General features: G+C 36.7%; 1 protein-coding gene across 1 annotated transcript; it reads right to left on the bottom strand.

Moving 5' to 3' along the window:
- Nucleotides 1–31,284: 31,284 nt before the first annotated feature.
- On the bottom strand, nt 31,285–32,427 carry LOC122747185 (zinc finger CCCH domain-containing protein 8-like). The gene has a single exon (XM_043993370.1). It carries the CDS (start codon nt 32,425–32,427, stop codon nt 31,285–31,287), a length of 1,143 nt encoding a protein of 380 aa, XP_043849305.1.
- Nucleotides 32,428–72,089: the final 39,662 nt, after the last annotated feature.

Here is a 72,089-nt window from a genome sequence, read left to right as displayed (position 1 = left end):
GATAATTTGAAAATTTCTGGACTACCTGAAAACCATGATCAAAATAAGAGCTTACATGGGGCAGCTAGGTGGTGCAGTGGATAGAGCACCGGCCCTGGATTCAGGAGGACCTGAGTTCATATCTGGCCTCAGACACTTAACACTTACTAGCTGTGTGACCCTGGGCAAGTCACTTAACCCCAATCGCCTCACAAAAACAAATAAATAAGAGCTTACACATCATCTTCCAAGAGATTGTCAGGGAAAATTGTCCTGATATTCTAGAAGCAGAAAGTAAAATGGAAATTGAAAGAATCCATTGATCACCTCCTGAAAGCGATCCCAAAATGAAAACTTCCAGGAATATTATAGCCAAATTACAGAGCTCCCAGGTCAAGGAAAAAATATTGCAAGCAGCCAGAAAGAAACAATTCAAATATTGTGGAGTCACAGTCAGGATAGCACAGAACCTAGTAGCTTCTACCTTAAAGGACTGGAGAGTATGGAATATGATATTCCAGAGGGGAAAGGAATTGGGATTACAACCAAAAATCACCTACCAAGAAAAACTGAATATAATCTTTCATGGGGAAAATGGGATTTCAATGAAAAAGAGTTCTTTCAGGTATTCATGATGAAAAGACCTGAACTGAATAGAAAATTTGACTTTAAAATACAAGACCTTAGAGAAGCATAAAAGGTAAATGGAAAAAATAAATAATAAGGGATATCAAAAGGTTAAACTGTTTACATTCCTACATGGGAAGATGATATGTCTAAATCATAAGAACTTTCTGAGTATTAGGGTAGATGATAGGAATAAATTTAGACAGAGGACACAGGTGTTAAATGACTATGAAGGGATGATATCTTTAAAACATTTATTTTTTGTTTATATTTGGGGGGGGGGAGCATTTGGGTTTGGTGAATGTCTTGTGTCTGAGGCCGGATTTGGACTTAGGTCCTCCTGGGTCTAGGGTGGGTGCTTTGTCCACTGTGTCATCTAGCTGCCCCATAATGACTTGTTGAGGGTAAAATTGAGAGGGGAGATGAATGCACTGGGGAAAGGGGAAAGGGGAGAGGTAGATTTGTGCAAAATCTCACATGAAACAAGCAGGAAAGGGCTTATGGAGTAGGTGGGAGAGAGTTGGGGGTGGATTGGGGAAGTGAATGAGCCTTACACTCATCACAATTAGCTCAATGACCTTAATTTCATCAGAGTTGGCTCAAGGGGGGAATAACGTAAACACTCTATTGGGTGGAGTAATCTTTCTAACCCTGCAGGAAAGTTGGAGGGGAGGCGTGAAAGGAGGGCAGAGCAGGGGAGGAGGCAGTCAGAAGCAAAACACTTTTGAGGAGGGATAAGGTAAAAGAAGATAGAAAATAGAGTAAATATCATGGGAAGGGCATAGGATGAAGCAAAACAGCAACAAGTATGAACATGTTCCATGAACAAGACACTCCATCTCTGAGCTCTGAACATTCTTTCTGGCTCACCATGCCTGGAATGCTCTCACTCCTCTGCTGCAACTACTTACTTCCCTGGCTTTCTTTCTTTCTGTCTGTCATGGAAAGATAGTAGGCAGGTGTCATGGTATGGAAGAGTACTTATGAAGTAAAGTGTAAATAGACTGGAAAGATAGAAGGGGGATGGGTTATGAAGATCTTTGGCTATGAAACAGAGCATTAATACTTGCTTCTGGAAGATAGAAAGATACTAGTATTTATTGAGAAGGTGGGTGATATGATCAGATTTGTATTTTAGGAAATTACTTTGGTAGCTTAATGGAGAATGTATTGGAGACACTTGAAGCAGGCATAACCACCAGCAGCCTACTGCAGTAATTAAAGTGTGAGGTGATGAAGGTCTATACTACAGTGTTGACAGTGTAAGAGGAGATTAGGGAGCATTTTGGAGAGATGTTTCAAAGGTAAAATCAGAAATCCTTATCAACAGTTTAGATATGAATAAGGGGAATAAGAGATAGTGAAGAATTCAAGATGACTCCTAGGTTGTAAGCCTGAGGGACTAAAAGAATAGTATTCTCTACAGTAATAGGGAAGATAGGAGTGGGGTAGGGTTGTGTGTGTGTGTGTGTGTGTGTGTGTGTGTGTGTGTGTGTGTGTTTTGGGGGGAGGGGGATATTGAGTTCTGTTTTACCAGACCACATGTCTCCAAGTGAGTAGCTCAATCTTACACAGTTTCTTGCTGATGACTCAATGATTTTCTTACAACAACCCTGTGATGTAAGGAATGTAAGTCTCAGTATTTTTAGGAAGAAACGTGCCCAAAGTCATAGAGGTAGGAAATGACAGAAGGTGCTCCTGATTTCAGGTCCTATACTCTTTTTTTGTGTTGTTCATTTTTTTTTTCAATTTCTATTTTACCTTCTGCTTCTAAAATATCAGGGCAATTTTCCCTAACAATTTCCTGGAAAGTGATGTCTAAGCTCTTTCCTTAATCATGATTTTTAGGTAGTCCAATAATTTTCAAATTATCTCTCCTGGATCTATTTTCCAGGTCAGCTGTTTTTCCAAGGAGATGTTTCACATTGCCCTCTATTTTTTTGTTTATTTGCAGGTCCTATACTCTTTCCTTGAAATTGTGTTATAGCAAAACCAATGAATACTAAACACTCAAGGTATCCAGAGGTAAGACAATGAGCTTCTGTACCATGCTTGTGTATGTGTCTTGAGGTTCATTGTTATAGTATCTCAATATGAGCTGAGATCACAGGTGAGAAAGTGACAGAAAGATTTTTACCTTAGAAAGACAGACTTTATTACTTAAGCACATACAATAGACTTTGAGATTCACTAAAAAACTCATTCTCTTTGAGGATTCAAGGAGAAAATCAATACTGAAAGTTCTTATCTTCCCAGGAGAAGTTATCTAGCTATAATTTCTTGGTCACATAAAGAACTAGATATTAGTTTTGTATATGCTTTGGTAATTCTCAAACTCTGAACTCATTGTAACAAGAAAGCTGAGCATCAGCTATTTAATCTCTACAACTCAAAGCCTGAGAATCTAGTTTCTAGAAAGTATCATCATCATCATCACCACCACCACCACCAACATCGTCGTCATCATTGTCACTGTTGTCACACAAATTATTTGGAGATCTCCCCCATGGGGCAAGGAGGGTTAAGTGACTTGCCCAGGGTCACACAGCTAGTAAGTGTCATGAAGATCATTTTAAAGGAACTTCACCAATACTTTCACATTCACTGAATCCAACCTCTTTCTCTTTAAGGTTTGACCACTGAATAAACTTGGATGTTACCTTTGTTGTCATCTCAATCAGGAGTGGGTAAACAATAGTATTGCCTATTTTTGTAAGGTGAGGGAGATAAAACATGATTTTCCATTTCTAAAATAACAAAACTTTATTTAAATAAGTAAAAATCATTTTAACTAGGGGTATATAGAAACAGGAAGGCTCTTTTTTTGGCTGGGGGGGGTGGGAACCCCTAATGTAGTTCAATACCTTCCTTTTACAGAGAATGGATTTGAAGTTCAAGGTGGTTAAGTAATATGTCCAAGGTATCATAAATAATAAATAACCAAGTACACTAATTTCAGCACTTTTTTTACTGCAACAAGCTGCTTCATGGACAACAATATAAGTATCTTGAACAACAACAATGCTGGTACTTATTCTGAAAAAGGAACACCCCACTTTTAGGATTATAACTTCTACTTCTTCTTAACTCATATATTCCATCTGCAAAATGAGGTTAATTATATTTGAAATGATCCAAGGCCAGAAACACATTTTCATAAATTTAGGTGAAAGGAAGTTTATGATAAAGGATGGATATAGATAGATCTATTTCTATATTTGGATATAGACATAGACATACAGAATCCTGGAGTAGCTATATTCAGCACTGATTGAAAAGAAACTTTATTTCACACTTTAAAAAGAGAAGGTCTAAGTGGAAAGAAATAATTTGAATATTTTAAGGAGAGAGAGTATATGTTATTATAAATGTCTGAAACACATAGCTCATACACTAACACTATACGCATATGCATGTGCATGCACACATATATGCATATGTGTATATATGTATATATATATATATATATATATACACACACACACATTTATATATATTCAGAAAGATTTTTTAAGTCAGTTATATTGATTCAGGAAAAACTTGTAACATCAGGTGATTTATTGCATGAAAATAATACAATTTTTGAGTGACACTCATAGTGCTATAGTATATATGATTCATAACTATATCAAGAAAAAAAACGAAACAATCTTTGTACAGAAAGGGGTTAAATTATACAGGGGACCTCACAAAACAAAACAAAAAAATTATACTGGGGAGAAACAACTGTAAAGTCAGGTAAAATGATTATATACCTTATACACATATATAATATAGTATATATACACACATATATATCTTCTATATATGTTTGTATATATACTATATATATATGTATGTATGTGTGTGGATATGTATGTGTGTCTATAATGTGCAAAGCAAACAAAATATTTTTTCTTTGGTAAAGGGAAAACACCAACCATTGGGGAGAGCAGGAAAGGCCTCATGTATGACATAGCACTTGAAATGAGCCTGCAAGGGACATAGAGATTAGAAAAAGAAGATGGAGAAAGAAGAGAGAATTCTAGCCAGAAATGACCCTGCATAAAACCAGAACACAGGAAATGTGCATAAGGACCAGTAAAGTAAGTAAGTAAGCCACTTTAGTTGAAACATAGGATTGTAACAATTGGAATGATGCCACCTGTTGGAGAGCTACTGTAGGAAAGCTCCACCATGAGGAGAAGGTGAGGGCAAGCCATATGGCTTTTCTTTGGCATCGGGAAGTGACTTTTACTTGTGGGAGGAAGAAAGCAAGGCTGGCTCTCTTGCTCTCTTTTATAAGGACTCTAGTGGAGAGTGGAGCTAGAAATGCATTCTCCCTTTAATAGATAATTGAATCTAGGCCTTTCTCTCTCTCTTTAATTTAATTTATTCTCCTTAATAAATGCTTAAAAGTCTAACTCTTGCTAAACCTTATAATTTATTGGTGACCACTCATTAGCTATTTTGGACAGACTAGCTAGAATTTTAGCCCCTAACAGGATACATAACACAAGTAATATAAAATAAGTCTAGAATGATAGAAAGTAGTCAGATTTTGAAAGGCTTTAAATTCCAAACAAAAGAATGTATATATTATCCTAGAGATAAAAGGAAGGCTCTGAATCTTCTTGGGCCAAGGAGTGACATGGTTAGACTTCGTACTGAATCCAGTAGACTTTGGTTAAACCAGTTATCAGATTCCTATATATGAAGCAGAGAATTGAGTGATTATCCAGTGAATTCAATTATAGCTGACAGGCTAGGTCCCTAGAGTCTTCTTTTTTTTTCCTTAAAATCTGGGTAGTCCCCCTACCCCGTAGTGATACCACCTCACTTGTCTATAGAAAAACAGCTTTTAGAGGGATAGCCAAGACATTTTATTAAACTAAATTCGTACACACTGAATGAAAAGCCTAGAATATTGATCAAGGGTGATTTTAATTACTGGGATATTGACTGGGATAATGGTGATGTAATTATAAATAAGAGCACAAGTCAGATGCCCCTTTGCCACATTACATACTTTTTTTTGGTAATGGTTTAGTTGTTCAGGGTTTATGTATAGAGGTTCCTTTGGACCAATTAAGAAATAGGTCAATTGTGATGAGCCAGGTTGAAGGGGAAGAATATAGAATTTAGCTATCCACCTATCATTTGATTCAAAAGACTCAGGGGAGTATGCTTTTCTAAGAGCAGAAACAATTGAATACTTTGTTTTTTTTTTTACTTAGGGGAAAAGAGATTTTGAAAAAATGCAAAACACCCTCAAAGAATGTTGATTGGAATTCTATAATGTATGAGATGCCCATTGCAGTGCAACATTTAGGAAACAGTTGATGGGGTTGATATTGATATTCAACTGAGACTAGTAGTAGTCACTGAATTGAATTTTGAGTGAAAGAGTTAGTTGACTATGCAATAAAACTTAAGAAAACCCACTAATTGGTTATTCAATATAATAGTAATGCCTGAGCATCTTTTAATAGATACCCTTGCATGCAAATATTACAGTTTATCTTCATGTTTCCAAAACACCTGATGGTCCAAATTTGTAGTGAGAAGAACATGTCCTTTGGCTTATATGTTCCACTGATCAGGAAATGCTTCTCATCAAATTCAGCCATGTATCAAATTAAATACCTAGTACATGTGTTGTCTAATTAAAAACTCAGTATATGTGGAATTAATCCAATAAGGAGACAGAATTGAAGTCAGCATTGTGTTTTTATATCTGGCACAGAAAATAAAGCAGAAAAGAGGAATAGTGCCGGGCTTGAGATTAATTTAGTAAAAAGTGCGTATAATAATTCGGGACAAATTCCATTAAAATTATAAAAGGATTGTGGGATCTGAGAGGATTGTTTGTTGGTTTTGTTTGTTTCTTCTTTCTTGTCATTTTTTTTTCCTTTTGTTCTGAATCTTCTCTAACAATATGACTAATGTGGAAATATGTTTAACAAGATTGTAATGTGTAACCTATATCAGATTGCTTGCTGGCTTTGGTGAAGGGGAGAGAAGGGAGGGAGAAAAATTTGAAACTGAAAAATCTTACAAAAAATGAATGTTAAAAATTATCTTTACCTGCAATTTGAAAAAAATAAAGAAAAATAGTAATTTTTTAAAAAAATGTTAATCAAGTTTGTCTGACAGGCTTCAATTCTCAAACACATAGAGAACTGAGTCAAAGTTGTTGAAATGAGAGCCATTCCCCAATTAATAGATGATCAAAAGATATGAACAGTTTTTAAATGAAACAATAAAATACCTAAAGCCATATGGGAAAAAAAGCTCTAACTTATTCTTGATCAGAGAGATTCAAGTCAAAACAATTCTGGGCACTACTTCATACACAGCAGAGGAGAATGACAAATGTGGGGCATATGGGGAAAATAAGACATTAATACACCCTTGGTAAAGTTGTAAACTGATTCAAACATTCTGTAAAGCAATTTGGAACTATGGCCAAGGGGCTATAAAACCATGCATACTCAATACCTAGCAATATCACTGCTAGGTTGGTATCCTAAAAGGGATTTTTTTAAAAGTTGAATTATCAAGGGGCGGCTAGTGGTGCAGTGGATAAAGCACCAGCCCTGAAGTCAGGAGTACCTGAGTTCAAATCCAGCCTCAGACACTTAACACTTACTAGCTGTGTGACCTTGGGCAAGTCACTTAACCCCAATTGCCTCACTAAAAAAAAAAAGTTGAATTATCAATTGGGGTGATGCCTATCAATTGGGGAAATGCCAAACAAATTGTGTGATGGGATTAGGATGGAACACTATTGTGCTGTAAGAAATGAGGAGAAGGATGCTATCAGAATAGAGAAAGAACTGATGGTATCTGAATACAGATTGAAGTATATATTTTGTTAGTTCCTCTTTCTAAATTCTTTCACAACCTGACTGATGTGGAAATGTTTTGCATGACTGCACATGTATAACTTATATTGAATTTCTTGAGTTCTTAAAGCGGAGGGGTGGGAAGGGAAGGAAGAAGAGAATTTAGAACACAAAGTTTTAAAAATCAATGTGAAAATTTCTTTATACAGGGGCAGTTAGGTGGCACAGTGGATAAAGTACCAGCCCTGGATTTAGGAGGACCTGAGTTCAAATGCGACCTCAGACACTTGACACTTACAAGCTGTGTGACCCTGGGCAAGTCACTTAACCCCCATTGTCCCACAAAAAAAAAAAGAAAAAAAGAAAATTTCTTTATACATGTAACTTGAGGAAAATTCTAAATAAATAAATTAATTAACTGTTCATGAATATATATGAATGAAAATTTTAAAAATAATTAAGAGGCAATTCAATAAATTTTGGGAATATTTGTGTTATACTGGGTTGCTTTAAATTTAGGTATATGTTTTATAGCAGGATTTTGCCTGTACAAAGCAAATACTGTATTTAAAAAGTAACAAGTGAGCATTTTCTTGTTGTTCTACAATGTAAGGTGTATTTTTGCCACTCACAGTAGGCAGGTGAGTATAGCTAAGATTTAGCATTTTAGGTTATTTTGTCTGGCCTAGATGCTTGATGTAGCTTACCCTAATCTAAATGCAATAATTCTTTAGAAAATTAAAAGAAAGGCAGCTTATTCAGAACTCTCAAACACATCAAAGGCCTAGGGATTTCTTGGCATCACCCACATTTCCCCAACTTCCTATTTTGTCCATGTGATCTATTTTAAGACAGATTTTCACAGATTTAAATATTAATAATCTCCTGAAATATGTTAAAAAGTTGTTTCCCCCTCAGTATTAAATCTCTGATCAAGGAATCTAGTGGTTTGTAACATCATAATAATGGAGTCATATTTAAAGTTTGTCATAAGATAATTAAGTTGGAGATAACCGTAGAAACCAACTCGTCCAACATCCTCATCTTACAAATGTCATGTCACCTGAGATATTATCAAGGTCAAATTGTTTTTCACTCGGAATCGCATTTTTAAAATATTCCAGACATGTTTATATCTATTTTTCTCTAGATGACCTCCGAAAATGGTGAAGTTACTAATTTTTGAGGTGGCCTATTTTACTTCTTTTTTCTAAAATGAGTAAACTAATTTTCCAAACATATATGTTAGTTAATGGCAGAAATAGAATAGACAACATGCCCATATTTCATTACCAAGATAATTTGAGTACTTCTCTATTTTTCAGCTCTAGTATTTCTGATAATTTTGTTAGAGAAGAGATTGCATACTGTATTTTTATTAAACTATCAACAGAAACCGAGAGGCTAACAACTTTATCTGGCACAGTACCACTGAGAAAAAACTTGCTGACTTGGTCCTTGGGTGCCTTACACAGAGAAACCTTTAGCTCTATGGCTGCCAAATGGAAATAAATATTCTTGGTTTCAATGGGAACCAAGATAGAGAACATGGATGGTTGGATGAGATCCATCTCCAATTCCAGAAATGCCACTTATTTCATCCCCTAGGGCTGAAAGAGAAACAATGGTAGAAGGTTCAGAAAAGCAAATTTCTTCTTGGAAATGGAAATTTTGGGAAATGTATGGAATTTTTTCCTAATAATTAGCCCAAGAATTAAATGAGATGCCTCAGGAAGGAGTCAATTCACCATTATTGGAAGTCTCCCAGAGAGGAATGGATAATCACATATCTGGAATATTAAAAACGGTATTCCTTTTCAAAAATAAATCGATTTAGGAAACCTCTAAGTTGGCTTACAACTCTTAAAATCTGTGAGACTTCAAAGTAAATCCAATATTTGAATATTTAAATATATGGAACTTCCGTATATTATTTTTTCTATTTAATACACTTGTTAATTATATCCTCAAAAATCAGGAAGCATCTTAACAAACAGTATTTACAGGAAACTGGGAGTTAGGCACATACAACGCTAAATAGAGGTGTTGATTGTCTTTACATCTGAAACTGACTCTGAGAGAATAAAGAAACATAATAATTAGTGAAAGCCTTGGATGAAACTCAAAGATCATAGTATACCAAGTGGAGATGTCAATTTTTTCCATTAACATTCTATAAATACTTGCCCATTTATCACCTACATGCATTAAGACAAAAGTCACATAAAGAGTGAGAAAATAAACCATTTGACTTTGGGGAATAAATAACTGAAGCAAACTCTGAGTCAGTGATTCAGTATCTCAAGTAGTAAATGCTACTAATAATGACCTTAGTGGCCCATCAGGAGAAGAAAAATAAATGTAATTCTATTAGGTAAGATGGCTATTCAGTTCCAATAATATATCCTGCCTAATATGCCCCTCCCCCAGAGTGTTATATTTCCACTTTTAACTTTACATTTGGACATAGCAAAAAAGATAGGGCATCAGTGGACTGGTAAGAGAATAAGCAAGGGTTACTATGAATAAACAACAAAGCATTAAATAAACTCAGAAGTAGGTTACACATTTTTTAACAGTTGAGTTAAAACTACAGTATTCACATGGAAACTGATAGCTGACTTTCATTTTTTCATTCATTTAATATTCAGTAAGCTTTTAGGGGTACCCAAGTGACATAATGGGTACAGCAATGAGCCTGGAGTCAAGAGGACCTGAGTTTAAATCTGGCCTCAGACACTTATTAACTGTGTGACCATGGGCAAGTCACTTAACCTTGTTTGCCTCAGTTTCTTCATCTGTAAAATGAGCTCAAAAAGGAAATGGAAAAACACTTCAATATCTTTGCCAAGAAAACTACAAAATGAATCACAAAAGGTTGAACATGACTGAAAACAACTCAAAAAACAACAAGCATTTATTAAGCATCTACTATGTTCAAGGCACTAGTAATACAAAAGAAAAAGAAAAATATGTTCTTGCCCTTGATGGGCTTGCATTCTGCTTAAGGTATACTACATTTAATCAAATAAATTAATACAACATAATTTGAGAAAAGAGGGAGTATTAACACTATGGGAATCTAGGAAGGCTTCTCTTAAAAGGTGGAACCTTAGTTGAGGCTTTAAGAAAGCTATCAATATATATTAAACATATTACTAGATGACTTATGGATTTTCTTCTTTTTTTCTCTTCTATTAAAAGAGAAAAAGAACATGTTCCCCCCTTCCTTCATGCCATGTTATGATTATGGACTAAAATCATAATCAGGCATAAATTCAAAATAAATCTATTATTTTATAGATATAGAAATATGAATAATTTTTCACACACACACACGTGTGTGTGTGTGTGTATGTGTGTGTGACAGAATGTATAGAACTCTGGGCTTAGAATCAGGAAGGCCTAAATGTCAAGTCAGCCTCAGCTACCCACTATTTGGAGGGCTCTGGGAAAATCTCTTAACATCCTTGTGCCTCACTTTTCTCATTTGAAAAATGTAGAAATTGGACTCATTGCCATTAATTGCCCACAAGTTTTAAATCTATGATTCCATAAGTATTTTTTTCATGGGAAACTTTCAAAGTAGGTAGAACAAATATTATTACTATCAGTTTGCCTATGCGGACAATGAGGCTATGAGAATTTCGGTGAATTGCCCACATCTAGCATGTATCTGGGAAACAATTTTAACTTAACTCTCCTCACTCCAAGTTTAGCACACTATGTACAATACCATGCTGCCTCTTATACTTACTCCCAAGAGGGAAAATCAATAGCCAGAATAGCCAGAAAAAAGGAATAAAGGACCTTTTGCAATGTCTAAATTTCTAAAGATGAGAATTTTTACTTCAACAAAATCTATTGGATGTATGGGTCATAGGAAAAGGCCACTGACATTCTTTCCAAATCTCAAATTCTGGGATTCTATGAGTGTTCCCATTATTGTCTATAGGAGATATATTGAGCATCAGTTTCTCTACCTCTATATTGTTGGTGGCAACCATTCCAGTAATAAGGGACAATTATGAAGCTTGAGGAAAGAAAGCTCTCATGGAAGGAAAAGCCATGGTACAATCTGGTCTTAGAAAAGGTAAATAGAATGGCACATAGAGTTGGCTCAAAGAGGTCTTGGAGAATTGGCTGAAATCAGGGAGTACAGAACTGATTAAGAAAACACCATGCATGGTTATACAATGTGTCAGTGAATAACATTTCTCATATAGTCTCTGCCAAAGACAACATCCATTTAGGTTAGCAGTCTGCCAACCATTCCTCCCTTGTTCAGATGCATCACAGCTTTTATAGAAGGAAATACTAACTTTCACCTTTGACTAACTCCCTAGAACGCAAGATTGGAATATCATTGATGGAAAAAAACTTTGTTTACTAACTCAGGGGTATACCTATGGCAGTGCATGTACATCTACAGTTTCCATATGATTGTTTTTGACCCATTACCCTGCCAGTCAATTAAGTACTGTTGTTCATGAGTTTAATCAAAACTTTCCATTTTCCTTGCCTCTATTATATCACCTCCCATTCATTTCTCAGCCCCTTTCAATATGGCTTCCATCCTCACCATTCAATTGAACAACCTCTCCAAGGTCCCTGATGATTTCTTCATTGCTAAATTCAATGAAGTTTACTAAGTCTTTGCCTCTCTTTACCCCCATTGCAACCAGCATTTGCCATTGCTTTCCACTTTCCTGGATTTTCTTCCCTCTGAGTTATGTAACATTTCTCTATAGTCTTCCCTTCACCACTTCTGCATCCCCTCCCTAACACACACACACACACACACACACAGAGCTGTTGAACTAATCTTTGTTGTTTTTCCTTCCTTTCAGGCTGTCTCTTTTCCTTTGAATGGCTCTGCTTCAAGACCTCTGTGCTTTTGATCCCTACCTCCATTCAAGACTCAGCTAAAGAAACTCCTCCTTAAAGAGGCTTTGTCCGATCTCCACCTCCAGTTCTGAGAGACCCACTCTCATTACTGTGTATTTGCTACACCTACTTCCACATATAATTTTTTGTTTCCCAAGATCTTGAAGGGTTTTCAGAGATTAGCCAATTTATCAGTGGTCTGGTCCAATTGTTAGTTAAGTACTGGGGTTTGAGTTCTCAACTTTAGAGGCCAAATATGAAAGGCTTGCAGGGTAATGAGCAGCATTGCTATTGTAAATGACAGACGCTTTTAAAAATTTTCACCTTGAGAAAGGGTATTAGTTTCTTTCTTCCTAGAGGATTATAACAGACTTAAAAGAGAAATGTACAGAAGATGGTAGTAATACCAGGTAACAGAATGAATATATCAAATCAACAAGCATTTCTTTGGAGTTTATTGTGTGTATACATTAGTAACATTTCTCTGTAGTCTTCCTTCACCACTTCTGCATCCCCTCCCCAACATACACCAACACACTCACACACACACACACACACGCACATGCACAAAGTTGTTGAACTAATCTGTGTACCACTGTGCTAAGGGTAGAGGATATAAAGGAAGATAAAAACAATCCATGGCCACAGGTATCTGCCATCTTGAAGGATGCATGCATACCAAATATAGGATAAATTTAGAAGGAAGTTACTAATAGTGTAGGGGAAGAGGGAGAAGACTTCATGTAGAAGCTAGGATTTGAATTGAGTCTTGAAGGAAGCCAAGGAAGCTAGAAGATGAAAATACAGGCATGGGAGACAGGCAACAGAAAGGCGAGGAGTCATGAAATGTAGTGTCCAGTTCGAGTATCAGCAAGAAAGTCAGTAATGCTGGACCATAGAATGAATGGACAGGAGTAAAATATAGGAAAACTGGAAATGTAGGAAGATATAAGTTGTGAAGAGCTTTTCAAAGCCAAACAGGGGAGTTTAGATTTGATCCTGGAGACAAAAGGGTGTCACTGGAATTAATCAGACAGGGACAGTGGCATGGTCAAACATGAACTTAAGAAAGATCAATATATAAGTTGAGTGAATTGACTTGAGTGGCAAGAAACCTGAGGCAGAGAACCAATAGGCTATTAACAATACTCAGTGAGAGGTGTGGAGGTCCTCTAGTACATTGGTTTCGATGGCAGAGAAGAGAATACAAAATATTGTGCAGAGGTAGGATAAACAAAACTTAGCAACATTATAAGTTGGGGGGGTGGGACATCAAAGGAGAACAGGTGATGAATGAACAATAACACATAATCATAAGTCTGGGTGATTGAGGAAATGGTGATGACCTTGAATGGCAGTGTTCTATTAAAAAAAATAAAGAGGGGGGCAGCTAAGTGGCTTAGTGGATTAAGAACTGGCTCTGGATTCAGGAGGACCTGAGTTCAAATCCAGCCTCTGACACTTGACATTTACTAGCTGTGTGACCCTGGGCAAGTCATTTAACCCTCATTGCCAAGAAGAAGAAGAAGGAGGAGGAGGAGGAGGAGGAGAAGGAGAAGGAGAAGGAGAAGGAGAAGAAGAAGAAGAAGAAGAAGAAGAAGAAGAAGAAGAAGAAGAAGAAGAAGAAGAAGAAGAAGAAGGTCATCACTGCTAATCCTCAGAATGAACTGAGCCTGGAGAAGGAAATGAAAGACAAATGGAAGGGTTATTTTTGGCCATAATAGGGAAAAAAGTAGGATCAAAGAAGGATCATATCTTTCTTTCCAGTTGTTGGATGGGATGATAACCAAGAACAGAGAGCAGTGAGTTCTTCAATTTTTATTTTGCATCTGTTTTCTCCACTGAAGTGAAAAAACAATCATTGTACTGGAAATGACAGAACAAAAGTTAGAGAGTTGACACCCAAGGGTAGGGAAGGGAAAAGTAAAAGAGTGTCTAGTTTCTTTTGATGCATTCAAGTCACCTGAGCCAGATGAATTGTATCTTGGGAGAATACATGTAGATGGATTCATCACTGGTTGTATGGCTGAATTCAAAGAGTAGTTAATAATTCAATGTAAACACTTCAAGAAGGCCCTTGAGAAGCACCTGGGGATCTTTGTTTGACCATGTACTTTTCAACATTTTTATTAATGTCTTGTATAAAAGCATTGATGGTATGCTCATCAAACTTGTAGATAGCAAAAAGCTGGGAGAGATATCTGACACAATGGATAACAGAGTAAGCATCCAAAAAGATGGATTGAGGCTAAAGCACTGAGTTGAATCTAATAAGGTGAAATTCGATAGGGATAAAGATAAAGTCTTACACTAGGGTACAAAAAATCAATTTCAGCAAATACAAGGTGGGGGAGCTATGATTACAATGAAGTTGTTCTGAAAAGTGATTTGAGGGTTTTGGTAGATTGCAAGCTCAATATGGTAATCTATTTTGGGCTATATAAGAAAGGGATACCTTCTAAGATTTGGAAATCCTGCTATATTCTACCCTCTTCTGAATTTATTTGGAAGATTTTTTTTCAGTAATGGGTACCTATTAGTTTAAGAAGGTGATTGATAATCTAGAAATTGTTCAGTGGGAGGCAACCAATATGGGGAAGGGCCTTGAGTCTAAGTAATAGAACAAACAGTTAAAGGAACTAGGGGCATTGTTTAAAACAAATAGTAATATTGTGATACTTTCCTGTATCACAACTTATTTATGATAGGCATCTACTCTTGTTTCCAATTCTTTGCAGAAGTATAAAGACAAAGTTGCATGTGCACATACACAACCCCCCCCCACACACACACACATATCACACACATATTCCACATCCATAATAGTGTATACTGGCCTTCGTTTATGTCACTGATCTCCTCGTGGAAATATACAAAGTAATGGAATATCTGAGTCAAATATTATTAATTTTAAGAGAATTAAATAAATTCTTATTGCTATATTTTGTTTTCATATTTCTCATTGTATATACCTAGATCCAAAGACGTACCAGTTAATTCCAACTTTTGAAAGCTGATTGTTAAATTTTGATTGTGAATATTTATACCATAGAAATTGGCAAATGCTACAAATCAGAACTTGATTTGTTGTTTTGTTGCTTGTCTAGACTTAAGAAAGTAATGAAGAAAATGTCTATGATATAGATTAAACTTTAAAATGAGTCTTGTGTGCATTTTAGAGAGCTTGTTATACATTTACTAGAATACCATTCCCTTAATCTTGAACTTTAATTTATATGCAGATTATTTTTATTATTACTAACATTTCCAAGGTCTCATTCACAAGATAATTTATTGATGAAGTGATAACATTTATTTGTGTCTTCCAAAGAATAGGGAACAAACCAATCTTTGCATTAGGATGGACCACCTTTCTTTTTAACCTGGGACATCCATCTAGTACATATTCAGGCAGTACCTCAGTCATACAACTATAATATAGTTGTTGTCCTCCTAGTTTCATCTTTAAATGCCTTAGGAGTGGATTTGCATAGTTTAGTATGACAACAAGCTTTTTTTAACTTTTTTTTTTCCTTCACTACTTTTCTATGTTTTATGAGGCAATAGTGTTCATAATCTGTCACCATCCTTCCCTGTAAAATTTTACAAATGAGTTTATCTTTTAAAGTGGTTTTGCCCTTGGCTGCCATATCTCTTTGCTTGACACTGTATTCTGGTTTCAAAACCTGAACCTGTCACTAACTGGAAATATGACCTTGAGCAAGTCAATTCATATGTCAAAGCTTCAATTTCTTCAGCTGGAGGGTCCAACAGGAAGAAACATTTTGGGATGCCCTTCCCATACCCCCCAATCCTTCTTGCCAATGAACAGACTCAAGGTTGCTTTATCCAGAGAAAAGTATAGGGGATCAGATCTAACCAGGAGGGGAAAGGGGCCTTACCACCTGCCCAAGTGGATCCCAATGTACTGCATCTGACCTTCTGATCTATTCTAAGAATCCCTGGGGCTTACGGCATACAACTAAATACATAGGACTACATAGTCCTTCCATTGATTTTTATATACAAACCCTTCTGTATGTGTAATTTCCCCAACTTAGAAAATATACATTTAGAGCAGATCCTGTCTCACTTTTCTATGTATGTTCTCTGTGCTTAGGACAATCAGTGATTTGTATGAAGTGATTAATATTTATTTCATACATTCACTCCAATAAAATAAAGGGTTTGAATTACATATCAACATGCCCCCAAACTCTAAGAATTCTTGATTTATTGTCTATATACATGAGGTTATGTTAAATGAGTCCTTTTTTCATTTTTCCCCTTTTTCTTTCATTTTTTTTCTTTTGCAGTCAGTTACATGACTAGCTCATGGTCACAAAGCTACTACTTACTTAGACACTTGTCTAAGGTCAGATTTGAACTCAGGTCCTCCTAACTTCAGGGCTTAGCTGCCTCTTGAATGAGTTTTGAAGGTGTTAGAAAGTTGTCTGACCAAAAATGCTCTAAATCACTATTGATTAGAGAAAGACAAATGAAAACAACTCTGAAGTACCACCTCACATGTATCAGATTGGCTAATATGACAAAAAAGGAAAAGAATAAATGTTGCAGAAGCTGTGGAAAAATAAGAACACTAATGCATTGTTGGTGGAGTTGTGAACTGATTAAATGATTCTAGAGAGCAATTTGGAACTATACCCAAAGAGCTATGGGACTCTGCATATCCATTGCCCCAGTAATACCACTACTAGGTCTGTATGCCAAAGAGATAATAAAAAGGGAAAAGGACCCACATGTACAAAAATATTTAGAGCAGCTCTCTTTGTGGTGGCAATGAATTAGGAATCAAGAGAATGCCCATTAATTTGGGAATGGTTGAACAAGTTGTGGTATATGAATGTAATGGAATACTAATGTGCTATAAGAAATGATGAGCAAGCAGATTTCAGAAAACCTGTAAAGACTTAAGTGGACTGATACTGAGTGAAGTGAGAAGAACTAGTATAACATTGTACACAGTAACAGCAACATTATATGATGACCAACTGTGATAGACTTGGCTCTTCTCAGCAGTGCAAAGATCCAAGACAATTCCAAAGAACTCATGATGGAAAACGTTCTCCACATCCAGAAAAAAAACCTGTGGATTCTGAATACAGATTGAACCATACTGTTTCTACATTTGTTTCCCTCCTATCTGGCATAATTCATCTCAGTTCTATCATAATCACACCTAGAGTCATACTAAAAGCATATAATTGACAATGTTGTTCAATAGACATGTGCAAAAGCTTTCCTTAAGATCAGGCCAATGATGAAAGTGGAGGGATGATGCCAATCTAGTCATGAAGATGAACTTTCTTAAAAACCTACAAGATTTACAGACTTTTCTATAAGTTGAAATAAAACCACTTCAGAACATTGAATTAATTAGAATCTTGAAGTTGAAAGGGACTTCAGAGGTTGCCTAGTCCAATCCATACTTAAATGAGAATACAATTCACCTGACGAGTGCTATTGCTATGAAAGCTTAAATCTACTAAAGGAAGAAGAATATTGTTCAATTTCGTTGGAGATTAGGAATTTAAGTCCATTCAATTTAATTAATATTTATTAAATCTCTCCTATGTTCAAATAACAGGAATAGAAAAGACTACATTGAAGATAAAAAGACAAAAATAAAAGTCTCAACTGCCTTCTGGGAACAATATACTGGAAATGGGGGAGGATGATACCACAGATACCATATATGTATACACATACACACAAAGAATAGTGAGATGAGGGAGAACATTAACAACTATAGAAGAAAAGGGGGCACAGAAGGCTTCATAAAAGAAGTAGCACTTGAGCTGACCATCAAGAAACAAAAAAGTATTCTGGGATGGAGAGATATGGATGGCCTGCATTCTAGGCATGAAGGACAGTTCATGTAAAGGCATCAAGATAAGAGATGACAGGCTGAATTTGGGGAAGAACAAATAGTCTAGAGACACAAATAAAACTGTTTAAAATATTACTTCATTTTTTCATATGTTAATATGTTTATGTGTATATGTGCATCTACATGGGGGTATATATATGTTTGTATATATGTATGTATATATGTATACACATATACCCACATATGTATGTACACACAGGCACACATATTTGTGTGTATACACACACATCTCTGAACCTACACATATTTAAGTTAACGAAGATTTATTAAGTACCATATATGTGCCATGCCCTGAGCTAAGTGCTGGAGATACAAAAAAAAAAAAAGGCAAAAAAATTAAAAATTCAAATTCCTAATGCTTAAGGATTTCACAGTTAAATAAAAACTGCAAGCTATGCATAAACAAAAAAGAGGATAACAGAGATAATCAGCAAAGAGAAGGTGCTAACATTGAGGAGAATCAGGGAAAGTGGAATTTTAGCTGGACTGGAAGGAATCTAGGATATGGTAATGAGAAGAATGCCATTCGAGGTATGGGGGTAGAAGGGGATTGGAGAGCAGCCAGTGAAAAGGCATTGATTTGAGACATGGTATAACTTTTACAGGAATGAACAAGCTATCCAGTGTCACTGAATCCAGGGTGTAGTAGTATAAGATTTAAGAAAATTGGAAATGTAGGAAGGGACCATCTTAAATGGGCCTTTCAAAGTCAAAAAGGATTTTTTAATTGAATTATTTGATGTTCAATGACCACAACTAAGGGTAAATTTTCTCCTGATGACAGAATTATAGAGTATAAAAATGCATCAGTTGGGGCAGCTAGGTGGTGCAGTGGATGGAGCACTGGCCCTGGAGTCAGGAGTACCTGAGTTCAAATCCGGCCTCAGACACTTAACACTTACTAGCTGTGTGACCCTGGGCAAGTCACTTAACCCCAATTGCCTCACTAAAAACATACATCAGTTAAATTAAGTAAAACAAAAACATTTCGACATTTTGCTCTGAGTAAATAGCTAAACTTTTATTTATTAAGTTTAGGTAAACTATCATGGGATGCTTACCAATAGTTGAGACAACTCTGTCCCACAACATAAAAGAAGACACACAAAAAAAACCTGTTAGTCCCCAAAACAGCTGTTGTTTCGTATTTTTCTTCTCTTCACAGTGGCAAATAGTTAAGAGAGGTGGTCAATTAAGAAAATTTAGATATTAGAAAATATGCAAGCTATTTAAAAATTAATTATAATTTAAGAAGAGAATTTTTTAAGAGTTTTGAGGGACAATTCTGAGGAGGATAGATGGCATAGGCAAAACATGCACCTTTAGTGAATTACCCAGAATAAAAATTTCCTTTTAAAATGCCACAGAGCCTGTTTTTTTCTTCATTAGAAAACAGTTGCTTATACATATACAGTATGAATTCATCATAGTAGCAACATCCTAATTGCAGGCTCTGAAGAATACTAATTGAAATAAGATTAATGAAGAAGTACACCAGCTTCCCACAATATCACAATTTCTGAGTGAATTTCCTACCAAGAATAACTCAAATTAAAAGTGACTTACAAAGTTATGGCAACATTTCATCCCAAGTTCTTTTTATGTTTTGTGTCTTGTTCCAGGATGTAGTACATTTAACAGGAATCACCTTCTGTCATAAAGTAATGCTGCTAAAAGGCAGATATTTAATAAAGTTAAAAGGCAGAAAGTTTGAAATAGTTCCTGCTACCTTGAAAGAGCAACGGGGGGGGGGGCAGCTAGGTGGCGCAGTGGATAAAGCATCGGCCCTGGATTCAGGAGGACCTGAGTTCAAATCTGGCCTCAGACACTTGACACTTACTAGCTTTGTGACCCTGGGCAAGTCACTTAACCACCAGTGCCCCACAAAAAAGCAACAGGAAACTCATCATTTTATGAACTGGAACAAAGTCAAGACTTCTGCAATTGGTTGTGAACAGATAGAGCACTGCCATTCAAAACCCAAAGTAGTGTGTGACATCTGCTAGGTATATTGATGTAATTATCATACAGAAGATCACCTACAGGCCTTCTAACTCGAGCTGCCTAGGACCTTCTTTCTTATAAATAAAGCTTTTCCAACAACCAAAGGTCAGAATTGTCTTCTCCCCAATCCTTTGCACTTAAGATAAATACTTCTCTCATTGCTTTCCCTCCTATCAATCATCCCTGACAAGAAAATTTGCAAAATATTTTTTCCGTTAGTTCATGCTTATTGAAAATAGGATCATGGATTTGGAGACATAAAGGACCTTAAAAAGGCATCTAAATCCAACCCTTTCACTTTACAGATTAAGAAGTGGAGCAACAAAAAGGTTAAATACCTTGGCCAGGGTCACACAGCTGATATCTGAAGGAGGATTTAAACCTAGGTCTTCCTGACTCAAGTACAGGGCCCTGCGCTATGCTTCATGCTTCATCATTGACATATAAAAAGAAAAAAACAAAGGCAATAGAAACAAATACAGCAAAGGAAACAAATTTTTGTGTTTGTCTCACAAGCATTGTCTACCTCCTCCATGAAACTCTCATTCTCTCTCTTAATCCCCAGATTAAAAACTCCCTTCCTTTCAACTATCTTTCCACATTTCAACAGGGTTGTTATGCCTACTATAAACTGGCAGATGTGGCCTCCATTGCAACAAAAGTAGAAAGTATCACAAACTCTTTGAAATCTACTATCTTACAATGTACTCCTATGCCATTCAAACTGTATTCTGTACCACAACAGAAGAATACAGAATCAGTTGGTAGGTGCCCAGGTTGGACTCCTTCTGGAAGGCAGCGATCACAGGGGCATTTATCCAGTTATTTGAGACAACCTTCACTTTATAATTTATTCCTTTCTGTAATACTTAGGAAGCCAATGCTAAGACAGACCTTTGTAATGGTGGTAATGTTCAAAGGTTAGTCAACAAACATCTATTAAGGACCTATTATGTGCCAGGCTTTGTGTTAAGATCTGTGGATACAAAAAAAGGCAAAACAGTTCCCATTCTCAAGGAGCTCAGGATATGGAATTTGTAACAGGAATCACCTTTTATATGTCTAATGGGGAGATATACAAACAACATATATACATAGAATAAACTAGAGAAAATCATCAGAGGAGAGGCCCTAGAAAAAAGAGAGTTTAGGAAAGGACTCCCATATAAAGTCAGATTTGAGAAGTCAGGAGATAGAGATGAGAAGGGAGATCTTTGACTTCCCATCTTCTGATCAGCATTCTAGTATTATTTCCCATCTTCTCCCTAGGGTAGTAGTGTCTGAAGGCAGTGTCTGCTTTGGGAATCAATGACAGACTGGACAAAGCTTCAGTATAGCCGCTAGGCCTTGTATAAAAGTACTGAGTATGTTAGGTGTAGTCCAGATTTTCAGGAAGTAGAACAAGAGTGGAATTCTAGCTAAACCCACTGACAAATCTTTACTTTGGTCTTTTGTCCCCTTTGCCACTTGACCAATGAATGACCGTCAGATCTTTGCAAGATCAAGAAGGTTTCTGACTTCCCATCATTTCATAAGCATCTTAGCATAGAGAGTCAAGGACAGAAAAGACACAAATTTATCATGTTTAACTTCTTCAATGACATGAAGGGATTTTTTGGCAACCAGGACATGTGTTATCCCTTTTGCAAATATTTTTTCTGACTTAAGAATACTTTACTCTGTAAGATATGTATTTTAGGAGAGAAAATTACAGATTTTTTTTAAGAGGGGGAAAAAGGAAAGTTTTGTATCAATGGCTCTTAGTCTAACTTCTTAAATATTTCTTTCTAAAACCTAGTTAAGGTTGGCTGACATTCGCAAATGATGATAATTGATGGGAGTACACTGGTTCGTACTTATGCCAAAGTCATTAAAGAGACATTTCCAAATCTTCAAGGGTACTCGTAAAACACTGATAGGGACCTACCTCATCAGTGGAAATAGGACATAGCGATAAATATTCTGACCTGAGATTTGATAGGGGCTGCACTTGCATAATCCCCATTCTTCATTAAGTCTGGACTCCTTCAGAATAACCATTCTGCATTTTCTGGTAGCAGTGATCTGGTCCTGTATTATTAATATCAACTCTTCCATTTACATTATCAGAGTCACACTATTTTGCTATTTGTTTGACATCTATTTCTGGATATATTGTTGGCTAAGTTGATGTATTTATTACACATAAAGGGCCTTGTGATTCAAATATTGGCTCACCCATTTTGCTTCAAAACTGTATGAAGTTTTTGGACATCATTTGGGGTTTTCTTGATAAAGACACTGGAATGGTATGCCATTATCTTTTCGAGCTCATTTTATGAGTAAGGAAACTGAAGCAAACAGGGTTAAGTGATGTGCTCAGGGTCATAAAACTAGTAAATGTCAGAGGCTGAATTTGAACTTAGATCCTCCTGACTCCAAGTCCAAAGTTCTATCCATTGTGCCATGTAGTTGCCTCAGGTAAGCCATATTCAATTCCATTCAAAATATCAGATGTCTTCCAACATCAGTCCTTACTTTTGTCCAGGGGAATGATGCTTGTTTGTTCCGACAGTAGTTCTATAGATTTTTTACCTCTTATCATGTTTTTGAAAATGTCTATCAATCTTCTTCAACTCTTTTCTTGAGAAATCATTAATCTTTCTTAAGGATCTTGTAGTGATGTGTTCTGTATTTCATTAAGATATATATTTTTGTTAGGTTAATTTCCAAATATGTTATGTTATACTGTAGAGTACTGAAAGTATCCAGCAAGACTGGTGTTACACAGATGTTAATTGCTTTAGAAGCATTTTTCCTGCTAAGCTTTAATTTCAGGATTCCAATTTTAACACATTCAGGCATAACCTTCTCTTTAATAATACTATTTCAATCTCTCTTGCCAGGAGAAAACCAAGATATTTATAAGTTTTGATTGGATCAAATATTAAAACCTCAAGTGTCTATATGGCTTATGGTAAAAATTTAACAGTTACTAAGTCCAAATGACATTTTGATATCATTATAAAAAAGAATCAGCATGATGACAGTTATTTAATATGGATATTGTTTAAGACAGATATTAACTGTGAACATCAAGTTATTAATAAGATGGTTCAGTTTCACTTTTTAAAGTCTATTTAAAAGAAAGGATAATGGATGGAAGGCTAGAAAGAACCATAATGGGCTTAAACTTTCTCCCACAAAAATGACACATTTATCTCAATTGTTCTTGACATTGATGTGTTATGGCATGTTTTAAAGAGAGAAAGGTTTTCTATGTAGACATCAAATAATCTAGTATTTCCACTATGCTTATGTATAGTATGTAACTTTTCAGTATATGAAGAAGCCATGAATGTGGAACTGAGTCAAGGGCTTTGCAACAATCAATAAAAGCAGTGTAAATATTAAGGCCTTGTCAGGTGTTTGGGGTTTTTTTCAATAATTAACAAATCAACAATAATTTGCTTCTGAAACCTGAGGTCATAGCCCCTTTTTTCTCCTCAATGTATAGTTTTCTTTTAAGTTCATACAATAATATATGTGCATATTTATGATAAAAGCTGTGAACACTTTATATAAATATACAAAAATGTAATTACCATCTGTTTGGAGGAATTAATGGTATTTTCATCTCTTGGTTATAAATATGTAGTACTTTCTGTCAAGAAGGATGAGATCAAGGGGCAGCTAGGTGGCACAGTGGATAAAGCACCAGCCCTGGATTCAGGAAGATCTGAATTCAAATCTGGCCTCTGACACTTACTAGCTATGTGACCCTGGGCAACTTACTTAACCCCTAATTGCCCTGAAAGAAGAAGAAGAAGAAGAAGAAGAAGAAGAAGAAGAAGAAGAAGAAGAAGAAGAAGAAGAAGAAGAAAAAGAGGAAGAGGAAGAGGTTTGAATCTAAGAGGAAGCTAGTAAAATGTTAGCATTTTTAGCACTCTGAAGCATTTGCACCAAAAGTCCCCTATTTCTTGAAACTCCAACCTCTTCTTATATAATGATTCCTTCCCTACCACCTATAAATATACTTGTGTCCTCTATCTTTAAAAACCCTTCATTAGACCTTTTCATTCTCTCAAATTATCATGCCAAATCTTTCCCTGTCTTTCTCAAACACCTTGAAATAGCTGCTATGCTTGCTATCTCTGCTTCCTCTCCATGAATTCTCTCCACAACTCTGCAGTCTATAGCCTCATCACACAATGCAAACTATGTTCTACAAGTTTCCAAGGATCTCTTAATTGCTGAATTGGATGACCTTTTCTCAGGCCTCATACTTTTTTATTTTTTTTGTGGGGCAATGGGGGTAAAGTGACTTGCCCAAGGTCACACAGCTAGTAAGTGTCAAGTGTCTGAGGTCGCATTTGAACTCAGGTCCTCCTGAATCCAGGGCCAGTGCTTTATCCACTGTGCCACCTAGCTGCTCCCTGGCCTCATACTTCTTAACATTGCTACATTTATCAATGTTGATCACACTCTCCTTCAGGATACTTTCTCTTCTCTCAGTTTTCATGATATTTCTCTCCCCTGATTTTTCTTATTTTTGCTTACTCCTCCATTTCTTTTATAGGTTGATCATCAGTATGATGAAGGTCTCTATCTGTAGGCCATCCCTAAAGCTTTGTCCTAGGACATCCCCTGCTACCCTCATTCTCTTGATCATCTCATCAACTCCCATGGTTATTTTTTGTTTTGTGTTTTTGTTTTGTTTTTTTTAGTAAGGCAATTGGGGTTAAGTGACTTGCCCAGGGTCACACAGCTAGTAAGTGTCAAGTGTCTGAGGCCAGATCTGAACTCAGGTATTCCTGAATCCAGGGCCAGTGCTCCATCCACTGCGCCATCTAGCCGCCCCCATGGGTTTAATAATCATCTTTATGCAAAGGATTCTCAGATCTATTTATTCAACCCCAGGCTTTCCCCATCATTAATTGAAATTTCAAATTGAATGATTTAGAGACATCTTAAATTTAACATGTCCAAAATTATACCCATTATCTTTTTTCCCAAACCTTCCTCTCTTCTAAACACCTCTATTACTATTTCTGTTATAGAAGAACACCACTACCCTTTCAGTCTATCATATTATCTTCAACTCTTCACTGTCCTTTACCCTATATATCCAATAAGTTGCAAGACTTGTTTTTTTTTTTAATTTCCACAACATTTCTTGCTTCTTTTCTCTTTTCTCCTTATGTAGCTACCACTTTAGTTCATACACTCTTCCTAAATGGTATCCCTGACTCAATTATTTCCCCACTCTCATTCATCTTACACACTGCCACCAAAGTTATGCTTCATAAGTAAAGATGTGGTCATATCAATCAATTCCAGTAGTTTCCTATTTCTTCTAGGATAAATTATAAACTACTCTCTTTACCTTGTAAAGTTCTTCATACCCGGATTCCAACTTAATTTTCATCCTCATACGTTATTCCTTCCCCTCCCACATTCTATGATCAAGCCAAATTGACTTATTATTTCTAATTGACCTATTTGTCCCTTTTCTTAACTCTTGACACATACACCCTCTTCAATCCCTAAGTCGTTGCACTAAGTCCTTCCTTTTATCCACATGCATGGCTCCCTCATCTTTGATTCATGGGATCCCTGCCTTCCTCCAAAGTATAGCATAAGTATTAACTTTCATAGGAAGCCTTTTCTTATCCCCCTAACTGCCTATACCTCCACAACAACAATGACTCCACAACTTCCTTATATTAAAGTACTGTGTATCTATTTGGATCATTTTGGTCTGAATGCAAAATTTTTCGTGTGATTCAATATGGTAGTTCTCTTCATCAATGCAAATTGACTGCTTGTAAATCATTACCTCAGAGAGTTGCCTGAATTACAAAGAAGTTAACTGACTTCCCTTGGTTATTCAGCTCTTGGGATTTTATAATTAACAAACAACATTCCATGATTATATGAAACTGCAGTTCTTATAATAGGGGGACCCTCAAAAACAGCATTATAAGGTATTCAGAAGTATTAAAGAAAATATTTTTTCTCCCTACTATTTAAAAAAAAATTTCCTCAAGGACATTTTGGTAGTTAGAAAAATGTTGGATTTTAGAGCCAGAAGACTCTTTAGAGATTCCTTAGTCGCTAGGATTATTGGGATTTCTGATAATCATCTACTTCATTCAATATTAAAATGCATATTCATGTGTGGGGTTTGGGGTCTTAATAATGGAAGCCAACCTCTCTAGGGGGTCACTCTCATTTTCCTGAGGTTGAAGTTACTTGTCCAGTGTCACAGAGTACTACAGAACAGAGACTAGACGTTAGGTCTGCCAACTTCCATTCCTGTTTTCTCTCCATTATACCAGTATACTAAATGTGAAAATACCTCTGGGACATGTTCAATCTTACCAGCACAACTTTCTCAGGTAAAATAATTATGAGCTAACAATATGTATTGAGTAGGCAGGAGGCTACTGGCACTATGGAGGAAAAGGTAAATAAAAACAGAATTTTAGACCTTCTTTCATCCATTGTGATACAGGAAACAGCTTCGGGCTATGAACCAAGATGCCTCCTATTTTCTAGGACAGAGATTGATAAAACTGCCCAGTAAGCTGCGTCATTCAACATATGCTAGTTCTCCATTTTTGCCATCTTTATTTTTTAGAAGTTCAAAGACACAGGTAATTATTACAATTATGTCCTATAGCCATAGAGTATCAAGGAAGAGTTTACTTATATTCTAATAGCTTTAAGTCTTTGAAAAACTCAATCATTAAAAATATAGGACAAAACAAAAGTGTAAGTGCACAGAGGAGAGTGAAAGTACATGAAAGTGTTAAAATAAATCATGAGCACATAGTTATGATTAAGGACTTAAAATCAAATATTGAGATTTCAACTAGATATCTTTCCCTACAATAAGAACAGTTAATAATATCCTTATATGTCTAAATGAAAATTTCATCAACAAACTACAAGGAATGAATTTAATAAATATCTTAAATGTTTATTATATCTAGGCACTGTGCAAAAAGATGGAAAAAAAAACAAAGATGGGAACTTCTATGCTAGATCTGATTCTAACCAACATGGAAGAACTGATTTCTGGGTTGGAAGTAATGGAAAATTTGGTTGGCATGTAAGGGCCAAATTTAGTATGGGAAGAGTTAATTGGGTGGCCTGATTAATGGGAACAAATTTAAAACACAAGTGAGATTAATAGTACTAGGAACAATGTTGGGGTAAAAAGGCCCCAGGCACCCCTAACCTGCCTCCAGCCCAGCCAGCTCCAAAGAGCTAGCTTTGCCTTAAAAACACAAACTTACCACCACCCAAAAACTGTAGCTCTAAGGAGAATTAGCATGCAGTCTCTTCTGTTTTGGTTTGAAGATCAAACACCAACAGCTCCTCTAAATGTCTACCTTCCTTCCCTGTTTCTCTCAGGAAAAACTCTCCTCAGAAAAAAGTCCCCTCTCCCTCTGCCTCTAACTCTCTCTCCCACAGGAAGAGGCAGTTCTTAGTTATACTGAGTCTCTAATTGGCTCAGCACACCCACATGGGCTGTCCCCATTATAATCGGTCCAGACCTATGTGGGTTTGGGAGAGCTATTAAGGGAGACAGTTACTGAGTTTCAATAAATGTTCCCTGTGGTCAGAGTTCCTCTTGTTTGTTCAATTATCTCCCAAAGTATACACCCATCTTCTCTTAGGCTTTTATGCTTAAATTTTTTTTTTTAGTCTGACCATAATGAAGCAAAGATAGGGTTATGAAAACCCCAAATCACAATTAATTCCATACAGGCATAGGGGGTAAGTAAAGACCAGCAATTGTTATTTTGAGTAGAGAAAATTGAGTCGAGAGAAATAATTTTAAGAAGGAGGAAAAAGCAAGATTGCATTAATATACCTATATTGATGGACACAGGACTCACCAACCAACAGAAATTTTAAAGATAGAAAGATGGATAAGACAGATAGATAGATAGATAGATAGATAGATAGATAGATAGATAGATAGAAGACGGAAGCAAGGGGAAGTAAAAGTGAATGAATAAAATCATATCACAGTTCTTTAAGAATGTTGTCAGGAGTGTAAAAGTTTAGAATAATCAGAGGTTGATAAGTAAAGCCAAGCACAAAAAAATACATTAGCTATACTGCGGGGCAGGGATGTAAAGGGAAAAAAAGAGCAAGCCTGGGGTAAATGGGACAGTGATAAATGACAGTAGAGAGAGGGCAAGAATTCCTAACTCTTACTTAGAAAGGACTAGTTTTGTTTTGTTTCATTTTTCTCCTAAGGAGAATGATTTTTCATTTAGGAAAGGTGAAATAAAATTGGCTGACAGGGACCTGATACACAAAACTAGGAAGAGAGTAATAGAAGACAAGCTGCCCTTTATGAATGCAAGGCAGAAGTCCTGACTGAGTTATAAAACAAGAAAAAAATGGAGAGTTACAAAACTGAAAAATAGGTATATGTAATTGATGAGCAACTGCTCTTCATCTTTGAAAAATTGTGGAGAATGAGAGAGTTACTATAGGACCAAAAAAGCAGACCTATCCCAATTTTCTATAAAAAGAGAAAATAATTGAGTCTTTGAACATTAGACCAGTGAGCTTGTTTTGGATTCCTGGAATAGTCCTAGAACATATTATTATAGGTATGATTAAAAAACATTTAAAAAATGAAGTGGTGAGTACAAAGTAAGTATAAATCTCTCAAGAGCAAATTATTACAGATTAAACTTCCCCCACCCCTTTTCTTGAGATGGTTATTAGAACGGTTGATAAGAGTAATAATATGTATATATATGGATGAATATGTATATACATATAAATACATATATATATATATATAATTTTACTATATTTTGACAAAACATTTGATAAATCTCTTATTCAGTTTTTATGAAAAAGATTGGGAGATATGGTATTGATGATAATCAGGTGAATTTTGAACTTGTTAAATAGATGGGCTAAAAAAGTCATTAATGAGGGGGTAGCTAGGTGGCACAGTGGATAGAGCACCAGCCCTGGATTCAGGAGAACCTGAGTTCAAATCCACCCTCAGACACTTAACACTTACTAGCTGTGTGACCCTGGGCAAGTCACTCAACCCCAATTGCCTCACAAAAAAAAAAAAGTCATTAATGTTTCAATTTCACCTTGAAAGGGAGTCTCTATTAGATTGCCACAAAGATCAATGCTTGGGGCAGCTAGCTGGCGCAGTGGATAAGGCACTGGCCCTGGATTCAGGAGTACCTGAGTTCAAATCCAGCCTCCGACACTTAACACTTAGTAGTTGTGTGACCCTGGGCAAGTCACTTAACCCCAATTGCCTCACCAAAAAAAAAAAAGATCTATGCTTGACTCTTTTTGTTTAGCATTTTTATCAATGACTGGGTTTAAGATCTAAATACGATATGTATAAAATTTTTGAATGTCATGAAACTGTCAGAGATAGTAAAAACAGTGGATGTCAGAGTCAGGATCAAAAAAGTTTCTAACAAGGTGCAATGCTAGACCTAAGATGAAATTTAAATGAAAAATCCATAATGTGGGTTCAAAAAGTCAGCTTTACAAGTATATGTTGGAGGAAGAATAGCTAAAGATAAGTTTATTTCCCAATCCTAAGAAGGTCAATGCCCAGTTATGTTCAAATTAACAAAAAATTGCATTCATTCACACTATAGCAAGGTTATGCTTAAGATTCTTTAAGCTAGGTTTCAGCAATATGTAAACTGAGAAATAGCACAAGAGCAGGCTCATTTTTGGAAAAGTAGAGGAAATAGAGACCAAATTGCCAACATTTGATAGATTATGGAGAAAGTAAGGGAGTTCCAGAAAAAAAAAAAAAACCCACTTTTGCTTCACTGACTACACCAGAGTTTTTGACTGTGTGCATCACAACAAAAATGTCACAAGTTCTAAAAGATATCAGAGTACCAGAGTACTTGTTTCCTAAGGAATCTGTATGCAAGCCAAGAAGCAAAAGTTGCTCTCTGCAGTAATCTTTGAATCCAAAATTATAAAATTTGATATTGCTTCCATTTCTTCTCCTCTATTTGCTAGGAAGTGATGGGACCAGTTGCCAAGATCTAAGTTGTTTTGATGCTAAGTTTCAAGCCAGTTTTTACACTTTCTTCTTTCACTCTCATCAAGAGGCTCTTTAATTCCTCTTCACTTTCTGCCATCAGAGTGGTATCATCTGCATAGCTGAAATTGCTGATATTTCACCCAACAAACTTATTTCCAGCTTTTGGTTTATCCAGCCTACTATTTTGCATGATGTATTCTGTATTTCAGCTAAATAAATAAGGTGACAATATATAGCTTTGTCATACTCCTTTTTCATATGCCTCAGTATGACACACCAATGTAATTGTAAGGGGCTAAAATTCTAGCTAGTCTGTCTAAAATATCTAACGAGTGGTTGCCAATAAATTATACGCTTCAGCAAGAGTTAGACTTTTAAGCATTTATTAAGGAGAATAAGAATTTGGTGAAAAGAAAGAGAAAGGCCTAGATTCATTTATCTATTAAAGGGAGAGCGCATAGCTAGCTCCCTTCTCCATGGCAGTCCTGAGGTAAAAGTGAGAGCACCAGCCACACCCACTCTTCCTCCCACAAGCTAAAGTCACATGGCCTTGCCCTCAGAGGCCTTCTCCTCATGGTGGGACTTTTCTGCAGTAAGTCTCCAGCAGGTGGCCTCATTTCAGTCATTACATAATAAAGTGTCCCCAAAAGCAAGTGTCATAATAGACTTCATCAAAAGACATAATGTTCTAGAAAGGAAATAGTAGTGTTTTTCCCTGTCCGTTAGACCACATTAATGAATTAATCAAAAAAGCATTTTCCCCTAAACCTCAGAACTTTTTAATATGACTCAGCAACAATAACGCTAGCCAGAGGTCACCTGGAAATCCCCCCAATCCCTACCTGGCTGAACAGTTTCTACAAATCTCAAGGGTCCAGGTTTGAGGCCTTTTCACAGAAACCAGAAGGGGCTGGCCTTCGGTGTGTCCTGGGCCCAGCCAGGAGAGAGCTGGGGCCAGAGCTGCCTGGTCAGGAGGTAGCCAGGGCCGGAGCTGCCTAGTCAGTAGCTGCCTGGTCAGTAAGGAGCCGGGGCTGGGCACTGTGTCCGCGGAGAGCAGTGCCGGCCAGGGCAGCCTGCAGGAGACCCTCCGTCTCCGGCGTCAGGGGCGCGTGAGAGAAGCCACAATGGTCCCCCTGGTAGCACTTGGCCCCAGTGTGGAAGAACTTGCAGGGGAACTCCTGGTGCAGGAAGCGGCAGAGCTCGCCTCGCATGCAGTAGCCCTGCACGTAGAACTTGCAGAGCTGCTGGAACTTGAGGCCCTGGGCCGCATGGTCCAGCCGGCATTGCTCTCCTCGGACGCAGCGCCCAGCCAGGAAGTACTTGCACACCCTCTGCGAGCCCAGGGTCACGGTGTTCTTCTCGATGAACTCCTGGCTCACCAGCGGCGGTTCCTGGGCCGCGGGAGGGACCGCCGGGCGCCCGGGACCCGTGGACCTCACGGGCCCTGGCTGCTTCTTTTTCTTGGCAGCCCTTGCACCGCGCTTGGCTCCTTTCTTGGCCCTGCCTTCAGAGGGCGGGGGCGCCGGGGGCACCGGGGCCGCTGTGAGGGCCTCCCGCTCACGTCTGTACTGCTCCAGAAGCTCGGCAAAGTCCTCCTCCTGGGGCTGCTTCTTCCCCTTGGCCGCCGAGCCACCAGCCTCCTTGCTCTTCTTCTTGCCCCGGCTGCCACGCTTCCTGGGCCTGGCTTCACCGGGCCCGGGACCGCAGGAGACCCCACCCGGGCTTGCGGCCCCGGGCCTTGGCACCAGAGCAGGCCTGGGGGTCGGTGAGGCTGGAGCCAGCACCGGGACCACGGGGACTGGAGGCTGGCAGGCCACACTGAGGGAGAGCATGGGATTAAGTGGTTTGCAAAACAGGTCGCCAAAATCACAGCAGGGGGAGCCCCCCAAGCGCAGTCTCTCTGTGGCCTCCCGGTCCCCGGGGATGGCAGGCTCCGGGTAGCTAAAAGGCTCGCAGAGCGCACCCCCCAAGCCACAGGGGCTGGGGGGAGACCCTGGAGGGGCCAGCCCAGGACTCGCCCCCGGCCGGCTTAGCCTCCCCCAGCCCTCCTGGTCCGAGGCGCCCAGCAGGGGATTCGGGGGTCTGGAGAAGAGATCTTCAAAGGGCACCAGATCAGCTGGGCACAGTATGGAGGACATGCTGCGGGTCTCCTGCAAGGCTTTTTCCAGGGTCCAAGGGGAGGCGGCTTCCCGCTGAGCTCCGCAGTTGAGCCTCCGCGGCTGCAGGAGTTATACTAGTGCCACCTGCCTGTGACCTCAGCACAGAGGCGCACACCGGCACCTCACGTCTGGCGAGGTCACGCTCTGACGCACCCCAAAAAGCATTTCTATGTGTTAATTATTGTGCTTAAATGGGCATACAAAAGCAAAAAGGAAAGAGAGCTCACATTTGATCAGGGGAACACAATAGGTAAATATATGAATATTTGTAAATTCATATATTATTTGAATATTTTGTTCAAGTCTAGGAGGCACATTTCAGGCATGCCATTGATAATCTGAAAGGCATCCAAGTAAAAGGCAAGTGGGCTGATGAAGGCCCTCAAGATCATTGATTTAGAGCTAGAAAGATATTAGAAATCACTTATTCACATTTTACAAATAACATTACTAAAGTCTAGAAAGGTTAGGAGATGTGCACAAGATCATAGAAATCATACAAAATTAGGATTAGAACTATAATAATGAAATAGCATCAGTGACTGCATTTCCTTTATCTGCCATTTTGTGAAATTGTCTCAAAGTCATCTGTCTGGAGAAGTTACTATATTATTCCTCTCTCCCAAGAGTCACCCAAGTTGAATATTGTCACAAAACAACACCTTGTTCCTTCTTTCTTCAGTGTCTCCTGATTGTCTCCCAATCCCCTCCAGCTAAAGCTCATTCTTACCTTATTGTCTTCCAATCCTCCTCCCAATAAGAAATCAGGTGTATTAACCCTTTTGTCATAGTTTTCATTCTCTCCAAATGGCATATTACCTGGACTAAATTCAAAGTTCTGGGTTCTCAGCTACCAAGAGCCTTGGACCTGTTGGGGATTTTTTGTTTGTTTGATTTTTGCATCTCATGTAATTCTAAATGAATCATTTGTCTGGATACTGCTCAGTTCCTTTTTTTCAATGTAACAAAAACTACCATTTTATTACCTTTGTGACAAAGGACAAATTGCTTAAGCTTTCTGGGCCACAGTTACTTCATTTGAACCATGAAGATGTTGGAGAAGATCCTCATGAATAATAGTTGAAGGAAATGGGAATATTGAGTCCAGAAAAAAAAAAAAAAGCACTTGTTGAGCTTCTTTTTTCAGTGGGTAGACAATGTGTTTAATTATAAACATAAGAGATCATGAAAGCTACATTCAAATATGCTCAAAAAGTGGAAACAGTAAGTGTAAAATTTAAGATACAGGGAAGGAAAACCTTCTAACAATGAGAACTATTAAAAACTGTATTGGGGAATGACTAAACACATGACAACATATGAATATTATGGCAATGTAAGGAATTAATTGTGATTTGGGGTTTTCACAACCCTATTTTTTTTCCCGTCTATTTTATTTTATTATTTTCCAGTTACATATTACATATAAGAATAGTTTTCAACATTTGTTTACACTGGATTTTTAGTTCCAAATTTTTATTTTCTTTTCCCCCTCCCTTCCCTCCCTCCTCCCCAAGACAGAAATCAGTCTGATAAAGGTTGTATGTGTACAGCCACATAAAACATATTTCTACATTAGTCATCTTGTGAAAGAAGAATCAGAGCACAAAGGAAAAACCTCAAACAAGAAGAAAAATTTTAAAAAACAGTCCAAAGGTAGAAACAGTATGATTCAATCTGCATTCATAATTCAATTCTTTTTTCTGGATGTTGAGAATATTTTCTATCACAAGTTCTTTGAAACTGTTTTGTATTGTTGCACTGCTGAGAAGAGCCAAGTCTATCCCCATTGTTCATCACACAATTCATAACCCTATCTTTGCTTTATTATGGTCAGACTGAAAAACTGCAAGCTTAAAAACCTAAGAGAGGATGGGTGTGTACTTTGGGAGATGATTAAACAAACAAGAGGAACTCTGACCACAGGGAGCATTTATTGAAACTAAGTAACTATGCCTCCTCTTTTAGCTTTCCCACGCAGTGGGTCTGGCTAGATTATAATGAGGACAGCCCATATGGGTGTGCTGAGCCAATCACAGACTCAGCATGGCTAAGAACCACCCCTCCCCTTCCTGTGGAAAAGTAAGTTAGATACAGTTAGTTTCACTTAGAGGGAGTTAGGGAAAAAGGCAGTTAGAGAGGGTTTTGAGGAAAACGGGGAAGGAAGGCAGACAATTGGAGGAGCTGCTGGTGTTTGACCTTCTGACAAAAGCAGAAGAGACTGCAAGCTAATTCTCCTTAGAGCTACAGATTTCAGGTTTTGGTGAGTTTGTGTTTTGTTTTTGAGGCAAAGCTAGGTCTTTGGGGCCAGCTGGGCTGGAGGCAGGTTCAGGTACCTGGGGCCTTTTAACCCCCAGAGATTTTTACATTGTTTCTTGTGTGATTCGGATATTGTTTTAAACTTGTTCCTATTATTAAACCTGTTTTGTTTTTGAAAGAGGCTGTTTCTTTTCTCACCCAATATTAAGGCGAGCCACCCAATTAACTCTTCCCATACTAAATTTGGCCCTTACAGCATATTGTTATGCTGTTAAGAAATGAGAAAAGAGATGATTTTAGAGAGATATAAAAAACTTTATATGCACTGATACATATTAGAGTAAGCAGAATCAGAGGAACAATTTATATAATAATGACTCAGAAAAGACAAACAACTTTGAAAATTGTAAGAACTATGATCAATACATGAAAATCTATGATTGCAGAGGCCTCCTGTTTAGATATACTATCTACCTCTTAAGAGAGGTGATTAATCTAGGGTCTAGAAGGATATGAATGTGCATTTGTGTGTATATTTATAACTTCATTTATATACATACATATATATATATATATACACACATATTGTATGTATGAGTGTATGAAAGGGATCTATGCAACCATATATACATATAATTCCATCAGTATACATGTTATCCTTTTTTCCTAGATAGTACTATTAATGATAAGTAGAAAACACTCAGGTGGTATAGGGCATCAATTTGGCAACTGTTAATTTAGTAAATAATGCCATGTGTGTTTCTTTTGTATATATGTAAACATATACACATATATGTCTTATGCAAGCCTCATGCATGTCTCATATATGTGATACATATATATTTATATTTCATCTCATAAAAGTGTATTTATTATACTTGTATAGATATATGGAATATATTACATATACTTGAACATGGCGAACAAGGGTTTTTGTTTTATTTGACTAGCATATTCATTACAAGGAATTTCTTTTTCTTTTTCTTTTGGTAACAATGTAGGAGTAGCAAGAAAAAAAAGAAAATCAATTTCTGTTAATTTTAAAACAAAGTTTAATTAAACAGAAAGGATAAAAAAACACAATGGGCTCCCTGTAGATGTAATAGGTTCCCACTGACTAGAGATCTTTAAGCAAAGATTAGATCACCACTTTCCACGTACATTTTAGAGGAGATTCTTGTTCAGACATAGGTTGTTGGATTGAGTGGCCTTTGAGGTCCTTTCCAACTCTGAGATTCTTTGAAGATAAAACCTAAAGTCTAGAACTCATTGGAATAAAAGCAGTGCCATTCTTTTACTCCCTACATTGAGAAGCTAAAGGAGTCTTCATTTCTCCTTCTCTCATTACCTTCCCAGATAGATGAATTGCACTTAAGTTTTACACATTTTGTCATAGACTACTTTGCATTATTAGAGTCGAGCAGGCTTTCCTAAAGAAACTCAAGCCATTCAAGCACTTCCTGAAATCTTTTCAATTCTCAGTAGGAGGTTTACCATCATTTATTATTGCCTTTCTTTGGCTAGGTGATTTTATTCTGCCAACTGTAAAGTATCCTAATAATTCAACCAAGACAAAACAAAAGCCAGAAAACAGATTTTATTTTTATTTACTATAAAACAGCATAGACAATTTTATTGGTATACATATTATTCTTTTTGCTAGCTACTCTTATTATTGATAAGTAGAGAGCACTCAGCCCTCTTTAGGGCATTGATTTGGCAACTGATAATTTGCTAAATAATGATTTCCTGGGGGCAACAGGTAAATATCATAAATCTTGTTCAATGGTAGTATCAAGGACAAGAGAATTTACTTGGGAGAAATTACTTGGAAGAATGTAAAGCAGAGCCTTCTAAATTGGAAATGAAATTTCTAAAAATCACAGTGTATCCCCTTAATTATAGCTTGTATTTATAGAGAGCTTTACAATTTAGGTGGATCAGGGGATAGAGTGCTGGGCCTAGAGTAAGGAAGACTCATCTTCCCAAATTCAAATGTGACTTCACAAACTTACTAGCTGTGTGACCCTGGGCAAGTCATTTCACCCTGTTTATCTCATCTATAAAATAATCTGGTGAAGAAAAAGGCAAACTGCTCCAGTATCTTTGGCAAGAAAACCCCAGATAGGGTCATGAAAAGTCAGGCACAATTGAAATGACTGAATGACAATGATGACAACATTGCATTTTACAAAGTATCTTACAGTTAACTATCTCATTTGATCTTTATAACAACCTTTTGAGGAAGGTAATGCTAATATAACTATTCCCATTTCACAGATGAGAAAAACTAAATAGAGAAGTGTATTGTTCAAGAATGTATATATATATATATATATATATATATATATATATAGAGAGAGAGAGAGAGAGAGAGAGAGAGAGAGAGAGAGAGAGAGAGAGAGAGAGAGAGAGAGAGAGAGAGAGAACAGGGGGCAGCTAGGTGGGGCAGTAGATAAAGCACTGGCCCTGGATTCAGGAGGACCTGAGTTCAAATCCAGACTCAGACACTTGACACTTACTAGCTGTGTGACCCTGGCCAAGTCACTTAACCCTCATTGGCCCAGAAAATGTAAAAAAAAAAGGATATATATAGAACAAGAGGAGGATTTTTAACCCAGGACTGTTGATTCCAAAGCTTTAAAACTTCTTCTCTGCCAAAACTCCTGCAAAGTCTTTTCAGGAAAACTACTGAAATCATCTCAATTGGACAGTCATCAAAGACACTTTATACATTTCATGTGACAGCAATGTCATAGAGGAGATGCCTCCTGCATCCAGTCCTCAGCTTTTTCATAAGAAAATCCAAAGCTCTCCTAATTAAATTATTTCAATGTTTAATCATTTTCTCAGTCAGAAAGTTCATCCCTTTTTCCAAGTGTATGTCCCCACTCGTAATTTCTTTTTGTTTTGTTCTCCTCTGTGGAAACAGAGAACATCTGGCCGTCATTATCCAAATACCATAACTATCCCTCATGTATTTGAAGATAGTAATTAAGTCATCCTCTCAGCCTTCTCTTCTCCAGAAATGTGAGTTCCTATTTTCTGTCAGAAAATCATCACAGCTTTGGACCTGAAAACTGTTGTAGTATGCACCACCTCTGCAAACCCAACTCTGTTCTCTTAATATCTGTGCCATAAGTAAGTGAACAATACAGTCTGCATGAATTATAGCTTTTACTTCCCAGCCTTGACCTTTATTTGTGCAGGTTTAAGATAGAATCCTTACCCTCTATTAACTTCCCACAACTGCTTTGAATATCCTGGATAAGTTTGCATACCCTTTACCTTCTAGTCACCCTTCTGCCTTCCTCTTCCCACTTAAATGCTAAAGCTTTAAAATGTCAGAAGGCCTAGTTCTGTAACACCCATGACAAAGGAAAAAAAAAAGACCATAATTACTATCTTTGTGTGAATGCAACCAAAGGCATTGTTCTCAATTATGCTTCTCAGAAGCAGAAATATTCTTCCAACCGACACAGCTTGAAGTAACTTTCTCATAATATAACTACACATAATTAAAGACACAGACCATAATAATGCTACTGTCAACATCATTCAGCTCAAAAGACAAATATACCTATACTCCTGGTCCTAAACTATTTTATGAAAATTAGCAGAGTGCCTCATGCCCAGTCCAAAAAATACTCAGATGAAAATTTTTTTAAAGCATTACCTCTCCTTAACACTGGATTTTTTTTTACTGAATTTTAAAATTTGTTTGATTATTTGGTTTGGCTTTCTTCTCTAATATTATGCATAGCTTTTTTGTGCACATGTATGTGTATTTTTTCATGTTATCTTCTCCATTAGATTGTAAACTCGGAGAAAAGAAGCTTTTTTTTTTTTGCCTTTCTTTGTATCCTCTGTACTCAGCACAAAGCTTAATAAATATTAGCTGACTAATGAACTGACTGGGTTTTTTGAACATTAAATAAGAGTGAATTTAATTGTAGGCATCTTATTTTTCTTAGACTATTTAAATGGATAATATAGGAAGCGAGCCTATTAGCAGTAATGACCAAACATATTTTAAAATGTGAATATTGTACAGTCATGAATTTTGGAGAATTCATAGCAGAGCCAGGCAAGACTACAGAATAAGCAAAGTCTGTGCCCTTTTTATACCTCCCAGAGTGATTTGGGGCTTTATATGTGTTTTTTCTTTGTTTGTTTGTTCCCCACAGTACTACATGGTTATGCCTCCATTGGGCCTGCAATCTCTGGTAACAATATCTGAGCTATACATAATTGATCTGTTCTACCACCAAAATTTAGTTGTGCTCTGGTCCATTTTTTAGCACTATTTCCAAAATAGTGTCATGAAATTTAGAACCAAGACATGAATATATTTTGACTAGCCTCCTATTTGGTTTCCTTGCCTTCAGTTTTTCCCTACTCCAATCTATCCTACACAAATCTGGTAAAGTGACTTTCCTACAGCACAGGAATAATCAGATCATCATCAAATTCAACTACTCCCTATCACCCCAAGCTCACATATAAATTTCACTGTTTGGCATTTAAGGGTCATCCCCATATATCATATTTCTATCATTCAAGTTTTCTTATACATTATCTTACATATGCCCTGGGTCCTATCAATCACTCCTTTAATTATCCCGTTTTTGTCTTTAAATTAAACTCCACCTGTCTAGTGGTTTTTTCCCTACCACCTTCAAACATACCTAAGTCTTTATGGCTTTAAAATAAAGTGTCACTAGACCCTATCATGGCCTCAAGCTATCATCCTATATTTCTCCCTTTTTCTTAGTCAAACTTGTAGAAAAAAAAAAGCTGTCTGCACTTGTTGCCTCGACCTCTTCTCCTCTTATTCATACCTTGCCCTCTGACAATCTTCCTTCCAACCACATCACTCAAGTGAAACTTGTTTCTCCAAATTTAGCAATTATCAAAATTGACAAAGTTAATGGACTTTCTTTAGTTCTCAGCCTTCATTATTTCTCTGCTGCATTTAATACTGTTGAACAGTCATGCCTCCTGGACACTCTCTTCTCTAGATTTTGTATGATATCATTCTTCTCAGATTTTCCTACCTGTCACACCAGTCCTTCTCAGACTCCTTCAATTGCTCAATTTCTATGCCATGCCACACAATTATGGGTGTTTCCCTAGACTCTTCCTAGGCCCTCTTCTCTCTCTACATTCTCTCAATAATCTAATCAAGTCCCCTACCTTCATTTCTGTGTAAATGGTTCACAGATCTATGTATCCAGCTCCATTTTCTCCCCTGAACTTTATTCCTACCTTACATTTCTCCTAGATATTTCAAACTCAGTTTCTTAGGGCCAGCTCAAATCCATCAAGTCCAAAGCATAGTTCATTATCATCCTCACAAAACTCTTCCCTCCTTTAGACTTCCTTATGTCTTTCAAAAACAACACTGTCTCCTCAGTCCTCCATATTGGTAACTATGATATTATGCTCAGCTCCTTATCTCCTTCACCCTACCTATATCATCTATTGCCAAAATATATCATTTCTACCTCCAGAACATCTTTGGCATTTATTTCCCTCCACCTCTTATATCATCACACCTTAATTTATTTATTTGGTACTTCTCACATAAATTATTATCCTAACTGGTCTCTTGCTACCAGCCTCTTCCCACTTCAATCTATCCTCTACATAATTTTCAAGGTGATTTTACTTAAACATAGATTGAACTATTTAAATACCCTAACTCGGTTAAGTCTAGTGGTTCCCTATTGCCTCTAAGATAAAGCAAAACCTCTTTTGTTCAGATTTTAAAGTCCTTCACAATGTGACTCCAGCCTATCTCTCCAACCTCACTGTAAATTATGCCTCCCTTCCCCCAGCCTGCTAAAATACAGGAAAACTGGCTTTTTTCTTTTGTCATTACACACTATTTCATTCCCCATTCCCATGTCTTTGCACTGGAATGCACTCACTCTTCATCTCCACTCATAAATCCTCCTTCTAGTCCTTTAAGATACAACTCAAGCACCACTTTTTATATGAAATCTTTACTGACTCCCCAGCTGCTAGCTCCCTCCCTCCCTCATTACATTTTATTAATTATCTTGTATTTATTTATATTTATTTTCTTCATATGAATGTGTATGCAGTTATATACTTGTATCTCCTGTTAGGATGTAAGTAATTTGAAAGTAGGGGCTGTTTCATTCTGGAGTTGTCTCTGGAGCACTTAGTACAGTATCTGACATATTTGTTGTCACTTTTTAATGACCCCATAGACCACACTGTTCATGGGGTTTTCTTGGAAAAGATATTGGGGTGAATTATCATTTTGTTCTCCAGTGGATTGAGGCAAAAAGGCAAATCTTGTGCCCAGGGTCAAACAGCTGGTAAGTATACATGATCAGATTTGAACTCAGATCTTCTTGATTCCAGGCCTAGCTTCCATCTGGGATATAATAGGAACTTAGTAAATGGGCATTAATTGATTACTCCCCTCTACACACTATATAGTGCATCTGCTGTGACTTGTTGTTGTTACTCATACACAGTGCTTTGTCTCCTTACGCCATGACTGTGTACTGGCTGCTATACATGATTAGAAGGGTATCCTTCCTTACTTCTATGTCTTAGACAATCTGGTTACCTTCAAGGTTCAGTCAACTTCTACCTTTTAGAATTAGAGAGTTACTTTTTTCTTCTTTCTATCTCTTTCCCACTTTTTATATACATGTATGTATAGATATATGTATACATATATGTATTTTGTGCATACATACATATATACAGACATTAACTTAGCCTCCATTAAAATGGCAACTCCCAAGGGCAAGGACTGTTGTTTGTTTGTTTGTATTTTGCTTTTTCTTTATTTGTGTGTGAAACCTTTTCTGATTCCCAGCCCCAACTGCTAGGTATCTCCTTTCTAATCTACCTTTAATTAACAATTTTTAATCAATTTGTATTTTATTAACTTTATATGTTTGCTGATTACATTGTATATGTATTTGTTGTTTCCCTTATTAGAATGTGAATTTATTGCAAAGAATGACCATTTTATTCTATTTTACTTGTATCCCCAGCAGCTAGCACAGGGCCTGGTGCTTAATTAATGGAAGATTGACTGTCCTCTAGAAAATTTGTACAGTGCCTAGTACATAGTAAACATTTAATAAGTATTTATTGATTGATTAATTCTAGAAATAACACTGTAAACCAAAGAAGTGACTATAATGATGAGCATATCAAACAATGTGTCAAAATAATAAAACACTATTAGGCAGGGAGACTGAATAAGACTAACACCGATACCTCCCTCTTCACATTTTCTTAGAGCACTTCCCCTAAATGGCTTTTGTCCTTTCCTCGTGTCTGACTTATTTGGATGCATGTGTAGACAGTAAACTCCCTGAGAACAAGGGCTCTGTCATTTTTCATCTTTCATTAAAAACAAATTTCTCCATTTTTCATCTTTCAGTGACTAGTTCCTATCATAAACCCTTGCACATAACAGGTATTTAATAAATATTTGTTTAAATTAATTGACTGATCTGCTTCAGCAATACTTTGATCACAGCCACAGGACAAATACCTTTAGATCATGGAATGCAAGTTGATGTTGTTTTTCCTGATTTTCAAAGTTGAAATTTATTTTATACTATACTGCTTCTCCCTGGTAAGAGAAGTATAATAACAATCTTGAAAAGATTTGACATGACATATTTTCAGTATTAATTCACTAGTTCTGAATTTCATTTTGCCTTTAATAACAGTTCACATTCAAACAGTATGCTAGGATTTGTGTGATACTTTCTTCACAAATCCTATGAAATAATGTTAGTATTATTATTCTCCATTTGAAGGATGAGGAAATTGTCAAAGAATTTAAGTAACTTGGCCATGCAGCTAGTTTTAAGAGATGCAATTGAACTGAGGTCTTCTGAATACATCTCCGATATTCTTTCTACTATATTATGTTATCTTTTACATAGATAAGAACTAGAATTAGAACTCAGTTCCTATAACTTCATGTTCCATGCTTTCTTTACTGCAATACACATGTTGATATAGCTATCTATGAATAAATGCTTAATAATTCTCAATTAATTCTGTGATTCATGAAATTGTGGCCAGCACGAGGGAGGACTGACTGTGCAAACATATAGCTGAAGTGAAGATAATGGAAGCCAATGAGGCAACCTAAATGGCCCAGTCAACAGTTGTTTTGTATTCATTTTTCTGAAATACCAATATATTGGGATTAACAAAATTACTGAGTTTACCTAGAGTTCACTTATTGCCACACTTACAGGAAAACTATGCAACTATTTTTACAGCCAGCAGAGTGTGGGGGCCTGGAAAATCTTGTACTTTATATTAAACAATCCCTCTGTACTTCTGTGCTAACCTGCTCCTAGGTGACTCATTTTGTGAGGTGATTCATACTCACCCACAGATGCATCTTGGTTTTTGGAAAAAGAAAATAAAAAGTTCTGTTATCTTTCAAACAATTTTACCCTTTGTTTAGCAGATTTATTTTGGGGAGAGAGATGGGCATTGTCTCATTTCACATGGCAAGCTGTCACCCAAGCCTTTGAACAACAGGGGTGAAGTGTGAGTCAAGAGCCATCTCATCTTTATATGAAATGAACGGGATATTCCCAGGGTTGCATTATAAGTACTTTACCATTCTAATTTAATCTCTTATTCTATTGCAAAAGGAGGGTATGTGTGATTTGCCATTTGATTAAAGTTCCATGCAGTATTAAACAGATTCCTACCTATGCTAAAGCCCTGAACATTTTCCTCTAAAGAACTTGCATTATCTCCTCACCAAACCTACCACTCTGTGTGGTGGTGGGAGGGTTGACAATTGTGACCCTCCTGTATAGCTAGCCATGATGATCTAAACCAAAAAAGATGGGTAGGGTCAAGGAATTTTTGGTCAGCATAGGATCTATGAGACTATCTAATTTAATTCTCTAATATTACATATGAAAAAACTGTGGAACAAAAGTGACTAGTTAAAGATTACATGACTTATCCACTAAATGTATTTAGGCTAGAGTAGTGATTCTCAGGTCTTTTGGTCTAAGAATCCCTTTCATATTCTTAAAAAAATTTGTGGACTCCACATGGAGCTTTTCTTTGTGTGAATTATATCTGTGTTTATTTGTAGTATAAAAATGTGAAATATCCTATTAACATGAAAATGAACTCACCTCATGGACTCTTTGAAAGGATCTTTGGGACCCCCAGGCATTCCTGAACAACATTTTAAGAACTACAGGTGTGAAAAGGTGGAAAGACTATTAACTTTGGAGTCAGAAAACCTGGGTTCAAATTCCACCTCTGACACTACCTCCATGACTTTGGAAAAATATTTAATATTGCTCTTTCTTTCTTTCTTTCCTTCTTTCTTTCTTTCTTTCTTTCTTTCTTTCTTTCTTTCTTTCTTTCTTTCTTTCTTTCTTTCTTTCTTTCTTTCTTTCTTTCTTTCTTTCTTTCTTCCTTTCTTTCATTATTTCTTTTTTCTTTTTTTTTTTTTTTGCAGGGCAATGAGGGTTAAGTGACTTGTCCAAGGTCACACAGCTCGTAAGTGTCAAGTGTCTGAGGCCGGATTTGAAGTCAGGTCCTCTTGAATCCAGGGCCAGTGTTTTATCCACTGTGCAACCTAACTGTCCCCAAATATTGATAATATTTAACATCGATTTAACATTTAACAAAGAGAACATTAACAAGTGAAGAAGTTGTCCTAGATGGCCTTTGAGTCCCTTCCTAGCTCTAAGTCTAATACTTGAACATCCTATGGAATTAGATAAAGAGATTCTTAATGTAGAAATTAAAAGAAAACAAGAAAACCATCCATAGATACCTGCAAAGCCAGATGGAGGAGACAGAGGGAAAAGAGGAAGAATAGAAATAATAAGAAAATAGCCCATAGGACATTAAATATAAAATAATAACAGCAGGGTAGTGATGTGTCCCAGGATAGTTTCTATCTGAAACACTTTTTTTTAAAAAAGAAGATAATAATAATAGTAACCTTTCAAAATAGAGATGTAGTGGAAAAAATTAAACCCACACGGGATCAGAACAAGGTACATGTCATCTTGTCTGCTACTGGAGTGCTCCAAAAATGCTTTCAGTGACTCTTTCTACAGATGACGAGCTTTCATTCGATTACTCTTATGCAATTTTAAAAAGCAGTCACTTCTATCCATCTGTTCAATAGTCCACAGAATGTTAAATATAAAAGAATAATAGCAGGATGCTAACTTGTCCTCAGATCATTTCTATCTGAATTCCTTGAAAAAATGAGAAAAATAAGAAAGCCATAATTATAACAATAGAGTTTCCCAAAAGGCTTAATGTGGTTTTAAGGTATTAAAACTTAGCATTGAACTAAGACTTTTGGGACACCCTGTATAGTGCTTTAAAGTTTGCAGAGCACATTATATTTGATACCACCTTTGATCCTTCCTTTGATTGACCTGTTCTTCTGCAATCATTATCCTCATTTAATAAATGAGGAACCTGGGCCTTAGAGGCCATAGGTCTTATACCCAATAAGTGGTTCAGATAAGATTTGTACTCGGGATCTTCATTAGTTTAGTTCCAACATATAACCACTATGCCACACTTTCAGTATTGTGAAAGACAGTTCTTTTTATTCTGAGCTCAATACTGAAGTATTGCCAACATATTTTGTCCTCTGGACTTGTATATCAAGCTGCTCTGGAATGCCTCAATTACGCATATTCACAAGTAACCCTTTTCCCCTTTTTCATTTGTGGTAAAAAGTTTTAGCAGTCGGTTAGCGATAATGGAGAGACACCAGTTTTTTTTTAAGGACCACCCTTTCGGGGAAGAGACCAACGGCATGAGCTACGCACGCCAGTCCACCTGCTATGCACACCAGACTGCCTTCTGAGCACTCGACTTGCGGGGTGCAAGCTTAAAAGGCAAGGAGAGAACGGAAGTGGTATCTTTTTCCTGCTCTGCTGGTCCCCTGGCTGCACTACACAGACAGATGCTGACTGGAGTTCGATTCGGCCCGGCTCGCGGTTAGCAGCACCTGCTTGACTCAGTCTCTCTCTCTCCCCAAAGGTGGCCTTGGGCTTTTGGTGAGTTTTATACGGAATATAGACTAAGCTTAGACTTAAGACTATTTGTTTTGTATTTCTACTTTCCTATCCCTCTAATCAACATCACCTGGTAACTACCACACAATAAAGCTCTAACTAGAAAACCAGAAGCTTCTTCCATTTACTAGTCTGGGAGATAAAGTAAGGGAAAGGTTAAAGAAGGGAGATTTATGATCTAATATCCAATTTTAAATCTCACACATTAAATTTATTTCTTCTCCTTGTGATTTAAGCTTAATTTAAGCCAACAAACACTTCAGTGCTTACTTTGGGGCCCGCACTGTGCTAAAAAACAATTGAAAGCAAAGGAAAAAAAAGAACAGCCCCTGTTCTCAGGGAAACTTACATTCTAATGGGGAAAGATACTACATAAAAGGAGGCTGAAAAGTAGAGGATCAGGGGTGGTACCCACAAGGGAACATGGTGGAGAAAGAAGACCAAAGGATCAGAGAGAAATGAAGGAATGAACATGGCCAGCTAGCCAGGGTACTTGCCTTAAAATGGAGGTTTTTAGGGGAACCTCTAACTCACAGGAAGGGGGCAGGCAAAGAGGTTATCTTCCAAAGTGAGATAGCTGATAGACGTGGTGGAAAAAACTAGGCCATACACCAGAAGTAGAGTCGAGAGAGGAATGAAAGAGGGAACAGATTAAGAATGAAATTTTATATATAATTTTGCCAGCATCACCTATATTATTCTTTTTTTCTTTTCTTTTTTTTTGTGGGGTAATGAGGGTTAAGTGACTTACCCAGGGTCACACAGCTAGTGTCAAGTGTTTGAGGTCGGATTTGAACTCAGGTCCTCCTGAATCCAGGGCTGGTGCTTTATCCACTGCGCCACCTAGCTGCCCCCTGCATAACCAATATCTGATTATTTACTGCCTCTAGGAAGGAGGAGAGGAAGGAGGAAGGGGGAGAGAGAGAATTTGAAACTTAAAACTTTAAATAAAAATGTTAATTAAAAGAACGATATTTTGGGGGGCAGCTAGGTGGCATAGTGGATAAAGCACCAGCCCTGGATTCAGGACTACCTGAGTTCAAATCCGGCCTCAGACACTTGACACTTAACTAGCTGTGTGACCCTGGACAAGTCACTTAACCCTCATTGCCCTACAAAAAACAAACAAAAAAAACCCAATATTTTAATAGATACTGCTTTCCTAAATATTCAATCTGAAAGCTACATGAACAAAACAAACAAACAAAACCAAAACAAACAAACAAAAACATTTCAAAGTACAGAAGTCTGGCCAAGGAGATAAAATTTCAATGGAAACACAGTGTGGTGCATTTCAGCACCATCATCTTATCCATGACTGTAGTTATACCAAGTATGATTTCATAGGACCTATAGAGGACAAGCTTATATCCTATAACTTTTACCCAACCACAAAAAGAATCTCCTTTATCCACTTCGGCACATATTCTGTAGCATATTGAATATAAGAGAATAAAGAGTATTAGTGACTTGTCATAGGACCATTTCTAGCTGAATCCCATTAAAAATTAAGAAGGGTGAAATAATAATAATAAATGATATTTCTATGATGTTTTAAATTTCCTAACCCAGAATTTGGTGATGCAAAACTTTATCTTATTTAAATGGAATAGAATACATAAAAGAGGGAATGGAGCATTATGTTAAAGATGTACTTATGTGAGGAAATCAAGGAACTATAAAGGAGTAGTATGGTGAAGTACATTTGATAGGATCAAGATAGGGAATATAGCAATGATGTTTTGTGGCAATATGAAAGAGACCACTTGGACAGAAAGAAGAAATGGATAAGGAGTTCTTAAAGAAAATAAAAAACCTGTACAAAAGCATCCTGTGGTAATGATGTGGAACGTCAACAATTGAGATGGCAGTTGACATTCTCGCTCTACTTAAAGTACAGCAGCTGACAAAATCTTTACTAGTCTTCATCAGTAAGAAATAAGAATACCTATTCTAGACCTGAAACTTTTTTTAAAGGAGGAATGAATTGCTGAAGTAAAAATGATAGGAAATGGGATTAAATAATACACTTTTTACATTACTTAAAAAAAAAAAAGGAGAGTAGGGGCAGCTAGGTGGTGCAGTGTATAGAGCACTGGCCCTGGAGTCAGGAGGACCTGAGCTCAAATCCGACCTCAGACATTTAACACTTACTAGCTATGTGACCTTGGGCAAGTCACTTAACCCCAATTGCCTCACCCCCCCCAAAAAAAGGATGGTAAATCTAAATATAGTCTGACAAATACTCCAGATATTGGGAAGCAGAATTTCCAAAAGTTAAGAAATAGGATTTGTATAATATTGTGGATGAAAATTCCATGGGGAAAAATGGTAAGAAGTTCTCAAGGATAAAAATGTAGTTATAAAAATAAAACAATTCCATTGAGGAATAAAACTGATAAGAATAAACAGGATACTTATTAACCAACCTAGATTTTTTAAAAAAGACATGTATAAAAGATGAAAGCAAAGGGTATGTAACTGTAAGAAAACCAAATTATGTTGAAGCTCAGAATAAGCAGAGGTTGGAAATGTTTACTAAGGACAATGAAAAGGGCTTTAAAAACATATCAAAGCCAAAAAGATCAAAGAAAGGATAAGATTACTGCTCAGAGTAGACAGCATGATGATAAAAGGAGAAAACAAAGAAGGTAAAACTATCCAACTGTTATTGGGCTTTTATATTTCTTCACAGACAAAGGGCTTTGCATTGGAAAGGCCAGACACAAAAAATGAGTTACTAAGGAGTTGAAATCCAAGACAATTAAGAAAATCCAGTGTTCTTTCCACCATACCACACTACTCTATAAATGTGAAGAGGTGCAGGTAGGTAGCACAGTGGATCGAGCACTGGCCCTGCAGTCAGAAAGACCTGAGTTCAAATCTAGGCTCAGACACTTGACACTTACTAGCTGTGTGATCCTGGGCAAATCACTTAACCGCAATTGCCTCAAACATCCAGGGCCATCTCCAATCATCTTGATGTATATCTTGCCACTGGACCCAGATGGCTCTGAGAGAGAGAGAGAGAGAGAGAGAGAGAGAGTGAGGCTGGTGACTTTGCACATCCCTCCCTCACTTAAATCCAATTCACTACAAGTCAAGACATCACCTCATGATGTCATGGTTATCTTCAAAAGCAAAGGACAAACAACCACAACAACAATAGGCTTGAAGACTGTAGGACTTCAAGAGCAGACTGAATGATAGCTTATCACTGATAACAGAAAGGCTTCCTCTTCTAAATGGATTGGCCTAGATGATCTCAAATCCTAACATTTTGCAATTCTTTTTACTGGCCAACCCAAGAAGAGTATGTTACTCTCCCAAGAGTCAGTCCAGAGTTCCATTCACTCATTGGAAAGATTTAGTGTGACTGATCAAGGTCAGAACCTAATGCTGGTTGAGCCAAAAAAATTACACTAATTTTCTATGTACTTAACTAATAGTATTCACAAGGGTGCCATAGTTAACAATTTGCTTATTTCTCCTAATTTGCCTTTTGGGATAACTATATTTTCTTTCTATCTTTTCCAGTGACAGCCTAACACTTCCCTTGTTAGGGCCTATTGTTATGCATTGGTTTATAAATATTATATATTATTTAGTTGATATTGCAAAAGTCAAAATGCTATGATAATATTCTTTAAATTTCCAAGCTTCACAAGATTTTTTATGAGTGAAAACATTCTAAAAATCAAACCACTTTTTTATTCATTCTTTACTTGTTTTTACTTGGTTTTAATCACCTCAATGCTATTTTCCTCCAATTCTTATAAAAGTCCCAAACTCCCAGTTTTATCCTTTACACTGGTATCCTCTATCAAGTATAGAAAATTGTCTTTTTGCTTATGGATTGAATTAGTATTCAACACATAGAAAAACATGTCAATACTAAGAGATTCCATAGTTAATCACCAGTTTTGGCCTCTTGACCTGGCTGTGACACTTTGGGAACTGTAATCAAGAGGGAAAAGCAGTCAAAATCCAGGACTGCCCTGCCCACTGGAAAATGTTTGCCCATTTTGTATTCATTGTGTGTGTATGCATATCTGTTGAGGGAGAGGGTGTGGGTCAATCTCTTAATTCATCTAAAGAAGTTTGGGGTTAGTTTTTTAAGAAATAATCACTGTATTGATAAGTTTGAACCATGATTTTCTATTTCCCTTCTGAGAAAGATTTACATGGTACAAGAGTTAGAGAGAGTCCCACCGTCAGAGTCAAACTTCATCTGGACGATTATGCTCAGGTCTAGAGATTATATGCTAGTAGGAATGTCAACAAGGCAGGATATGCCCTGAAGAGACCAACCAATATGGTGAGAAGACTGGAGCCCAACCTTCAAAAGGATCAATTTAAAGGAACCAAGGTTGTTTTGCTTGAAGAACATGATTGCTGTAATCAAGTATTTGAAGGACTATCAGACAAAAGAGGGATTGGGCTTGCTCTGATTGATCTCCAAAGGCAAAAAGTTGGAACAAATCACGTACACTAAAGAACAGTAGATTTCTATTTCATTTGAGGGAAAAACAAAAGCAAACAAACCCCTCCATAATCTAGCTCCAAAATTGGAAGAAGTCACCTCAGCAGGCAATGGGTTCCCTCTCACCTGAGTTTTTTCATATGGAGGTTGGATCACAGCTTGCCTGTAATGTTGTAAAGGGAACTGCTATTCAGCTCCAGGTTGTTCTAGAGCAGGGGCTTTTAACCTGATGTCCATAGACTTTATTTTCTTTTCAATATCTTGATTATTATATTTCAAAATAATCATGTACTTTGTAATTCTATATATTTTATTTTGTGCATTTAAATGCATTATTCTGAGAGGGGCCTGTAAGCCAAACTAGACTATTTTTTGGTCCATGATACCAAAAAAAAGGCTAAGAATCCCCAATCTCAAAGTACCTTCCAACTTAGGGGTTCTGTGATTCTTGAAAAATAGTAAATTTCTCATGCTTATCTATGAGCTTGGTTTATTTATAAATACACTGTACATTGGGACACATTTGAAAGTATACTTTTATAAGTTATTTAGCAAATACATAAACAAAATGTTAAATGAATTACATTTGCAAAGTAGACATATCCATTAACTAATTATTAATGCACACATACACTCTCACCAGGCTAGAATTAGATAATTGTATAAGTTATGCTATAATCTTCATATATACATACATATATATATATACACACATATATATATTCTTATGTCTGTGAATATATTTATGATTAGGCATCCTAACAAACATTTCCTTCAAAACATATGCAGATATTTCTAGCTCTATCTCTGAAAGAGTTAAAACAATCCAAAGGCTAAGCTTGGGAAAGGGTGGCATATAGTTATAGAAAGAAGCATTGTGTACTATTCTGGAATGCACTAGGCTATTTACTTCTTCTAAAGAATGGTTTTGCCAAATAAAAAGCGCAGGGTGAGCTAATTGCTGCAAAAAATAAATACACAATCAAGCAAATACAATTTTATAATTTTGAAACAAACATATAATATAAACCATTTGAAAAAAGCTTAATCCAAGAGAGTTGGCAACTGGAAGCAGATTTATGAATTAACAAATGTGATGATTTGGCAACTACCATCTCCGGTTTTCAGTTTCTGAATGCACACTATAGAATGAGTAAAAAAGCATACAGAAAATTAAATACATTCACTGTATAAGAAATGAAACAGGTGGGGTAATGGAATGGAGAAAGGGATGATCGAGTCAGAGGGGAGTGGAGAGGCAGGGAGATTGGAGAAGGAGGAGAAGAAGGAAATGAAAAATATTTGACTACTCAGAGAATCTATTTATCTTCTTTGTTCAACATCTCCTATTGATCACCATCAATGCTGGCAAGTAGCTTGGAGCTGCGATCCTGAATTGATATTTAATTAAAATCCAGTTCTATTCTAATAGTATGGCAAACACATCACATTTTTGGTATGTAAATAATGTCACTAGATGAAGGATAAAAAAAGAATGAAAGCTAAGTGCTAGAAAGTTTACAAAGGGGGCAAGGAGCAAATCATGCAGAGAAAAACAATAATTAAACTCTGCCTCCAATTTATTGTTATTGTGGGTTTTATTAAGATTCTGCTCGAGTTGAAAAGTTATTTTCTTTCTGTCTTATTCGTCTTGCCAAAAATGGAAATGTGCACGAACAGCTTATTCCTCTGAACTGCAAAATTCGAGCCGAATCCTGCCCTTGGTAAATCACACCCAAATCCCCATGGGCTAAATACTGCTCTAGATCACCACCCACAAGTACTTTAGAGCAAACTTTACTGACCCATCGTGCATAAAACATGCTGGGGAGTTAACACCAAAAGGAATTGGCTAGATGCGTTCAGTCAACTGAGGCAACTTCTCTGCTTTGGGTGATGCAATTTTGAAACCTGCTTTAACTATTGCAGTTTCCTAGCTGAGTACTGTTTGATCACTGCCCTCACTTCTCCCAGGTACCAGAACCTGCTGACTTTCTAAAAAGCTACCCACATGGTAGGATAAACTTGATATTTAATCTAGTACTGAGGATTTAAGTGATATAGATGATTGAGGCAACTAAGTGCTGGATCTGGAGTGGGGAACACTTTAGTTCAAATCTGGCCTCAGACATTTACTAGTGCTATGATCCTGGGTTTAGTCACTTAGACTCTCCTTTCTTGCTTTTTTTTGTCTATAAAAATGGGCATAAGAATAGCATGTACCTCCCAGGGACATGGTGAGGAGAAAATAAGAAAATATTTCTAAAATGCTTTGCAATACAGAGCACTTTATAAATGCTAGCTATTGTTATTACAGTGTTGCACTTGGAGTTAGGCAGACCTAAATTCAAATCCTGTCTTGGGAACCTGGGTTTGAATTGTATCTCTGAGGCTTACTAATCTTGAGTCCTTTTAGGTAAATCATTTAACATCCCCCGGTCTCAGTTTCCTCAATATAAAGGGAAAGAGAGAGAGAGAGAGAGAGAGAGAGAGAGAGAGAGAGAGAGAGAGAGAGAGAGAGAGAGAGAGAGAGAGAGAGAGAGAGAAGGGAAAAACTAGCAGCTGGAGGTATTGAGCAAATTGTAATATAGGAAATGGTGTTTGAGCTGAATTTTTAAAGAAATGGATGATTCTAAGAGATGGAGGTAGAGTGAGTATATTTCAAGCAAAGGAACAGTCTATACAAATTTATTGAGATAAGTGCTGGAAGGTTGTGTGTGAAGAACATGAAGAAAGCCAGTAGGTACTGACTAAATAGTACAGAAAGGGGAGCATTGTATAGAATGGGGTTTGGGAAAGTAGGTTAAGGCCAAGCTATGAAGGTACATCAATGCCAAAGAAAGGAACTTTGCATTTGACCCAAGTTTAGCCTAATTCAAAGGAAAATGGCTATGTTGCTTTACTTTTGAGAGGTAATACAGAGCCACTAGAAATAATTAAGCAGGACAGTAATGTGTTCAGACCTATGCTTTAAGGAAATAATTTTGGCAACTATGAAGAGAATGGATTAGAATGGAGAGTTGAGGCAGGGAGACGAATCAAGAGGTCATTTCAATAATCAGTGCAGATGATGAGATCTTAGTGACAGGTCCCAGGTGGTGTATGACAAAAACAGCTCTCAGATATAGAGAGACTGACTGGAAAGTGTTTAAGGTAAATTAAGGCTATCATTAAAAAGAAAATAAAGGCAACAAATTCAACCTCATTATAAAATAAATGACCATGCCACCTTGCCCTTAGTTGACTTTAAAAAGCATACTGTCAGGAGGCACCTAGGTGGTTCAGTGGATAAAGTACCAGCCCTGGATTCAGTAGGGCCTGAGTTCAAATCTGACCTCAGATGCTTGACTCTTTTTTTTTTTTTTTTAGTGAGGCAATTGGGGTTAAGTGACTTGCCCAGGGGTCACACAGCTAGTAAGTGTTAAGTGTCTGAGGCCGGATTTGAACTCAGATACTCCTGACTCCAGGGCCAGTGCTCTATCCACTTTGCCACCTAGCTGCCCCTGAGACGCTTGACTCTTACTAGTTTTGTGACCCTGGGCATGACACTTAACCCTCATTGCCCTGCCAACATAAATAAATAAACAAACAAACAAACAAACAAATAAATAAATAAGCCTGCTGTCTTTGAAAGGCTTTACTTCCTTATTCTACTAAACTGGCTTACTTTCCAGAGTAAGAAAGGAATAGAAAGAAGTATCAAATAGGAATTCTCAGATATGCCAAGAATTAAAAATGCAAGAGAGTAGGGGGAAAATGGGTAGCTTAAAGGTTCCACACATAGAACCAGACAGATAGGTCAAATGTGATGTGCTAGAGGAATTTAGTGGAACTTACCATGAGCACATGCTCCATTCAACAACTTCTTCATCTGGAGAAGCTTACAGGGCATTGGGAGGAAAGGAATGTTACTGCCCTGGCTAACTCATGCTCTCCATATCTCCTGGCAGATGAAGCACAGCTCTGCTCCTAGAATATGAAGGATGGAAGGGAGATGTGCCCCCAGGTCAGTGTCTGGGATCTGAGAAATGGTCTATACAATTCCTGCTATCACTTCTCAGAGGTACACTGATATGTCAGAACTGGCAGCATTATATGAGCCTCTTGGCTAAGCTTAGTGACTATTTTTGGATCAGGCATAAGCCCAGTTAGAAAATAGGAAATTGGAGGGGCCCAGAGGGAGGACATTCTTCTCCAAGTCTAGCAGAATGAAGTTTGAGCCCAGCCCCTGACACCTCAGAATTTAGACAACCTGTAATTATTTAAATAAGGAGAAAAGGGAAAACAATAACAACGGAAACATAAAAGGAAGACAGAATAAAAATTCAGAGTTATGATGAGAAAAGCGATGCTACTTGGCAAAGTTGTCATTTCTGCCTTTCTACACTGGCAACTTGCAGTCCTCTTTAATTCAAGCAGCTCACATCTGGTGTGTTATATAAATTCAAGAGAAAACCTCACTGAAGTGATGCGAAGCAGCTAGAGGCTGGGAACCAGGCCCAAGAGCTAATGGCCATGGGGAAAATCACAGAGCTGACCTGTCTGTCAGTCTCCAGCTTGTGGGGCTTATCATTTGTATCTCTAATAGACCTATTTCAGCTGAAAGAACAGACAAGAAGGGAAAAGAGAGCAATTAAAAATAGAGCCAACTAGGATATAGAGAAGAGAGGTATAACACTGATCCTTATAAGCCAAAAGAAGAAGAGGAGAGAGGATTCAGAAGTTCAGAGGAAGATCAAAGATGCAGGACAAATGAGTTTAAAATCTGTATCTACAATGCACTGGAGAAAGCAGAAAGATAGCAGAGAAATCTGAGTATATGACAACAAAGACATTAAGGGAATGGGACCAGATAGTACCATCCTGTCTGTAGAGGAGAAAAGGGACTATTTAAGATCGTGGTGATTCTGCCCTTTAAGAGCCTTGTGAGTCATTTCAACCTGGATTTCATTCCCTACTATGTGCATAATACTAGAGAAGAATCTGAGGAATATAAAATATAACACATTTATATGATTTCAATATTTACAAAACACATATCTTGCATTACATAATGAGGTAGGTAGTGCAAACATTACCATTTTAGACAGGAGGAACCTGAGTCTCCTCTTGTAGTTTAAGTGTCTTGAGCTATACTGCTGGCAAATTTGAGGTTGAAACAGAAACTTGGGTCTTATGATGTCAACACCGGTGCTTTTGCACTACATCATCCTGTCTGTGTCTCTGTGTTTTTTAAAGAAGACACAGTCTCTTATGTAAAGAAATTTATAGTTTAATAAGGTTTGAAATATAGAACCAGAAATTTATACAAAATAAACATGAAGGAACATTGAGGCGACTTATGTTATTGAACTAGAAAAATGAATAAGGCTATTCCTGAACAGCTTCCCAGAAAATGTAAATCTCAATCTAATTATTTATATTAGTGGTGATATTATTATTATTTTTTTTATTTTTTAGTGAGGCAATTGGGGTTAAGTGACTTGCCCAGGGTCACACAGCTAGTAAGTGTTAAGCCTCTGAGACCGGATTTGAACCCAGGTACTCCTGACTCCAGGGCCGGTGCTCTATCCACTGCGCCACCTAGCTGCCGCAGTGGTGATATTATTAATAAGAAAATTAAATTATATTTCTATGGGACCTTAAGGTTTACAAAGTGTTTTTACATATAACAAAGTTGTGAGGTAAGAAATGCAAGCATTATTATGTTCGTGTTAAAAGAAACAGAAAAGATGGAAAGTCAAAGAAAATTATCTTTCACAGCACCTGGGGTGTCATTCTTAATTGTATGAGGAGAGTTATTCTGTGCACACTGAGATTGCAGATGGAGACAAACCAAGTAACTTCTTAAGTACCTCCAGAACAAACTGTGGCAAATGGACATTAGAATGAGTTACAGCAGCAGATGGAAAGTGAACAGACATTTGGTGTCATCGCCTGGTTCTTTATGTCAACGTCCATAAAAAAGTGTTTCAGCAAATTCCTGTGGATTTCCAGGAAATTATCTTGTATTCACCTTGCTATTTCTATTGGATATCTGGACAAAGAAACTATTAGTGTGAAGAAAAAATTCTAGGGGTGATATTTTCACAACACCCTGTAAACTAAGTAGAGGACAGTCTCCTAGACATTATGGGCTTCTAATCCCATTCAAAGTATTCAGGCACCGTGGGCATTGTACGAGAGAATGTAGAAATAGGGGAAAACATCTTTGTATGCTCATGTTTCTCTCTCTCTCTCTCTCTCTCTCTCTCTCTCTCTCTCTCTCTCTCTCTCTCTCTCTCTCTCTCTCTCTCCCTCCTTCCCTCCTTCCCTCCTTCCCTCCCTCCCTCCCTCTCTCAAAAAATATACCGCAAATGATTTTAAAATATAAAATCCATTCAAGGTCATCCCTTGGGAACTCAGAGAAGAATGTCTCCCCTAGGAAATCTGAGATCTTCTAATCACACTGCAGAAGGCATTCTGCCAAAATGTGTGCTCCTAGCATTTCTTTGCCTGAATTTTATTCCCATTTACAAATGAATGTTTCAAAGTGATTTATCAGCAGTCCCTTAATACTGAGTCCAATCTGAGCTGATAAGCCAGGTACCATGAATTTATGAGGACTCCCGGGGTATTTCCTACTTTAGCCTGGCTTTTAGTCAAGGTTTTATTATGGGTTATTTCTCTCTTTTTTCCCAATGCATAGAGACCATAAAAGACTACCCTTTTTGTCTATTGTTTCTATCCACTTTAAGATGAATCTGATATGTTTGATTCCTTTCTCCCGGCACAATTTTTTTTAACCCTCTAGCACTATTTTTCTCTCTTCAAAGCATCAGTGCAAATGTGTGAATATATTTGGTCAATTGCATACACATCTGGACAGTTATGATCACATCTGCTGACTTGTCCCAGAAAGAAGTCACTATTTGCATATCAACAAAAGGTTAGCTGGAGTCAACTAAACATCCTGCTGTGCAGGGCTCCAATCAGCCACCTGTCCACCCTTACAAGCTGCACCTGCAGTTTGAGTCCTAAATTCCTGTGTTGCAGCATGGGTGCCATCATATAGAAATCTACACACTGCTTTTGAATCTTTACTTCCCTTTGAATTTTAGTGGAGCAAATAAATAAATATGTTTGTGTTTATCTATCTATATGCAGAGAAATACATGTGTCTGTGATTGTGTGTATATACATATAATACAATTGTCATTCCTTCATTTAAATGTCTTACCTAAAAGCAGTCTCTAATCTGTAGTGTTTCTCATTGAAAATATGACATTGACCTTAATTGAATTAAAACAGCATTACAAGACAACCCATGTACATAACTCTCTATGATTAGGAATTTGTATGTTAGTTAAAGCTCCATTAACTTGGAACTGAACTCTAGCCCCATGAAAATGCCAGCCCCGTGGAGGGCACAGACATAGCTGAGTCTTTGTTTTTGACTCATTAGTATATGTGAAGTCATTGGATAGCCCTGGATTCCTGTCAAAGGGCAAGCTAATATATCCTGGCACATTTCATACATATGTGTGTATGTGTGTATGTATGTATATGCATATGCAAATGTAAAATGTGCACATATATTTGTGTGTATACACATGTGTGTATTTCATTCAATATAAAAGGAAAACTGCTGGTGGATAAATCACAACTTACTGTCACACATATGTCATGGCAATGCACTTCTTTTTGAAAAGAATATGAATAATCTATTAAGCAGCTAGTTCCTACTATAAAGAAATGCCTGTCTCTTTTTCAAAGTCTTCCTTGAAATCCTTTAGGTTGATATGTGATCTCCTTGAATGAGTCCATTCAGTAATCTCTCTCCAAAACCTGTTCTTGCATTTGTATAAATCTCCTTTGTTACCCTAATGAGAGAGACTCATAGTGCCCTGAAAGGTAATAGTGAATCAGAAATGCTTGCCTAAAGGTGAAAGTGTTCGCATCTTTGAATTTCAGAAAGTACAGTGTACAGATTTTCAATTAAACTCACTGATGTAGAGGTTCCAGAGGACTGTATATGGTTTTACCCAAATATTAGCTAATAGCTTAGAAAGTGAGAAAAGAGTAAAAGAAATAGGACAGGCTTGGGGAGAGAAGGGAAAGACTATAAATCAGGGGAAAGTGGGGCATAAATTAGTTGAGGGAAAAGGCACAGTAAGTATACAGAAAATGTAACTAAAAAATTATTTTAAAAATTTCCTGAGATTTCTAACACTTCCTTTTTCTGACAGGTCTGAAATGCCATGAAAGCTGTCTTATGTTATTTACGCTTCTGTTCTCAGCAGGAATCAAGGGCACACACACCTGAAAGTTCATCACTTAAAACTGAAACAAAAGTTAACCAAACTTTGTCCAACACTGCAAAGCAAGTCTAATTTCAAATTAGAATTCATTCTAACCAGCTTGATCATTTCAATTGTTGAGGTTAATTTGTAGCTCACTTTTTTTCTCTCTTTATTCCTTTTCCTTTCCTTCTCTCCCCCACCCCTTTGCAAAAAATAAATAACTAAATTCTATCTCACTTTTGAAGAGTGATAATTATATTTCTTTCGCTTGTGTGAAAGACCTTGGTAACTCACTCATGCCTGAGGGTTTTTGAGTTATGGGTCTTTCACCTCTATGACAGAAACATAATAACCATGCTTCACAGGTGAGATACTCAGCAATTGTGAATGGAAAGATAGAGTTTCGTTTCCTTTTTGCAAAGTACCTGCTGCTGGAGATTGAAAGAATCAGCTTTGAATTTCACTTCCCTCTCAAGGGTGCTGATGCCTCAGATGAGTTTCCAATTATATAGGGATATATTTTTCCAGGTAGCAGCTTGGAGCTCAGGGGATGGGAAAATAAAGCTGTGTATCTATAACACATACACATTTTAGAATTGTTCATGTGCTAAGAAAGCAGCAGAAACATTTCCTGAGAGGATGTTGAAATTTATACCCTTTAAGAAAAGATGGACACAGTTACAGGTTAATAACAGAAGATAACTAGGAAGAAGGGACATATTTATATGGATGAATTTGCGTAAAAATGAGTAATTTTTAAATACTTGTTTCTGACTTGTAAGTGTTGTATTTAGCTGCATCATAAATTAAAGATGATAGGATATAGCACATGAAATTTGTAGCAGCCCACGCAGTTATTGCTTCAGCTTCACATTGCTCCATCTATCAATATTCATTTATCCTAATATTAACACCCATTTTCTTTCTCCTACTGCTTGCCTAACTCTCAAGAAGGAGGGAAAGAAAACATACCATCTAACAAAGCAGAATCCCTGCTCCTCCATTCCAGAGAAAGCTTCATTAAGGAGGACTGGAAAAGGCTCCTTGCAAACTGTGGAATTTTAACTGAGACTTGAAGGGGACAGGGAAGCCAGAAGGTGGTAGTGATGAGGGAGAACATTCCAGGCATATTAGGGGCAGCTATTGAAAATGCATCCGGTGTGTAGATGTAATATTGTGTGCACAGAACAGCAAGGATGCCGGTATTATTGAATCACAGAATATGTGGAAAGGAGGACAGTATGATGTTTTGGTGCTGTCTGGTTTCAGTCTCACACATGCCCTCACTCTTCCTTCCCCTGATCTCTATGGAGTAATAATAAATACAGCTTCTTTACATGATCGTTTTCATTCAAAGAACTCAAAATAGCTCACATGTTAACTATTTCAGAACACATATGAGGAAAAAAGAGAGAAATAGGCTTCCCGTCTTGTGGATATGGAAGCTAATAATGATTTATTCGGCCATAAAAAAAGCTAAATAAACCAATGTCATAATAGATATCAATGCCAAAGCAAGGCCTGCTTCTCTGGTATCCAAACCAATAGCATCAGCAGGAGAAAAATCAGCTGAAAATACTAGCAATGGAGAACAAATAAGTGGCATCCACTAAGATGGGCACTGGGCATCATCCACTCTAAAGATGGCACCAGCTGTTCAAGGTGGGAATACATAGTTGCTCCACTTCTCAATGAGGCCACTGGGATATCTGAGCGAAGCAGGATCACACCTGAAAAAAAAAAGACAATTTCCCTCACTTAATGATGAAATAGACAAAGCTAGGTAATAAGAGACCACAGAAAAACAAGAAAAATTTTGTTTCATGCTTGTTGATATCGACATTAACAATAACAATAGTACTATTTACATCACACTCCAAGTTTTTATTTCTCACAATAATCCCAGGAGGTAGACAGCATAGGGTGCACAGCATACTAGCCGTCAAATATAGGAAAAGGAATAAGCATTCATATTGTCTCTACTATATGCAGAAATCAACAATAAGGTCCTGAGTTTGGCTCTTAAATTCCTCCATGACTTGGCTACTCCCTCCATATCAAGTCTTCATAAACCTTACTCTTCTCCACATACTCTGTTATACAGTGACACTGGCTTCACACCAATCATTCCATCTTCTGACTCTGGCCATTTAAACTGGTTGTCCTCTCTTCCTGGAATTCACTCCTTATCTCTGTCTTTCAAGTTCCAGCTAAAATCTTAACTTTTGCAAGGTCCTTCCTATTCTGCCTTAAAGTTAATACCTCTCCTCTGAGTAACCTCCAATTTGTCCAGGATATTCCTTGTTTGCATGTACTAGTTTTCATGTTGTCTCCCCCATTAGATTGTTGGCTCCTTGAGAGCAGATACTTCAATTATTCTTTTTAATCTTTCTTTATACTTCTTGCTCTTAGCACAGTTCCTGGCACATAGTAGGAACTTAATAAATATTTATTGCTTTTACTCATTGACGTTGTCTAGCCCTTCCTCTAGATTTCTTTTGCTATAAAGTCCTCTTCTTGGAAAATTTCCCCCACTCCTAAACCCCATATGCACTGTAAATGGTCCCTTTGGAGGATTGGTTTGGACAATTTCCTAACTATTTCCCATACCCATGAGGTGGAACTATCTTCTGTGATGCTACTGCCAACCTTCCTCACCATTCCCCCAGGCCTATCCCAAGAGAAGCTGGAGTGGGGAAGGGAAGGGAGCAGAATTTCTAGTTATGTATATATAAAATTAGGCAAAATTCGGCTACACAGGACCTGCCACATGTTAGGGACTAGGTTAATTTGTCCATTGTATGAGAGTCTCACATAACAGCTGAGATGTTATCTTCTATCTCTACTTTATCAGGATAGCTCCTAGGAAAGAAGGGCAAATGAATCTTTGTGTAAAAATATGAAGATATACTCCAAAATTTTCACCCAGAAATTCTCTAGGATTCCTTTTCCCATTGCCATAAATGATGGTAACATACGATATGAGTTAATGTACATTTCTTTGACTAGTCAAAAATATATGCCAGCCAGATCCTTAATTCCCATGACTGTTTGAATGCCTATAGGGAAAGGAGCCAGGTTTCTTTCTATTTCATTTATCTGGAAGTACATAGTGACATTCCTTTTCCCATAGAGTAATCCCCAGCAATAACAGATAATAGTATTAATCATCCCCCTCATCTTAGCAATTGTCTACCTTCCAAGAAGAGAGTCATAGAATGAAGAACGAATAACTAGTCCGATGTCCTTATTTTCCAAATAAGTAAAATAAGACACAGGCACTTAAAAAGACTTTATGAGTTGTTCCTTAATTTGACTTGAATGTCTCCTACACTTTCCCTAGAATTTTAATTATATTGCCTTGGTTGAAAGGGTGCTAGTTTTCTTTGAGAAGCAATGAGGCCTGTTTCCTCTAAGAATTTTAAAAAAGCAAAGCATTAAAGAATCATTAAGATTGTTACTGGGTCAGGCAGTAAATGGAATATAAAGATACATGGTTTCCTAGAAAATTTGTTATGCTGAAGATAAACAGTCATCCAAAAACAAAACAACAACAACAACAACAACAACAACAACAACAACAACAACAACAACAACAACAAAAGATAGCCAGCTGACAAGTAAGAGAATATGTATTGGTTTTGCTTGTTTAAGCTTTGGAATGAGCATTGAGTTCATGTCTAGCTCAGGGACCAATTTTTCCTGCCCCAGCTGCCCTGCAAATGACATCCTTACCAGGCCATTAAGAAAACTGCTGTAACTTCTAGCAAGACCACCTGCTAGGTCTTAGTCTTGGGACAATTATATCCATTGGAAATAATGACCCATAACTAGAATAAAAGAGCATTAATAATATCACATTTACTGAGGATAACAGCCCAATAACACACAACACCATTTTGTATTGCTAGGACCCAGTTAATCAGCAGAATAGGTACACAAAACAAGAGGAACTAACAGGGACAGAGTGGTAGTGAATGTAAAGGAAAAATGTTGGAGATGGTTACATTTCCCTTCAGAAGTAAAAGAAGACTTGATGGGAAGTAATAGATAAACACTCACTTAGGGATTAGGAAGAATGAATTTTATTTCCATTTACACTGATAATTCGCAGTAGGCAGAAAGGTGGCAGAGTAGTGAGTATTAGCTTAGAACATGCCTGGTGGGGCAAAATGGTATGATAGAGAATTTTACTCGGTATTTGCTGAAATACTACTTATGAAACTTACTAGTTTTGTAACCATGTACAAACCAATTAATGTCTATTTATATGAGGTTAACTCCCTAGGACTTGAAGATAGTGCACTGGAAGGACATTAGACCAGAAGTTGGAAGGCTTTAATCCTGGTCCTCTGAAATGAAAGTAAGAATTACAAAAGCGGGGCAGCTAGATGGCACAGTGGATAGAGCACCGGCCCTGGAGTCAGGAGTACCTGAGTTCAAATCTGGCCTCAGACACTTAACACTTACTAGCTGTGTGACCCTAGGCAGGTCACTTAACCCCAATTGCCTCACTAAAAAAAAAAAAAAAAAGAATTACAAAAGCATGGAAATAAATTATCATCCCCAACCTACCCTGTGCTTGGCCTGGAGTAGGGAAGACATGAATTCAAATTTAGCCTCAGACATTTAGACATCAAATAGCTGTGTCATTCTGGGAAAGTCAATTAATCTCAGTCTGCCTTAGTTTCCTCAGCTATAAAATGGGACTAATAATAGCACCTAGCTTTCAGTTTTATTGTGAGGATTAAATGGGAGAATATTTGTAAAGCACTTAGCACAAAGACTGGCTTGCAATAGATGCTTAAAAAATGCTTGTTCCCATCCCTTTTCCTTGACAACCACTCTTCCAAATGGAATGAAAAATCATTTATTGAGGTGCCAAGCACTGTGATAAGTGAAAGGAATATAAATGGAAAAGCAAAATTGTCCCTCACCTCAAAGAGAACACATTCTAATTGAGGGAGACAACACATATAGGGGAGTTCAGAGGATGGACCAGAATGATTATAGTTACTGACTTCTTGCTCATTTAAATAGTTTGAAAGGCCACAATAAGCACCTTAGCTGGGTACCTAAAATAACCTGGACTCGTAATGTCAGGAATGGGAGATCCTGGTGTGATGTGAGTAAGAAGCAGGCTGGGCAATGGAAGAAGGAATCTCAAGCCCTCTGTTGCCCAGAGGTGAGCTCTGGGCTGACAGAGGTCCAGATGGGGCAGAATCTGAGCAAGCTCAGAAATTTTTTTTCAGAGTTCAAAAACCAATTGACTTGAAATCAGGAGCCTGATTGTAATCTTGCCTCTATCACTCCCTAAGTTGTCAATAAACTATGTCCACATAATTGTTTGGCAAATCAATATTTTATACTCCACTAAAAGATAAAAAGCAATAAATAATAAAATAAATTTGACAATCAAAAGCACTCTATAAATACAAAGTATAGTTATTTGAAGGATTTCACCTATGTCAGCTCATGTCTTGGGTATTCTCATTCTCTTACACATTTTATTACCCTTATTAGAATCCCCAAGAAGCATATAGTTACTGAGTAACATTATATATGGGGACAGAAGATTTGAGAGTTATCAAATATAAAGTCAAATTTCATATGAATAACTTCCTTGATTTGGACCCTAGGTCAATTTATTTCTATTTTTATTTTAATTTCTCTATCTAGCTACCTCCCAAACAAATGGGGTAAGAAAATGATTATAAAATTGGTTGCAAGATCCAAATCTTATAGAAACATTGTCAGTTGTATAAATTTTTATTTAAGTAATCAATTCCAGAGCTTTTTCTTTTGAAAAATATTATATTTTAATAATTAATTTAAAACTGAGCCTATGAATTAATATCAGGGGCAACATGGTAATAATTATAAATGTACACATTGCTTTAGGGTTTGCAAAGGACCTTTTTGAAATTAAACCATGTGCTCCTTAAAGCAACCCTGTTAAGCATTGTCGTGACCATTTTAGAGATGAAGAAACTGAGGGTCAGAGAACTAATCCATAGTCATAAAGCTAGTGGTCATCAGAAAGATTTGAACTCGTCTCCTGAACAGGCAACTGCTTGGAATAGAGTAAATAGAGAGCCAGAACTAGAGTCAGAAGATTCATCTTCCTGAGATCAAATGTGGCCTTAGACACTTACTAACTGTGTGACCGTGGACAAGTCACTAAGCTCTGTTTGCCTCAGTTTCCTCTTCTATAAAATGAGTAGGAGAAGGAAATGGCAAACCAGTCCAGTATCTTTGCTAAGAAATTCCCAAATGGAGTCACAAAGTGCTGGATACTACTAAAACTACTCAACAATAACGATAATTCCTAACATCGTCTGGCAGCATGATGAGGGAGAAGAAAACTGATGATGAGTACAACTAATAAGCAATGTGAATTGAGCAAGTCAATTCACACACCTAGCCTTGATTTTCTCAATTAGAAAGGAAAGGTGATGGATTAATCTGAAGAGAACATTTACCTTTTCCCCAGAAATTCTGTAATATGTAAGTCATGTTATATTTCCACAATCTTTGTAAACTCAGGTTGAAAAGCCCAAGACAAGTTTAGGGGGTAGGAAGCTATTTGCATGTCAAAGACCACTGGATCTCATGGGGATGAGAGCAAAAGTTTTCCATAAATTCTACATTGGACACAAGCAGGTTCAAACTCAGTGTGATTCTTCCATCTCTCATTCTGTGTAAGTGCACACACATGGATGTATATGATTTCTGAGTTCATTTATCAGGAAGTATTTAATCTGTTCATCATGTTATAAGATGGAGTGAGGGCTGATATTAGGTGAAAAACATTAATTAGACAGAAAGCCTGTTAGCAGCCCAGTCAAATAAAAGTCACAAGCACTTGCAGACACACTTAAAGCCTTATCCTACAGAAACTGACATTATTCTATTACAGCAACAATATTGCCTAAAAAATAAGAATTATATGAACTGTTCTTCCATGGACACAAACAGGGAATCTCCCCAAGGGGAAAAATACCCTAACAGGGGTGAGCACTTCATTTAATGTAACTATAACCAGAAGACAGGTATCCAATTGTGTTATTGAGTAGATAAAGAAACAATCAAATAAGCGAGTAGTCAAATTCTCTAAACTGGCCCTGCCTTTAGTTCTGAGTTCCTGTGCTGTTTGTTTGCATGAGTTAACTTTCACTTCGTTTCAAAGAAATGCATTTGGTCTCTCTGAGTCCTATTAAAAATAAAGTGATCAGAATTCACTGAGAGGCATATTTTCTAAAATCCACAGTGCACAAGAAATAAGTCTTACAGGCTTTGCATCTCCTTCCTATTCTGCTCCCATCTCCCTCTAGACTGGTTGCTCAGATACTATGTATGCATACTCACTATCATTTTGACAGAAAAAAAATCCATGATGACCTTTTCATTTTAATCAAGATATGAGATATTGAGTTAATTTTCAAGAGGGGATGGAGGTGGGTACACAACATGCTGACGTTAGTGAACAGCATACATTTCTGACACCTGCACACCAAACTCTCCGGGGCCCCATAGATTCTAATCTCTTTACATGTTGCTGTTTCCATTTTAGCAACAAAATCTTATTTAAATCAAATTGGAGATTAGTCCACTTGAAGGACAATTTAACAAAAGTTTATTTTTCCTATTCCAGCAAATTCCAGTAGCAACCTCAACACCTGGAGCCCTGAGAATTGTATGTTACATATTTCCAGAGTGAAATAAAATATCCAAACCAACTGGTTTTTTTAAATTTCTTTTTGGTTTTGTTGAAGGGAGGAAGAAATGGAAGAAAGACAAAAAAAGAAGAGAGGAAGGAGGGAAGGAGAGCATAGGAAGGAAGAAGGAAAAGGTGAATATAAAATGAAGGAATAATAGAGATAAAAGAAAGAAGAAAGTTTCTGGTTTTTAAACGGAGGAAGCTGCATAGATGATTTCTAATGTCCTTTACTGATAAAAATCCATGCATGATACCCTTAGTATGTCATTGGTATTATACATGGAATGTGTTCATCTAGTCAATAGAATATAAGCCCCTTGAGGGCAGAGAATGCTTCCCTTTTGTCTTTTTACTCCCTGTACCTGATGCGGTGCCTGATATGTAGTAAATAAGTAATAAATGCCAGTTGATTAATGAAAAAGTAGAGAAGAAGAGAGAAAAAAACATGCATTCATATTAACAACTTTCAGTCAGGTCAAATTTTAGACCAGTATAATTGGAAATGGACCATACATTAAGCATCCTCCTCCTCAACTCCAACTAAAAGACAGAAGATAATGGAAAAGCTGATAGATTCTTGTAATGAAGGCAAAAGTGATTGAAAATAGATGTAAAAATTAATGCTATCTGGCTGACACCATTTAAATAGACAATAGCTCTATCAATAAAAAGAAGCTTTAACAAATGTGCTTCCTGACAGAAATATATTAACCACTTTTCATCATCTGGAACCCTCATAAATCAATAATACATAATATTTACTCTATCCTGCTGGGGTGGCTTTTTTATATTTCTAATAGAATTCATTTAATTCAGGTTGCCGTAGTTACAGCAGAGTTCTGGAATGAGTTTTGTTTCATTATAATTGCTTCATGTTAGTATATAAACAGCTGAACTCTACCTTCAACCCGCAGCACTCATTTGTGAAGAAAGACAACTTGTCCCTATAAGGAAATTGAACCAAGACTCAAAATACACCTTTGAGCTCATGTCCACCTCAGGAGAATATGCAAATATTTTCTAGGCAAATGAAGTTTCTTTAACATTTATTTACGAAAAAGTACATCAGTCCTACAAAGACAGTTTGGAAGAAACTGAAAATGTTGAGAGAGAAAGATTAGGAGACAAAATAATAACTCTGTTGCCGGTGACATGGGTCATTTGTAGTAAAACAGGCTCTGAGTGGGAGTTCAATTGTTGACTAGATGTAATAAGAAGTTTCAAGCTTTAAGGGGGATAATGATAAGACCACAACTGAAATTTATATAGCAATTTAAGCTTTGTAGAGACCTTTTCATATATCATCTCATTTGAGACTCACAATGACCATGTAAGGAAGTAACACAAGCCCAATTTTACAAATGGGGAAATTGAGATTCACAGAGGTTACATGAATTGCTTATGATCATAGTACTAGTAAATTTCAGAGTTGGGAATTCAAATGGAGACCTTCTTAACTCCCAATCCAGAAGCATATCCACTATAACCCATGAAAAGCATTCTCAGTTTAAAATCAGGAAGCTCTGAGTTTGATCGCTCTGCCAGCTAAGGAATTTGGGGACAAATCATTCAGTCTGTCTCAGTTCCCTCCATCAATAAAATTAACTGGTTGAACCAGATGATCTCTAAGTTATAATATAGATCTAAATTTATGTTCTCAATAGTATGGTATTAAAAATCAATTTGGAATGTGTCTACACAATGCCAAAACCACCAGTTGATTCAATCAATTAAATGAGCAGTTAATTAGACACAGCTGAAAACAGTGAAATACGGGAAATGTAATTTTCCCCCTTTTCTTTTCTGTATGGTAAGAAATAAAAGGAATGATAATCAAAAATGTCTGAAACAACAACAACAACAACAACAATAATAATACTTACTACATGCTAGGCACTGAGCTAAGCATTTTACAATTATTATTTCATTTGATTTTCATAACAACCCTCAGAAGTAGATGATATTATTATCCCCATTTTAAAGATAAGAAAACTGAGACAGAGATTAAATGACTTGCCCAGGTCACACAGCTAGTGAGTGTCTGAGGTCAGAGTCAAACTATTAATTCTTAGCCTGGCATTCTATCCACTAGCTGAAATAGTGGTTGTGGGTGAGGGGGGATTGCTGAGAAAGCAAGTAGTATCAAGATATCACTGTTGCAATAAAATCCCAAATTATCTTTGATTTAAATTCTTAAAGGGGAAAAAGTATAAAGTGACAATGGCATCATCAACGCACTACTAATTTGGGCACAAATAAAGATAGCTGACATCCATAAGATATTTTTAAGGCATGTAATGAATTTTGTAGAACATTATCTCATTTGATCTTCAGCCAAATTGTGATGCTTGCAACACAGACCTTTCTGTCTCCATGTTATAGATGAGGACACAGAAGTTCTGAGAGGATAAATAACTTGTCCAAAGTCACATGCTAAATCACATGGCAAGTAAGCTAGGACTTGTCTCTGAATCTTCTGATCCCAAGTCCAGACCTTTTTGTAGTCTAATACACTGGCTTCCCAGTGTATGTAATAATTCCAATTTATATAATGCTTTACAATTAATAAGGTGTTGTCTTTAAAACTGCATGGGAATGGGATTCTTTAGGTTTAAAAAAGACTGTTGGTCTCTGTGTCACTTAAGTAAGAATTTGTCCCTTTTCTAAATGTCACAATGCTATGAGTGAAAGGAAAAAATAAAGACAATATGTCATCTTGCAATATGGAAGGACAAGAAACTAATGCCAACTAAAACTCAGACTCCTTCAGAATGGCAGCAATTGGACGGATCAGTGAATTTCAGGGAGCTAGCGGTCATGTAAGCATGTTGCTCTTTTTTGACTGACTTTTTATAACTGCAGATGACTCAAGTTTGCAATGAAAAATAGAAAGGAATATTTAACTTAGGACTTTAATATTCTTGCTGACTAAAAAGGCTGCCTTTCAGTCAACATTTTAAAATCTCCCTTTGAAACTTTTGATGTTGCAGTATAAGATAACAGATATTGAGCTAGAAAGGGCTTTAGACACCATCAAGTCCAATACCAGCATTTCACAAGTAGAGAGACTGAAGGAACAGCAGATTAAATGTGAGGTCATAAAACTAATATGTATCAATGTCATTAAAAGAGTGTGGAGCTGATTTTAGACGAGGCTGATGTGATTCCTGCTTTTAGTAGTTACTAGCTGTGTGGTTTTGAGGGGTCATTTAACTTTTCTGTGCTTTAATGTTCCACTTTTAAAATAGGGTTAATAATTTTAAAAACAAATTTAATAATACCTTATAACACTTAAAATCATTCTCAGGATCAAGTGAGATAACATAAAATGTCATATGAATAGGAATTATTATTAGGAGTATGAATTTACTAGTTTTTCTAATTGTGTCTCTCCATCCTACTACGATACCATGTATTTTAATTCCAACATAAACTTTACATTCTAATAGACCATTCTATCATTCCTTACATGTACCATTTGCTCTCTCAACTTATCTCCTAAATACACCATTCATACTCTCCATTCCATGTTGTTACTCAGTGTTCTCTATCTTTTCTCTACCTAGAATTCTCTTTCTCCATTCCAATAGGTCCTATACTTGCATCAAAAACCAACCCAACTTTTACCCTACCAAAAAAAAAAAATGATCATGTACTCTAACCCAGTTCACATTAATTTTTACTTTTCAGTATCTCTCTGACTCTATGTATATCATTGCATAGTTTGGTGTGTTTTTTAAATGATTAATAATGCTAATTATTTCACTAAGGTTAAAAGATCCTTCAATCTCTGCTACGATTCAGCATGGTCATATAGAATATTCTTTTAGGTTTATTGCTACACTCTTTTTTCTAGGATTTTATTTCAAAATGTTGATACAATATTCTTTAGGGATATTGGTTTATAGATCTGTTTATTTTCTTTTGCCTTGTCTAGTTTAGATATTGGAATTGTATGCCTGATAAAAAGAAGTTTGATATAATTCTCATTTTTGAGAACAATTTGTTCATTTATATGTATTAATTTTCTTTAAAATTTATAGAATTCACTTGCACATTCATCAGAAACCTTTTTTCTCTGAGTTCCTTTATAGCTAATAAAATTCCATATTCTGAAATTTTGTAGTTAATTCTCCATTTTGAAAAAAAATCTCTGTTTTCTTGGGAAATAATTGTTATAAAGTCTGAAAATTATTTTTCCTTTGTTGTAATTTTGACTCTTTTTTATTGGATTTGATCATTTGTTTTTCCTCCCATTTTCATTTCTTACCTAAATGTTATTGTATTTTTTATTCTTCTCAAAGACCCAGAATTTACTTTTATCAATTCTATAGTTTTATTTTCCACTTCATCTCTTCAATTTTTTAAGATTCACCTTCTTCTGTAATTATTTTTCAGTAATTACATGTATATATGTATGTGTATATATATATGTGTGTGTGTATATATATATATATATGTATATATGTATATGTATACGTATACATGCATATTATATGTTTGAGTAATTCTTTCTGGACCTGGAATCAGAAAGACTTAACTTCTATCTCAGGTACCCTTAGTCTCCTCATCTGTAAAATGAAAGAATAATACCCACATTAATGGGTTATTGTGAGGATCAAGTGAAATAATAAACATATAATGTATTTAATAAGCATTAAACTGATCTATAAACATTTTCCATTATTGTTGTTGTTGGTACTATTGCCTTTCCAATAATTATTAATTATGTCTATGATTTATTCTTTAAGCAACACATTCTGGATTTCATTTTAAAGTCTCCATTTAGGTCTGATTCTTGTGCTCATGTTCTTTTTACTAACAACTATTTTTATTGTTGTGGTTTTAAAGTATATTTATAATTTCTACATTTTTAACATTCATTTACCATTTCCCTGTGTCCTCACACATGGTATATTCTTGTAAAGGTGCCATGTGGTGCTGACAAATATGTGTTTTTGTTAATGTTCCCTTTCAGAATATGCCATGTCTTTAGGCTCTAAATTCTTCAACACTTTGTTCATTTCTATATTTTCATTTCTTTTTATCTTTTTATTATATTTTGTCCATGTTTAAGAGAGAAATATTAAAGTCTCTATAGTGATTTGCAAGTTATGTGGGACAAACAATTTTGAGATGATCTCATTTTATGACAGTTATGATCATGCCTGCATTCCTATACTGACATTAAGATGACTCAGAATCTGATCTTTACCAGATGAAGCAGGATTGAGCAACTTTTCTCACTTGTTGTGAGTTCTAAGTCAGGTGAGCATTTGATTTTGTGCCATATATGTGTTTGTTTTACTATTTTGTTTTGTTTTCTTTTTGTTATGTTTTTAACTGTCATTTTTAAGAATTGACAAATTGTCCAAGAAAACATGTAAAAGGCATAGCATTTAAAAAGCATACTTCTATAGAGTAACTGATGGTGTATGGAAAGGGTGGATTGATTGGTTTTAAAGGTCACCCTGAGGCATGGTGATGAATGCCCTATGGATGCTGAGGTCCTTCTGATACTACTGTAAGTAGATGACATCATGCTTATTACATCAGTCCCCTTTAATGACCCCCGACTTCTCACACAAAACAAAGGGCAATCTTTTTAATACTCTTCTATCAGTGTTATTGTATATCTGTGTACTGTTAACTCCATATTTTATCAACATATTTTTATTAAGTGGATATTATTTAGAAAGCACTATGCTAAACTCTGGGGTTACAAATCAAAATGCAAAACAGTTCCTACTTTAAAGTAGCTTATTTTTTATCAGGGTGGGATATACAACCAA

Source organism: Dromiciops gliroides, chromosome 3 (genome assembly GCF_019393635.1).
Source record: "Dromiciops gliroides isolate mDroGli1 chromosome 3, mDroGli1.pri, whole genome shotgun sequence".
Lineage (NCBI taxonomy): Eukaryota > Metazoa > Chordata > Mammalia > Microbiotheria > Microbiotheriidae > Dromiciops > Dromiciops gliroides.
Note: the sequence above shows the minus strand (reverse complement) of the source record. Positions and strands in the feature narration are given on the sequence as shown.

Excerpts from the sequence above, each read along its gene's own strand:
- LOC122747185 (XM_043993370.1), bottom strand. The coding sequence starts at position 32,427 with ATGTCCTCCATACTGTGCCCAGCTGATCTGGTGCCCTTTGAAGATCTC.